General features: G+C 43.6%; 3 protein-coding genes across 6 annotated transcripts in view; all 3 read left to right on the top strand.

Moving 5' to 3' along the window:
* Positions 1-5,804, top strand: part of LOC114909065 (scavenger receptor class B member 1-like) — a 17,945-nt gene extending 12,141 nt beyond the window's left edge. For 2 of the 4 annotated variants that reach the window (XM_029252905.1, XM_029252903.1), the window contains exons 9-11: positions 1,971-2,044; positions 2,235-2,286; positions 3,212-3,912. In XM_029252905.1, coding sequence (XP_029108738.1) covers positions 1,971-2,044; positions 2,235-2,286; positions 3,212-3,544 — 459 coding nt within the window. In that variant the 3' untranslated portion in view covers positions 3,545-3,912. Of the gene's footprint in view, positions 1-1,786; positions 2,045-2,234; positions 2,287-3,211; positions 3,913-4,517; positions 4,591-5,737 lie in introns of those variants that run through there. The other 2 variants (XM_029252904.1, XM_029252906.1) reach the window with 2 other exon arrangements.
* Positions 5,805-18,050: 12,246 nt separating this feature from the next.
* On the top strand, positions 18,051-45,495 carry LOC108930029 (electrogenic sodium bicarbonate cotransporter 4-like). Its single transcript, XM_029252755.1, has 24 exons — positions 18,051-18,240; positions 26,160-26,289; positions 27,410-27,570; positions 27,850-27,999; positions 29,616-29,711; positions 31,185-31,240; positions 34,424-34,581; positions 34,707-34,794; positions 37,634-37,788; positions 38,136-38,264; positions 38,731-38,905; positions 39,070-39,203; positions 39,512-39,783; positions 39,988-40,049; positions 40,301-40,492; positions 40,731-40,844; positions 41,487-41,648; positions 42,048-42,226; positions 42,370-42,442; positions 42,688-42,756; positions 43,579-43,752; positions 44,119-44,289; positions 44,762-44,870; positions 45,400-45,495. The coding sequence occupies exons 1-24, from the start codon at positions 18,072-18,074 to the stop codon at positions 45,420-45,422; spliced, it is 3,201 nt and encodes a 1,066-aa protein (XP_029108588.1). The 5' UTR covers positions 18,051-18,071; the 3' UTR covers positions 45,423-45,495.
* Positions 45,496-48,387: 2,892 nt separating this feature from the next.
* On the top strand, positions 48,388-64,426 carry LOC114910762 (vacuolar protein sorting-associated protein 37B-like). Its single transcript, XM_029253170.1, has 4 exons — positions 48,388-48,560; positions 55,775-55,946; positions 60,343-60,425; positions 61,225-64,426. Exons 1-4 carry the CDS (start codon positions 48,456-48,458, stop codon positions 61,693-61,695), a joined length of 831 nt encoding a protein of 276 aa, XP_029109003.1. The 5' UTR covers positions 48,388-48,455; the 3' UTR covers positions 61,696-64,426.
* Positions 64,427-71,538: the final 7,112 nt, after the last annotated feature.

The following is a 71,538-nucleotide window of genomic DNA, read 5'->3' as shown; positions in this document are numbered from 1 at the left end:
GGTCGTCCAATAGCTTGTGATGCGAGGGGCAGTGTCGACGTGGACAGACGCAGCGAGTGCCGTCTCTTTATTCGTCTCGGCCGGCGTTGACTTTGACACGTCGTCGTGCACTCTCCCCATCGTCTATCTGCCAGCGACAATAAAAGTTGGACCGCTCCCATCATATCTAAATTGGCTAGATAAATATCTTTGTTGCTTTTGCCAGCAGGTTTTGGATCTTGTCACGTGTCCTGTAACCTGTCCCGGTTTCACACCTTGTCCCGCTGCTCCCGCCGTCCTCTCCTGTGACTGCCCCGTGGGACAGCGGCCCGTAGCGTCCGTCTCCGAACTTCGACCTCCCGAGGAGTTTGGCTCCGTCTCGTCCTCGTTTGCGTGGTTGCCAAACCTTGGAGACGTACCAAGTGGTTACTTGTCATATCACGCTCCAAGGACGTTTGATACGCTAATTGGAAATTGCTCTGAGGGTCACTTAGCACAACAGATAATGACAGTATCATGGAATTAATGCCACTTTATAGCTCCAATAAACGGTCCTTTGTGCCCCATAAACAAATCGGCGTGAACAGTGGACCTGTCACACTATTTACTCAGTTATTGGCTTCTCCTGCAGATATCACTTTATTGGTTTGCTTAGCAAAGAAGGGAAAAACTCTGGAGGAGTTCTTACTCAGCAATAATGTTACTGCACTTTTTTTTTGGTCTAGATTAAATGGACACCAGCTTTGAGGTGTCAAATGATACTACATATGTCATATAGGGGTTTGTGTTCAAAGTAACAAAGGTTGTGCTGCAGCACAAGAGCTTCCAAACTATGGGTTCCGTGACATTGCGGGAGAAACTGTATATCGGAAAGAAGCACGTGGTGCATTTCTGCATCAGTCAAGGTGTCGCGGAGACGGGGTTGCATCTGGATGCGATGTAATTCTGAATGGTGACGTTCTTCCATACAATTCCTTTTTTCAGTATCGGTTGTTCAGTGATGTAAAAATGTCTTGTGACTTAGAGGCTTGAAATGGCAATGATCAGGCTTCTCGAGAGGAGTGTGTGTGAATACAGACGCTGTTCTGTCTCCGCTGAAGCTCATTTTAGGCACCGTTTGTTATCGCCGTAACTGATATAATTACAAAAGTCATGTTTGACCAAACCTGTGTGACCTATCGGTATTTTTGCCTTCGTGTTGTTGCTTAAAGGCGTACGAGGCCTGAAACATTCCTTAATTACATACAAATAAAGGCATAAAACATAGGTTATTCAGGGTACTGAACTTTAAAGAAGTTGATGCTTTCCAGTTTTTCTATTCTGGGTGGGGTTAAATAATTGTAAAATAAACCTATTGCTTTGTTGTTTTATATTTTGTTCTAAAGCTTATCGTGTATATTCCGTGCCGTCTCCGGTCAGTCCATTACAGACTGTCCTGTACCTGCATCTGACATGGGCACAGCTGTGCTCCTGAGTGCAACAAATATTTAATGTTTTTTTTTCTTAAGAATTAGTTAATTAAACTAAAGGTCCTTTTTTAGCATAGGAATGACTGAGTGGGGGCTTTGAAGGTCATGTTTTGAAACTCTAACCCTATGGATTAAATAACATTGTGTTTCTAGATTAATCTTTACACAATACACTGTCATTTAGGGTTAAATTTATGGTTTTCCATTTCGAATACACGAAGTTCAGTGTAATCAGTAGTGTAGTAATATTAGAAGTGGAATCCAAAGCATAATGTCACTGTTTTCACCTCTTGGTTTATTTCGTTCCCACTTTTTTTTTTAATTTTGCTGGAATAAAGCATCATCTGGAGAAAGTTTGGATGAAGCGGGCGGCACGGACGGGTGTGGATGCGACACCCCAGTGATGAGGAGGAAATGTGCAAGACTGAATGCTTTAGGATGCACTGTGAGCCTTGCTGAAGCTTGGTGAAACTGATTTACCCCCTCCCCCCCACCTCACCTTTAGCCCTGTATGATTGACAGGAGACCGGGGTGCCGCTCAATGTGTCCGTCAAGCTCCAGCTGAACCTGTACATGAAGAAGGTGCTCGGTATCTCGTAAGCATGGCAGTTTCTTCCCGCTAACTCTTGTCCACCTTTTGTAAGGTTGATAAAGTCGAACTCTTGGTTAAATCTGAGTGTCTTGGTGGCATTTCGATTCGTTTTCTCCACTTCGTATCTGTGCTAAACTTATTCAGGAGGTCAGACGGGAAAAAAAAAAAAAATTGTTTTGTGTTTGTTTTTTCAGTCAAACTGACAGTATTTCTGAGGTGGTGATGCCCATGATCTGGTTTGAAGAGGTAAGGTGGTGTCTACTTAGAACATTAATCGCTCATTTGTAAGTCCTCCCCAGTACAGCAAACCCTCGGTTTCAGGAAATTAATCTGTTCCTGAGAGCAGTGCAGATAGTAAAACTTTACATATAGAAACCATATTTGCCATTGTTTCAAGCGGGTAAAATAATACGTTCCCAGTCCATCCGAAAACCCTAAAACGGCATTTGTGCAGCGGCAGTGCAAGAATGACTGCCGAGGCTCAAAGTACGAGACGGGAGCCCGACGGGGAACAGCTGATGGTACACTAGCGCCGGCTACAGAGCAGTACTGCATTTCCGCTTCACTTGCGTAACAAGTAACTTTCAGATTTTGTTTGGAGACGCTTTGCGTTGATTTCATTATACTGACTTTGTTATGGAAATGAAAAATTATCAAAGGCCCAGAGACCTTATACCGAAGTTTTGATTAAAGGGTTTGTAAATTGAGGGATGCCTGTATGTGCATTGGACCACATAGATGATTCCAGTGAATGTCACCAGTACTGATACTGGAAGTACTGGTGGTGCATCAGCGTTACCATTGAATCGGAATACAGTTCATCCAATTGAAATGAACAAACCCTTCGACCGTAAGTCAGCTGAAATCGTTCACAGTGCACCACGTGTTTCAGAATGGAATCGTCCAGTCTCGGTGCGAGGAGACCACTGTAAACGCTGGTTTTTATTTCGGCCCACCTATCGGTAACTGTTTAAATGACAATTAGAAAAGTAACGTGCCTCAGCCAAGGCTTTGTTAGTAAATCGGACTCCGGTTGCTACGTAATCGGTAATATAGGCTAGACCGTGGTCCTCCTCCCTTGTTTTAGAACTTCGGTCAATTTCTGTGGGAACTGAAACGACCGAACGATTTTGAATGCTGACACTTTTACGCCGTTTCTCATAATTCACAGAAAGGGTATATCGATGGCCCAGTGCGCACCACCTTCTACGTTAACCTGGTGCTGCTTCCCACTATCATGGAAGTGATGCAGTACGTCTTCATCGCACTGGGCCTTTTCCTGGTCCTCTCTGCCTTGTTCTTGAAACTCCGGGACAAGGTAGGTATTGGACCCTGGCATGCCCCCCCCCCCGAACCCAGAGTCCATCCTTTAGTGAGTGCATGGCTTTGCGTTAACACAAGGTCAACTTTGTGTTTTCCCCATCCCAGTTTCCTGCGTTGTCCTCCAATCTTTTTGTTTGGTCTGTTGTACCCCCCCCCCCCCCAGCACATCATGTCCTTTTGACTGCTAAAGTCCCTGTTTCTGTTGTTCTGGCAGGACAGAGCTACATATTTTCAAAAGTCCCTTTAACACAAAATTGTGGCTGTTGAAGGGTCAAAGTACAGTTTGTTCTCTCACACACACACAACTCGCACAGAGTCCTTTACAGTCCACCTTGACCCTACAAACACTCATATTCTGCAGAATACAGTGTGTTGTCACTGATGCAGATTGGGGGGGGACTCCAAGTCTCGCCTAAAGCCATGACCCTTCTCCAGACACTCTTCTCACTCTTACTGTTAGTTATTTGAATGCAAAAAGTGCAGAAAACAGGTGGAATTGTGTTTTTCCCTCAATGTGTTGACTAACACACACACACACACACACACACACACACACCTGTTTTGAACAGCAGAGCTTCTTTTTTTTTTTTTTTTTTTTTTTTTTTTTTTCCCCCCTCCTCCCTTGGAGGCCGAGGAGCATTAAACTGTCAACAGAGCTGAAGGGCAAAGGGTTTCGTTTTGTTCTCAAACACCGAATGAACGATTGCTGTGTGTTTGGAACCTGCCGTGTGAATCCACCGTGAACGAAACTGTAAAACTGTTTCCAGATCACTGTGTGTTATGTTTTGTCTCTGTAAGGCAGCTGTTGTGAATTTTTTTTTTTTTTGGGACATTTACTGATACATGCATGTAAAATCCAACAATCCAAAAAAAAAAAAAAAAATTGGAAATTAGTTTTGCGGGACACTTCTAATCGTCAGAGATCAAACTTAATCGGAACTGTTGCCTGAAATGAGTCGCTGCTGAACATCTCCAAATTAACTGCATGCGCTGCTCGGTCTAATCGGTTATGGAAGCTGCAAATTTTAGCGCTGCATGAATAACGAAATGACGAGGCGCTGAAGGCCGATCCCCTAAACCGTGCGAGAAAGCCGTCGTGAAGGCTGACTGCGTCCTCACCTGAGCGCATTAAATGAGCCTCGATTGTCTTTTAGGACACGGTAAAAGGCACAGTAAGCGACACGAGCGTTAATGAGACGCACAACGAAAAGTTTATCGTGGCCGCAGGTGGGTAGAAACGAGGTTTGGACACCTTGCCTTCCTTCAGTGCTCTTTCTCAGGAGCTGTGTGCATGTGTGTGTGTGTGCTTCTTGTGCCCCTCACTTTTTTTTTGTATGTATTTTGGCTGTGAAACATTTAAAAAAAAAAAAAAAAAAAAAAATTACAGAAATGAATAAACAAAACTTTGCAGTGTTAACCCTCCAGTGTATGGAAGGCAATTAAACTGCTAGGGAGTCTAACTGAAATAGTTGTTTTTGCCCGCTTACCATAGTAAATAAGTCATGGGCCTTACACTGCCCTGGGAACATACCTCATTTCCACACCAGTCCGCCGCCACTCCTAGTGCGGCTATCGGTGACGGTGAACGTGTGTGTCTGCGTGTGTCGCGTCCATCCTTTCGTGGCAGTTACTCTGAGAAACAGAATGATGAGGGGAGACGTGTGTGTGTGTGTGTGTTGTCACACCGACAGGTGTCGGTCAGCGCACGCTAACTGCACAGTCAAACTGCAGCGAAGCATCTCAGTCCCGTGTGGTACAAAGTGTTTGTTTGTTTTTGTTTGTTTGTTTGTTTGTTTGTTTGTTTTTTCTCCATGCAGAAAAGGCTGTTCAGCTCCTCTTTCTTCGAGTCACACACTTGTTGACAGATCCATACGCGTCTATATGTGTACATCTATATAACGAAACGTGTCTTACAGGCTCGTGTGTGTATTTTAAAAAAAAAAAAAAAAAGAGAAAACTGAGGTGCTTCTTCCAAGGATCCTGCTGGATGCAGTAAACGAAGCGTTGAATTCTGCACGTAGCCTGCGAGCCGTGGGCGTTGACGGCCGGCGGTCCTGCTCTCTGTTGCACTTTGACTGTGGGTTCGGGTTTGAGGCAGCTGATAGGGTTTAGGGTTAAAGCTGCCGCCTTTAGACCCAAAGGTCATGGGTTCAAATCCCACCTCCAGCTGTAGTACCCTCGAGCAAGGTACTTGCCCTAAATTACTCGGGTAAAATTACCCAGCTGTTTAAATAGGTGGAGAATTAAGTAATGTAACGCCAAGCGGCTTTGCGGACAAGTGTTGGCTGAATGAACAAACTAAGAGATGTAAGTGAGTTGATGTCCCTGGCACGTTCATGTTCTAACGCTGCCTTCTCTCTACCCGTCGGTGCAGAAGCACGTCTCTGAGGATGCTGCTCGGCGCCCCCCGAGCGCAGACTCGGACCCCTCGCTTTCCGAAAGAGCCCCCTTGCTGCGGGACGCCGTAGACCGAGACTGTCCCGTTCCCCATGTGCTCCAACCCTGATCCCCTCGCATTACTGGCCGTGCGTCCACCGTGCGTCCAGCTGTTTTTCTGTGGCCCGCTGGACTCCGAGCGCCGGAGATCTCCGGCGGCTGTCCGTATCGTGCGGAGACGCCGTTCCCGAGTGGACTTGGACCTGGACCGGTCCAAAAATCCTCTCCCTTTGCACGTCGGATCACGTCCCAATGAAAGAAGAGCTGAGCTGCACTTTGTCCACTTTGCGGACCTGATAAACAGCCGAAGGGCAATTCTGCTGAGTAGGAGGGACTTTGCCGCAGGCGCCCGAGGACCGTAGTGGAGCCGGTATCAGCAGTTCAGCAGTGCTCCCTGCCACCGAAACACTTTTATCGGGTGAGACGTCGAGGTAAACTTCACTTTTGTGGCCTCTTTGCTGGAAGATATAACCCATTTCAAGAAAGGTGTGTGTGTGTGTGTGTGTGTGTGTGTGTGTGTGTGTGTGTGTGTGTGTGTGGGGGGGGGGTGTTTTTTTTTTTTTTTGCCTCAATCTTTTGTTCAGGTTTAGCTTCAGGCTGATGAACAACTGTAAACACCTTAAAGAATCTTCATTTTAATTAGCTTTATTATGTGCTACATAATTATACACTCATATGAAATAAGCTGCTATATTTAGCTGCTTATTTTCCTAACATATATGTATATGCACTAAAATCATAAAGAGAGAATGTAAGAAATCAGGAAATGTGTTCCGCCAAGGTTTGCACTGAAGGCCAGAACTGTGAAGGAAGTAGTGTCATCGTTACAGGAACGTCAGGAAGCGCCAAAGGTTTCCTCTGTATGGTCTGTAATCTCCATAACGCACAGCTGGATGGAAGGCAGTGACCCCTGACCCCCCCCCCCCCATCCAGTGTTTTGCAGGATGTGACCATCTGAGCCGCTTTGCCCTTAGTCCCTGTCGTCCTTCCGCTATTGTCGGCATTATAATAGCAGTGTTATTAATTCAAACGTGTGTGTGTGTGAGAACTGTACCTTGCTATTCTGATCCCTTTTCACACTTTCTATATCCAGAAATGGTTTCCCTTTCCACAGTAACCCTTCCTTACTCTTTCAATAAAATTGTTTACATGCATTGATTTAGTACCTGCTTTTCCCCTAAGCAGTGTACAGTTCAGGGTGCAAAAATGTGCTTTTCCAAAGTTTACCATGTTCTTGTTCCAGCAAGAGAGCCCCCCCCCTCCCCCCCCGACAAACACTAATGGGGGCTCTGCAAACACTGTTCTGTGCCAATCCTCTGCAGTGATATTTAACAGTTGAAGTGTCAGTCGTTTAACCCGTCAAATGCTCATTTTGCTTTTGCTGTATTAATAAATCAGCACTTTGTGTACAGTCTTCTTCCAACAATTTGTCTCATTGTGCCTGACAAATTTCCTGAAATGTTGCAGCTGGGGTAATAAGAGTGAGGTGGCACTTTTAAAAAGCTGTGTTAGATGTGTCCCATACACAGGGAGAAGGATGCAATCCAAGGAGCTATTTCTTGAGGAAGGACAAGGCAGTCGCTGGGGGAAGGAGGTGCCCTCATCCGCAGCCTAAGGTTGAAGTGGGACCGCTGATGAACACCACCGCTGGCAAAAAAAAAAAAAAAAGAGGAATTGATGAACAACATTCATGTGTAGCAGGGGTGGGAGGGGGGGGTGGTAATCTCTGGCCTGGACAGGTAGGGAGAAGATGTGCACAATTAAAGAGGGCTGTAGCAGTATTTCCAGTTGGATTGCAAGCTGCTCTTTGCCTTAGGCAATACTGCCCCTATGGGCCAGAATACAGAACTGATTTCTAAATTAAATCAAATCAAATCAAATCAAGCTTTATTGTCCCATCACCGTCAACATAACAGCTAGAGAAGAGTGAAAATCTTTAGTGCAGCTCCAGAAAATGCAGTGTTGAGAGTATAACATAAGTTACGCTCTACAACATAAGTGTACACTTTATGCAATCCCTATATATAGTAATACAATACATGGGGGGTTGCTCAGTATACACACACGCACACACAATATTGCACAGTATACACAATATGCACAATATACGCAGTATACATAGTATACATATGACACATGGGGGGGGTAACGCAATGTACACAGACAAAACACAGTATATATGCAACTTGTATTCACAAAATATACAACAAATAAACATAAAGCATCTATAATGTATGTATAGAGAATATGTACATGTAGTCAAGTTAAACAGCAAATTTTGTTTTTGGTCTCAGTCCTGGGTGTTTAACAATCTAATGGCCTGAAGAAAAAAGACTCCCTCAGCCGACTTAGGGGGGACCGGATGCTCCGGTACCGTCTACCTGAGGGGAGTAGGTAGAAGTAGTAGGTTGGGGTCGTTAATGATCTTATGTGCTTTCCTCACACACCGCCTGTTGTAAATATCCTGGAGGGAGGGAAGCTCAACCCCCACAATGTATCTGGCTGTCGACACCACCATTACCACTATATTAAAGGGGAGATAAAATAATTTTAACCCAAATATCTCCACAAGCACCTGCCCAACACAGCCTGAAGAAGCTGTGAACAAAATATTAGGATCCATCCATTCTGTTTTCCTGACCGCTGCTCCAACTAGGGTGGCGGAGGCAATAGGGAGAGCAGAGCAGCCCAGACGTCTCTGTCCCTTGCAACTTCCTCCAGCTCAACCCTGGGGTTCCCCAGCCGTTATATCACTATGAGATATAATCCCTCCAGCGGGTCCTGGGTCGACCTCGGGGCCTCATCCCAGTTGGCTGTGCCTGGTATACCTCCAAAAGCTCGCCCAGGGGCCATCCTTACCAGATGCCCAAACCACTAAATATTAGGATAAGATATTAAAAATAATTAAGAAGGAAATGAAACACTAAATGAGGGTTTAAATTTTAATAAACTACTGTACAGTAAGTCCATATGAAAATAGCAAAGAGTACATTTACATTTATTGCTTAAGCAGAAGTTTTGGCTACAGACACATGATTCTTGAGTACAATCAATTTGTCAGATACCATGGTATAAACCAGTGTACATCACACCAGTAGCTACATATAGAGTTTTCCATTACATTTATTCATTTTGCAGATGCTTTTCTCCAAAGCGACGTACATCTCAGCAAAAACACATTATTAAACAGCTGGTAGTGTAGTGATGAGAGCTACTGCCTTTGGATGTAAAGGTCATGGGTTTGAATGTCACCTCCAGCTGTAGTACCCTAGAGCAAGGTACTTACCCTAAATTACTGCAGTAAAATTACCCAGCTGTATAAATGAGTAAATAACTGTAACCTTAACACCGTAAGTTGCTTTGGAGAAAAGCATCAGGCAAATGTAAACAAACTTCCATCCGTCTTCCCGCCAACATTGGACACAAGGCTGAAGGGGTGGGGGTACACCCCGGACAGGACACCAGTCCATCACAAGGTATCAAGCAGGACTTGAACCCCAGACTCACCAAACAGTAAGGGACTGGACAAACCTGCTGCACTACCACACCCACCTAAACAAACTTACTAAAAGTTATTAAACAAATATTTACATGTTTATTGAGCACATAGGAGATCAGGGGATCAGTGAGACTGAAAGAGGTGAGTTTTCAAACCCTGCTTATATGTAGAAGAACATGAACAAAAAACATTACAAAAAGAAAACATTTCTTAAAACTGTAGTAAAACAACAACAAAAACAATTCAAAATTAAGGAGAGGTTACCGCACGTTGGTGAGAAGTGCAACTCATTGGCTCACGACCTCTGTAGGATCGGGGAAAAGTCCATAATAGCGGAACCAGTTGGTCCGAATGCCGAACACGGCGCTACTTTTCTGGGGCCCGTATTCCGAGTCCCTATACCCGGAGTCCATATATCAGGAGTTCCTATACTGGCAGCCTGTATATTGGGAGTCCTTACACCGAGAGTCCGTATACCGGGAGTCCCTATACTGGGAATCCCTACATCTGGAGTCCATATATCGGGAGTCCCTATACTGGCAGTCTGTATGCTGGGAGTCCCTATACCTAGAGTGCATATACTGGGAGTCCCTGTACCGGGAGTCCTAATACCGAGAGTCTGTATGCCAGGAAGGGGGCGCGGTGGTGCAGTGGGTCGGACCGGGTGCCGCTCTCCAGTGGGTCTGGGGTTTGAGTCCCGCTTGGGGTGCCTTGCGACAGACTGGCGTCCCGTCCTGGGTGTGTCCCCTCCCCCTCCGGCCTTACGCCCTGAGTTGCCGGGTTAGGCTCCGGCTCCCCGCGACCCCGTATGGGACAAGCGGTTCGGAAAATGCGTGTGTGTGTATGCCAGGAGTCCATATATCAGGAGTTCTTATACTGGAGTACAGCAGCAGTATTTTTAGAAGAACGTGCGCGTACCCTGGAAAGAGATCCCTCTTCAGGGTGGTGTTGGTCAGCACACCGCACAGGAGCCCGAACTAAAGAGTGCAAAGACACCCCCCCAGGCTCCACGCACCTGTGCTTCTTCAAGCTGCGCCGATGAGGAAAAGCACTAGATGGCAGGAGAGACCAACTGCAAGTCAGAGCAACGTGACGTCACAGCAGGTGAACCCGCAGTTCTACCTCAGTAGCAAACTCCGCGTCAGTCCTGCGAAAGGTCCTGATTGTTTGATAAAGTTTGTGTTTAACAGAATTAATAAAAACACAACATACATTAATATTCCAAATGCCTTTCTCTTCTTTTTGGTCATTGAAAGAGCTGTTCATTGACGTACAGTACAGGTTCTCTGTTTTCACTTAGTTTCTCACTCTCTGGTTGCTTAAATAACACAAATTCTAATCTCACCTCACAGAGAAAAGTGAGAAGTTACCAGTAAAAAGAAATATCACAAAAATACTCCCAGCTGATCCGGCTTCACAAAGTCACCAGGTGACCTGACTGCTGTCTTTGGTCTAAAAGACTGGAGGTTCTAGTCCCAGCTCCACCTGTAGTACCCTTGAACCCCATACCTTATCTCACACACACAGTGGCTGAAACTGATTGTCCCAAGTGGGGTTGTGGTGAACCAGAGCCTAACCTGGGAATACAGGGTGCAAGGCTAGACGGGGAGGGGACACACCTGGGACAGGACTCCAGTCCATTGAGGACTTGAACTCAAACTGGCTGGAGAGGAGGACCTGGACAAACCTACTGCATCCCTCTTACATATGGTAAATTACTCAAGTAAAATTACCCAGCTGCGTGAATGAGTGTATATAATTGTAAGTAGCTTAATGGGTACTTAATGGCAGGGGTGCTAGGTGTGTGTGCTGATGTTCTAATAAAACATTTGTCACGAATGCTGCCTCTGCATCCTTCTTTGCACCATCCGGACCCAAGACCCCGCGCGCCACACTACGTGATTCCCCCACAAGCTGAGGCGACGTTAACATTAGAAAAGCTACATGAAAAAGGACTTCAGAATTGCAATCTAGTTCTAACTTGTTAGTTTCTTTAATTAATTAATTAATTTTAAGTGTTCTTTCTATCTGTTGCTGTTCTGCGGGTTGCCACACAAAACTTCGTGACAACAAAGAAAGTATCTTACGGGGGGGGGGGGGGGAGGGGTCAGTGAGATAGCAGGTACCTGAGAAACGGCGGACTCTAAGACCCAGTGGAAAACACACCAAGGCTGATGTCGCTCCGGAAATGAAGCGCGGGCCACTAGCGACACCTTGAGGACGTGCGAGGAACGACAGGTCAACTCCGTCCACGCAAACTTGAGTCGTGCGTCTGTCGGTTCGTTTTATTCCTGTTTGGGCCATTTGTGTCCGTATAGTCTGTACACACCGATGAGCCTCCCAGTCGACCGATTATTTCATTGTATAATTATTATTGAATTTCGAGAAGACGCCATCATACATATTGAATGTGCGCTTCCAATGAGCTCTGTGTAGTGTTATCAGCCCACACTTATTCACCAGGGAGGGTAGCTTACACTGCTAGATACATTACTTACAACAAGGGGTCACTCATCCATACATCAGTGGAACACACACACTCTCTCTGTCACTCGCACACTATGGGGAACCTGAACAGCATGTCTTTGGAGTGTGGGAGGAAACCAGAGCACCCGGAGGAAACCCACGCAGACACGGGGAGAACATGCAAACTCCACACAGACTGAGTGGGGATCGAACCCACGTCCTCTCGCACCATCCAGGCGCTGTGAGACAGTAGCGCTACTCGCTGTGCCGCTCCCTTTAATTTTACTGCCCCCTTTTTAGTTATGAGAAACTGTGGTTATACTGAAAACAGATGTTCTGTAATGTATTCACTATAATATCTTTATTGTTCTTTCTCTGCACCTTTTACTTATTAGCAAAAGTCAGAAAGGTTGTTAAAAACTGATTTGTAATTTATCCGAATATTCTGATATTGTGTGTTATTTCAAATTTTTCTCAAAGCAATTCTGTGTCACATCTCTTTTTTGCCAGTTAGGGAATGAGAAGCAGGTTAACTGTAATTCACCCTCTCTTTACATTTATCTGACACTTTTCTCCAAAGTGACTTACAATTACATTGTCAGAATCGCTCGACCCACAGAGGGTCGCGGGGAACCGGAGCCTAACCCGGCAACACAGGGCGTAAGGCCGGAGGGGGAGGGGACACACCGAGGACGGGACGCCAGTCCGCCGCAAGGCACCCCAAGCGGGACTCAAACCCAGGACCCGGTCCAACCCACTGCGCTACCACACCCCCCAGCTTACAATTTATACAACTGGGTAATTTTACTGTAGGAATTTAGCGTGAGTTCTTTTCTCAAGAGTACTACAGCTGGGGCTGAGATTCGAACCGATGACCTTTGGTTGAGAAGGCAGACTCTCCAGAAAATATGCTTTCCTTTGCTCAGACTCCCAGTATTGCTATTGAAATTGCTTTGTTTCTACGCCTTTACTACTTCTTGTGAGCATGTTCCAGGTCCAGTGACCCTTATGTTTAGATGCTCTAAACCTGCACGTGGTGTCCTTTAAAACAGCAGAGACTCCGTGACTTTTACACCACATACTGTATGTACATTCTCTCGTTACATCATTCCCTTGTAGTTGCAACGGTTTCCACTGGCTTAGGGGACAGATGGTAGCAAAGTGGTTGGAGTTACTGTCTTTGGGTCCAAAGGGTGCAGGTTTGATTCCCACTTATGGCTGTAGTCCCCTTCAGCAAGGTACTTACCCTTAATTGCTCCACTAAAATTACCCTGCTGTATAAATGGGTAAGTAACTGAAACCTTAACATTGTAAGTTGCTTTGGAAAAATGTGTCTGCTGATTGAATAAATGTAAATGAATTCCTGCAGTGATGATCCAGAACCATCTCTATCTTGTTTCCAGTCCATGTCTCCACTTTGGGTGCAGCTGGTGGTGTAGTGGTTAGAGCTGCTTCTGTCTTCTGGCCTGAAGGGTTCGAATCCCACCTGCTGCTGTAATGCCTTTGAGCAAAGTATCTACCCTGAAATTGCCCAGTTATATTACAAAGGAAGATAACTGCAGATAATTCAACATTGTAAGATAGTTTAGAGAAAATTGTCAGCAGCTGCATAAATCAGTTATCAGGTCATAATAACTGACAATATGTCACTGAACCCTTCTTTATCCCAAACCCTTTCACTTTTTCCAGTACCTAAGAGGGCAAATGAACCTCATATTTCTTGTATTTACAATAATTAGGACATTCAGTCCAAGTGCACTTACACAAAAATAAAAGAGATACAAAGAAAAAAGGTTTTGTGTACCTTTTTGTTTGTTTCTTTTATTTTTTCAGTTATTAAATGCATCGCGGAGCCTGAATGTTAACAACAGGTAAAGGTACGTCGCTGTGCGGCTTCCAGCTCTGCAGGGGGCCATTGCTCTCTGAGATGCCCATGTGTGCAGAACGATGAGTCTGTGTGTTTCACGTTCACGTTCCCGCCCAATCCGCGCCCGGTCCTGCGACCCTCTGTGTTCCATGACTGTGTCCCGGGGCAAATCCCACACCCAGCAGCCAGCACTGAACAAAAAGAGGAGGGGAGTTTGGAGTCGTGGGACGACCCTCTGGCTCCATCCTGGTCCTGGTCCAGTCCACAGCACGCAGCAAGGAGCTTGGATGAACGCTTGTGGAGCTTCTCCTTTGCCACTCGTCTCGATTCCACTCAGACTCTCGGAAAAGGTAGAAAGTCCGTCCGTGCCGCCGTGCGTTTGTGATGTGACTTTTTCGAAATATTGTCCACGTGAGGTATCGGTCAGTCGAGCGGTTTGTGGTAGAATGCTGTCCTACGTTCCTTTGCGAAAATGAAGAACGTTGGGCTTCGACGAAGGATAACTGGACTGCGAACCTTCTGCTATCGGTAGCGGCTGGTCCAGTGCAGGGTCACGGTGGTATGGAGCCTATCACAGGAGCATAGGACGTGAGGCAGGGTATACTCTGTGCGGGACAGCGGTCCATCGCATGGCAGACGTAGAAACATTTTGCTTGTATCTCATACACAAGTGACAGGAGACTAAATTTACGTCGGATCAAGATTGTGTATCTCACCGCAATCTTCCAAATTGTTTTTAATGTGTTTTTCAGTATCTCACCACGGTAAGAAATGCTCCACAAGCAAAGGCCAGTGGAAAGGTAGTAAACCATGTATTTTTGATCGTTTATCATTGCTACTTGTCTGGATGCACATAAGCTTTTGAAACAGAAGAAACTGAGATTTAACCTCAGTTACTGTCGACTTTGTGATACTGAAATTCGACAGTCCGGACAGTACGGCTGACTCATCGGTGCCGGTCACTTTACTGTGATTCAGCGGTGACCGACTTTCTTTTTAATGCTGCTTTTGTCCCTTTGACTTCTCCTCAGGAGACTTTAGAATGAACCATCAAGGAAGCGAATGATCAGTAGTTTGCAAATGCACACATGACCCAATAAGACACATAGAACTGTTGGTGTATGTGGCGTAAGAGTGTGTGTTTGCGGTAATAGAGGCTTTTGCTGTGTGTGTCTGTGCGTGTGTGTGTGTGTGTGTGCGTGCGCACACACGTACATACGTATGGACCACAGCTGCCTCCTCATTATATGCCACACTGAGGTCCCTGAGGGTTTGTAGGCCAATCAATGGCTGTCGGCCCGAATCACCAGTAGGTCCTGTTCAGTACATCCACTGAGTGTGAAGGACGTTCCCCTCGCTGTATCAGTTACACTCATAGGAAAGAACGAGCGCGGGATACATATAACACTGTCCTCGCTACAACTCAGAGTGACCGACACGGTTAAGAGCAGCCTTACCGTGGTGCAGCTCCCTGTTTTCCATATGCTCTCTTTTAGCACCATGGCACTCTCTTCCCCAAAGGGACACACAACTCAGAGTAAAGAAGAATGAATTTCACCAACAGATGGAGAGATATAGATGTACACAGAGAGTTCTCAAAGTCCATTAGTTTTTACCTGCCATTCAGTTTTGGCAGGTGGTAGTGCAATCTAGCGGCTACAGCTCCTGTAGGTGGATCCAAAGGTTGCAGGTTTGAATCCACCCTCAGCTGTAGTACCCTTGAGCAAAGGACTTACCCTGAATCGCTCCAGTAAAAATGACCCAGCTCTGTAAATGAATAAATAATTGTGAGTGGCTTTAGAGAAAAGCATCAGCTGAACGAATGAATGTAAATTACAAATAGTTCTATACACAATTTGTTGGGACTTTTTTTTTTGATTGAGACCATATAGTGCAAGTTTATGAGCAGGAAGGAGATCAGGAGAGCGGTGGGTCCAAATGGGACCCTTCTTAAGTGTTGAGGGACCGAGAGGGAGTTCTTTCCAGCACATTGAAGCCCAAACTGAGAACCTTCATACTTCTGAGTTCAGAGTTCTTCTGACGGTCCTGTAGGCATCAGGGAGCAGATGTGCCGATGGTTCTGTAGGCCGTAACCGGAGTGTTGAACTTGATCCGGGTAGCTATAGGAAACCGATACGGAGACACGAGGAGGGGGGTGGAAGGGAACCCCTCGGCAGGTCAGACAGAACTCCTATTATGCTATTCTGCATTATCTGGAGAGCTCTGATGGCAGAGGCTGGAAGGGCAGACAGGAGGGAGTTGCAGGAGTCCTGCTTCCTAGCCATGGTGTACAGTCCAAGGTTTTATTTGCTGTACTTCTTATCCCTTTAAATTACTCCACTGGTGAATTGAAGACATGTGGAACACATGTACTCCTCTTCGTTTAGTAAATAGAGCACAAAAAGACAACACATTTTGTAAAGATGGTACAACTGTGCTTTAGGTGTGCTTAAAAATCCATGCATTCACCAAAGGGGGTTTTATTGTGGGTAATAGCATTTACATTTACATTTATTCAGCTAGTTTCTTTCCACCATATGAACCAATTCAAAAAGTTGTGCTTTGCTTCCTCGCTGTCAGGACTATGTACGCGCAAAATGTCAAGTTTGAGAGGACAATTTCCCTTTATTTAATTAAAAATTCCTATTGAGCTTCCCTCAGGCTCAAATTACTTTGCCATTGATCTGTGTACAGTAGATTCACGTGCATTTTGATTTCTGCAGTGTGCTCCCTGCACACACATGGCTTCTGTGTAGGGATGACTGGCTGTGCCTGGAACACTATGTTAAATACTTTATTGTCGCTCATACAGATACATTCATAAAAATCTATTATGTATGATACATATATTGTTTCCCCCTTTTTTCAAGCAACTGTTGATCCTACTGCCTCTGATGGGTTTTTTCCCACCTCCTCTTTTGCTCTCAGGATGGACCACGAGGGGCTCGGGAGCCATGGCGTGGCAGGCCGATGGCAATACAAGGAGGATGAAGGTGAGCTGGTAACCCAGTAGACGGGGCCATGCCCGATGGGAATGGTACTGGGCAACGTTTACTGTGCGTGCAGTTCTAGTGCTCTTTGAGTTTTCTTTTGTGTTCTTCGAGTTCTGCTGTAGAGCGACGTGTTGGGTGTTTTTGATGGGGATGCACTGCTCGCTTGTACGGGTTTGTATGAAGGGAGTTCTGGTGCAAGTTACTCATGCTGGTTGTATGTGGAAGTCTGTTGGACTTCCTTCAGTACTTCTGCACTTCTTTAATTGAGTGTTGCTTTGGAGAAAAGTGCAATGTACTGCTATGTCTTTTCCTGAAAGCGCGACACCCACGCCAACTGACGAGATGTTGAACACCCTCTTCCAATAGATAGACAGGAAGAGCCATTTGTGGGATTTTCATATATGAAAGGCCTAACATATATACAGTAAATTAATAAAAAAAAAATGATGCCACGCCCACGTCATCGGCATAATCGGATACACCTGGGGCTCGACAGCTTAAAAGGCAGAAGCGAACGATGAGGGTCGCGGAACCTTGTTCGCCGATCACCCACTCGCTCTGAGTCATCCTACCTGCCGCCTTGTACCCTGCTCCTTGCTCCTCGCTCCTAGCTCCTCTTCCCTTCGCCCGTCTCCTGAGACTGCTCCCGCCCCGAACCCTGATCCGCTCACTCGTGTTCTGACCCACTGCCTCTTCTCCCGACTCCGACACGGATTTCCTGGTTTAGCTCGTTTTCAGTCCGAAGACCCTTGCTTGTATCTGACTTCGATTCCTGTCTAGCGTCTGAATAAGACCCTGTGCACTCTGCACTTGAGTCCGCCCCTTCCTTCCGGGACAAAAACCATGACAAATAGTTTCATAAAATAAACTTACTGCAGTAGTGTGCGTAAGGAAAACAGAAGTTTTATGTGACATTTAAATAAGTGGATGGTAACACAATTTCAGTGCACTATGTCTCGTAGTCAAACAGCTTATTGGCATAATATTCAAGCGTAGTGTCAGTTTATTAGGCCGCACCAAATGTTTTGGGCCCAGACCGGATGAGGAAAACCATATGAACGACATTCGGGACTGATTAACAGTAAGCGTTATTAATTATCTCAGACCGGATATGTGAAAAACTGAATTTCGAGATGTTGAACAGGAAATGAGTGTACGTTTAACTCGGTTTGCAGAGCTCTTCTGCTGGTATCACATGCCGTTCACACATCTTCAGCTACAGCTTTGTGTGCACTCTGCAGACCGTAGGGTTTGCTGTCAGTCAATGAGGCTAAGTGGACCTAACTAGCTCATCTATCCAGGGAAACTCAGAGTAATTAGTCGAAGCTGCGGATGGGTCTACTGATTTGTGTCCCGACAGACTGCACATGAAATCGCTCCGATTCAGATGATGTTTTAGCTGCTCTTCTCCACTGCAGAGCATCAATCTGTCTACATTGGTGTGCCCATGCCACGGGGCTACCGGCGCAAGCGGAGGAGACAGCGTTCCAGGGACCGGGACCGTCATCATCATCGCCACCGGCATGAACACCATGGTCGAGACCAGTCGGAGCAGTGCGAAGACGACCAAACGGTGGATGTGCAAGACCACAGTCTCTCTGACATCAACCACGCTAGTGAGATACTCTGTTCATTGTCTGTTGTCTTTCTAGACATGCAGAGAGACACATACACACACCTATAGACATATACACTCATATATACTTCTCTTGTATAATAGGGGTTCTTTTGCAAGAATTCTGGCTTGCATGTAATTTGTACCATGAAATTAGTTTAACCAGCAGTCAAGCTCACAGTTACAAGAAACACCGTATGAGAACAGACAGTTTTGAGTGTGAGTGTGTGAGTGAACGAGTGTATCATATCCTGGATGCATCTTGTCTTGTGCCTGATGTTCTTGGGACAAGCTCTGGACCACCACAACATTGCACAAGTGGTCACAAATCATCATTGGATTGATGGATTCCCCATTTATTGAGGGATGGACTGGTTCATGAGGATCGATCTCTCCTAACTTTGTCAACCGAAAGACATGGGTGGGGCTTCTGTGCCAAATATGAGATTTTACTGCTGGGCAATTGAGAGCCTCTAATTTAACGGGAACATGTTTTTGGACTGTGGAAAGAAGTCAGAGGTGGTGGACAAATTCCAATAAACTAGGAAACAAGTGCAAATGGGGAGAACGTACAAAGTCCCTACACACTGAACCTGTGCTTGAACTCACAGCCTTGGACCTGTGAGAAGTCATGTCCCCCTCAAACAACAGAATAAAAAGAGAAAAAAGTAATATAAATGACGATGAAAGTGGGCAAAGGGACAGTAAAAAGGAGTATGCAAATATGAAATGTGTATGAGCAATTTTGAAAATGTGGCTCTTAAGCCTGGATTTAAAGGAGTCCAGGTGATATGGTCTTGTTTTTTCATTAGATTATCTCTGCGATTAAAAGAAAAAGCATGAATTTTGCATACTTGGTGATAAAAATTGGTGAAATAGATCCAAGGTGGAAAAATAGTTTGTGGATCTAGAATTCTTAAATAGTTTTTCCATTTAAATGAATGATAATAAAAAGTTCTTTTTGTGAGATCTCACTTTACAGAGAGATCTTCAGGAATAAATTATACTCGTTATGCAAGGAAAGTCTGACCAAGGTTGTTTGTCTCATGCATCACCCGTTTTGTCGTGGCACGGCCCTGTGAAATATTGAGCAATTTGTGATTAATACTTCACAACAAACTAAATTCCCAGCATGGGGGGAATTGCACTCCTCAAGAGCAAGTCCTTCTGAAGTCTGTAAGCCGATTAGGCCTCAGGAACTTGAAAACTGGGTCAAACCACCTCGCATCCAGCACCCTGAACCTCGCTGCCTCTGGCATCTAAACAACTTCTGCATCCTATGAGCCATGCACATTTTAAAGGGACTTGAAGGTCTGAACGCTTTTTTAAAGCCTCTCTACGAGTAGCATGGAAAGCCTTAAAGGAAACGTGCATGCATTTCGAAATCTCTCATCATCAGAGTGCTTTAGAATTACCATGAGTTACCTAAACACTGCAGTGATAGTGGTACTAACTGTAACTCCTCAGTATACATTTTTACTCAAAGCAGGCTCCAAGGAGAACAGGGCAGGTAGCACTCATGATGAACATCACACCTCTACTTTGTATGAACGGAAGCTCAGTACAAACACTGTCCATCATTGTCCTCTGATGTTTGTGGGAGGAGAGAGGAGTGAAGGATGAAGAGTGGTGTGAGAAAGGGAAGGATGCCAAAGTTGTCCTGGAGGCGGAGACTCAGGCTTTGTCCAACTCCTCAGCCTCTAGCAGTTGGAGCTTTTCATTCCAGCCCAGCGTTTCAGCACAGCTCGCAACTATGCAAGAACAGCTTTGAGCCGCTTAGGTGCTGCACAGCACCTAAGAAAGCAGCGCGGTATAACCGGTGTATGACATTGGCCTCGTACCTGGAGGAGTGGGAGGAAGCACCGCATTTGAGGGGCTAAAGGGGTAAAGACAGTGACAGTAGAGGACCTTGGAGGTGATCTAAGTAGGTGTTTTGCGGAAACTCTGAAGAAGCGTCAACGAGTAAACAAAGTTCAAAGGAAGAGGGCTGGAAGACACTGATGCCGAAAGAGAGACGCGTATGGGAAGAAGGAGAAAGCGAGGAGACTGAAGAGAGGAGAGGAGTGCAAACAGGCCGCATCACCGACACCTTTGCTGCTGCGCCGGTCCCACGTCTGTCTGTCTCAGGCACGGTGCCCAAAGGAGTCTGAAAACGACGCGCTTTCCCTCCCTTTGCCACTCCAGCCTCACGCCCCCAATGACAAGCTCTACGCACGCCCTTCCATGCAGCTTGCTGGTAAAGGGTTCGAGCAGTACCACAGGTGTGACTATCTGTCTGTCTCTCTCACTCTAAGTCCGCCTCCCAGGAATTCTTTCCGTGTTTCTTGTCGCTGTGTATTTCTTTTCATTTTCATTGTGGGATACAAACCATTGAGATTATGCAGCAACATTTGTATTTATTTATTCCTTATATATTATTGGAATATGCTATTGAATTTTAGAAATGTAGTTTTATGTGTGTGTGTGCGTATACAGTACGCTGTAAAAAATTCTTTGTCGGCCACATTTCAGGGTCAGTCGGATCCGGAATAAAGCCGCGGCACTTTGCTGTCTCAACATTTACACTGCCACTGCTTTCTCAAGTATCCCCACATTCCAACCCTCTCACTTGCATCAGTTCTTCAGGCTCCGGGTCAAAGCCGTTTGTCTTCCGTCACCACGCCATCCGGAACCTTCCCTCCCCGTTACTTTCTCTCTAGTGTTAATACCATCCTGGCTGAAACAACACACATTGTGGCTGAATGATAATTATTTTAATCAGCCACATGAATTAGACATGAAAATAGGGGTCCTGGGAACCTCTGGCATTGTGGTTGTCCTTTTCAAAAGTTGCAGTACACTTATTGGAGGCAAACTTGTTTCATGAGGAATTTCGTCTTCAGGTTTCAGGAATTTCCAAAGTTCTCTTCCCAGCCTTTGTGAAGGAATTTAGAGAGATGCTCTATACTTGCTCTGCTTTGATTCTTTGCTCCAGTTTGTCCCATTCAAGTACTGCCCCGGTAGCCCAGGTGCGCTCAGATTTTTGCTCAAAATATTGTGCAAATAATATAAATGTGAATATATTTCTTTACTGTGATCCTTTTATTGGCAAAGTTATAATAACTGCACTCCTCCGTGAACCGCCACCTTATCGTGGTGGAGGGGTTTGAGTGCCTGAATGAGTCCAGGAGCTATGTTGTCTGGGGCTACATGCCCCTGGTAGGGTCTCCCATGGCAGACAGGTCCTGGATGACAGACGAGACAAAGCGCGGTTCAAAAACCCCTTATGACAAAAAAATCAAGGCGTCCGTTTACCCCGCCCGGTATGGGGTCACCGGGGCCCCACCCTGGAGCCAGGCCTGGGGGGGGGGCTCGCATGCGAGCGCCTGGTGGCCAGGTCTATGCCCACGGGGCCTGGCCGGGCTCAGCCCGAAGCCACAACGTGGAGCCGCTCTTCGGTGGGCTCACCACCTGCCGGAGAAACCATAAGGGGCCGGTGCGTTGTGATTTGGGCGGTGGTCGGGGCCGAGTGCCCGGCCGACCCGAACCTCGGGCGCCAACTCTGGTTTTTGGGACTTGGAATGTCACCTCACTGGCGGGGAAGGAGCCTGAGCTGGTGCGGGAAGTTGAGAGATACCGTCTAGATATAGTCGGGCTCACTTCCACTCACAGCTTGGGTTCTGGAACCACTCTACTCGATCGAGGGTGGACTCTCCACTATTCTGGCGTTGCCCAAGGTGAGAGGCGGCGGGCTGGTGTGGGCTTATTAATAGCCCCCCAGTTCAGCCGCCATGTGTTGGAGTCTACCCCGGTGAATGAGAGGGTCATCTCCCTACGCCTTCGGGTCAGGGAACGGTCTCTCACTGTCGTTTGTGCTTATGCGCCTAGCGGCAGTGTAGAGTACCCGGCCTTTTTAGAGTCCCTGGGGGGCGTGCTGGAAAGCGCTCCCACTGGGGACTCTGTCGTTCTACTGGGGGACTTTAACGCCCACGTGGGCAGCGACAGTGATACCTGGAGGGGCGTGATTGGGAGGAACGGCCTCCCTGATCTGAACCCGAGCGGTGAGTTGTTATTGGATTTCTGTGCTAGTCGCGGTTTATCCATAACGAACACCATGTTCATGCATAAGGGTGTCCACCAGTGCACTTGGCACCAGGACACCCTAGGTCGGAGGTCGATGATCGACTTTGTAGTCGTTTCTTCTGACCTTCGGCCATATGTCTTGGACACTCGGGTGAAGAGAGGGGCTGAGCTGTCAACTGATCACCACCTGGTGGTGAGTTGGATTCGATGGCCGGGGAAAAAGCTGGACAGACCTGGCAGGCCCAAACGCATAGTGAGGGTCTGTTGGGAACGTTTGGCGGAGGCCCCTGTCAGAGAGGTCTTCAACTCCCACCTCCGACAGAGCTTCAACCAGGTCCCGAGGGAGGTGGGGGACATTGAGTCTGAATGGACTATGTTCCGCTCCTCCATTGTCGGTGCGGCTGTTCGGAGCTGCGGCCATAAGGTCTCCGGTGCCTGTCGCGGCGGCAATCCCCGAACACGGTGGTGGACACCGGAAGTAAGGGATGCCGTCAAGCTGAAGAAGGAGTTCTATCGGGCCTGGCTGGCTCATGGGACTCCTGAAGCAGCTGACGGGTACCGACGGGCCAAACGGAGCGCGGCTCTGGCAGTCGCCGCGGCAAAAACTCGGGCTTGGGAGGAGTTCGGTGAGGCCATGGAGGAAGACTTTCGGTCGGCCTCAAAGAGATTCTGGCAAACCGTCCGGCGACTCAGAGGGGGGAAGCGGTGTTCCACGAACACTGTTTACAGTGGAAGTGGTGCGCTGCTGACCTCAGCTGAGGATGTTCTCGGGCGGTGGAAGGAGTACTTTGAGGATCTCCTCAATCCCTCCGACACGCCTTCCGTAGAGGAAGCTGAGGCTGGGGACTCGGAGGGGGACTCGTCCATTACCCTGGCTGAAGTTGCTGAGGTAGTCAAAAAACTCCTCGGTGGCAAGGCTCCGGGGGTGGATGAGATCCGCCCCGAGTTTCTCAAGTCTCTGGATGTTGTGGGGCTGTCTTGGCTGACACGCCTCTGCAGCATCGCGTGGAGTTCGGGAACGGTGCCTCTGGACTGGCAGACCGGGGTGGTGGTCCCTCTTTTTAAGAAGGGGGACCGGAGATTGTGTTCCAACTACAGGGGGATCACACTCCTTAGCCTCCCTGGGAAAGTCTATGCCAGGGTACTGGAAAGGAGAATCCGACCGATAGTCGAACCTCGGATTCAGGAGGAGCAATGCGGTTTTCGCCCTGGCCGTGGAACACTGGACCAGCTCTATACCCTCACTAGGGTGTTGGAGGGTTCGTGGGAGTTTGCCCAACCAGTCCATATGTGTTTTGTGGACCTGGAGAAGGCATTCGACCGTGTCCCTCGTGGCATCCTGTGGGGGGTGCTTCGGGATTATGGGGTTCGGGGCTCGTTGCTACGGGCTGTTCGTTCCCTGTATGACCGGAGCAGGAGCTTGGTTCGCATTGCCGGCAGTAAGTCAGACCTGTTCCCGGTGCATGTTGGACTCCGCCAGGGCTGCCCTTTGTCACCGATTCTGTTCATTATTTTTATGGACAGAATTTCTAGGCGCAGTCAGGGAACGGAGGGTGTCTGTTTTGGTGGCCGCGAGATCTCGTCTCTGCTTTTTGCGGACGATGTGGTCCTGTTGGCTTCATCAAGTCAAGACTTGCAGCGTGCACTGGGGAGGTTTGCAGCCGAGTGCGAAGCGGCGGGGATGAGAATCAGCACCTCCAAATCCGAGGCCATGGTTCTCAGTCGGAAAAAGGTGGATTGCTCCCTCCGGGTTAGGGGGGAGTTGCTCCCTCAAGTGGAGGAGTTTAAGTATCTTGGGGTCTTGTTCACGAGTGAGGGAAAAATGGAGCGGCAGGTCGACAGACGGATCGGTGCGGCGTCTGCAGTAATGCGGTCATTGTACCGGTCTGTTGTGGTGAAGAGGGAGCTGAGTCGTAAGGCGAAGCTCTCAATTTACCGGTCGATCTACGTTCCTACCCTCACCTATGGTCATGAACTCTGGATCATGACCGAAAGAATGAGATCGCGGATACAAGCGGCAGAAATGAGTTTCCTCCGCAGAGTGGCTGGGCGCACCCTTAGGGATAGGGTGAGGAGCTCAGTCACCCGGGAGGAGCTCGGAGTAGAGCCGCTGCTCCTCCGCATCGAGAGGAGCCAGTTGAGGTGGCTCGGGCATCTGTTCCGGATGCCTCCTGGACGCCTCCCTGGGGAGGTGCTCCGGGCTTGTCCCACTGGGAGGAGGCCTCGGGGCAGACCCAGGACACGTTGGAGAGACTATGTCTCCCGGCTGGCCTGGGAACGCCTTGGGGTTCCCCCAGAGGAACTGGAGGAGGTGTGCGGGGAGAGGGAGGTCTGGAGTACTCTGCTCGGACTGCTGCCCCCGCGACCCGGCCCCGGATAAGCGGAGGAAGATGGATGGATGGATGGATGGATAATAACTGCAGAAATTCGTTGAAAAGTTCTTTTAAAAATAAGATTGTAACATGAAACCATAATGAGAGTAATGATTAGTTTGAAGGCACATCACACAGGAGAGTCCTGCCGTTGACTGACTGTCTGCCTGAAAATGTCTCTTTGGATTAACCTCCCAACTGCAAGCTGAGGGGGTGTGAACTGGAGGCGCCGATGATTTGGAGGGGACACCTCTTTACGTGAATTTATCACAGGATGAACCAATCATGGGCTGCATTAGCTCATGAGAGGATTGCGTGTGATGTGGATGGTTGTGTTTTAAGTTGCATCACCGCCATCACATTAGTCACAACCTGTGGTTATAAATTTAGCAGTAATTTCTTATTATGAACATCACTGTATATACAAAGAAATAGCTTCATTGGCAACTTAAGATGTACCGCTTTTGCCAAGATACACCTAAATAAATCCCAAAGCAATTATTTTTCTTCCAGGCTAAAATAGTAGTATGCACCCATCTAGATATTACAGCGTTTCACTTGAATTTAAAGTAGTTACCCTTGTCTGTGAAGGGTACCCTTTAGCACTCCTGATTCCATCATAAAGGCTGAGAGAACGTGGGGCGGCAGGGAATTTGTGCAGAGCTGAATATCCAACAAAAATGAGCATCCATGCAGGAGCAGGACTTGAAAAGAAGGTCACCAAGATGTCTTTGTGAAATTTAACTGTTAAGGTTCTTTATGGCAAAGGTTGGGGCAACAGACCAAGAATGGCAAGACTTGCTCTCAGTGCTGGGTGCTATTTGGCATGAACTCAGCACTGTCCATCGTCCCAAGGACACTGTCCCTGCCATGAATGTTGGGATCAGAGCACTGTGCTCAGAGGATCCCTCTCTTAAAAAGGAGGCAAAGTGGATGGAGACATAGACAAATCTTGCCCCAGTAATCAGCAAGAGATTTAGGACTGCGGTGAAGATATGTGTTCCATGAGGAAAACTACCAAAAGACTATAGAATACATCAATACTACTAATAATTTACAAATATTATTTATGACATACATTCATGCTCACTGCAATTACATATGTATTACACATATATCAGTGCCCAGATGTTTGAATCTGGCTGATACTTTCCCAGACTGGCTCAGAGGTACATTTGTAAAAAAAGGTTCTTCTAACAAGTATTACATTTAGTACTATTTGTGTATTTATCAGTCTTTGTCTTTATTAATATAATTAGCAAAATATTTGGAGTTAACATTTATTTTGTGGTCATCAGTGGTAAGAGTTTGTGAATAAATCAGACTAATTCCCTGTTAGAAAATAAAATGTGAAAAAAAGCTGAAAGGGGTGAAAACTTTTTGTAGCCACTGCGGCGCCGGGTTCGGCCGTGCGCAGGAGTGTGTAAGGGGTTGGCACTGTGTTGCTGGTGGCCACCTGACCACAGGCCCCTGCTTTGTGTTGTAGTCTCCCCAGCAGCAGAGCGGCTGCGCTACATCCTCGGCGATGAGGATGATGCGCCCACCCCCACCCTGTTCACAGAGATGGACACTCTGCAGCATGAGGGCGGTGAGCTGGAGTGGAGGGAATCCGCCAGGTGAAGCCTCCCAAAATACACACATGCCACTCTACTGAGTATTTCTGTTCTGCACACATGCTAAAAGTCCACATGCTTGGTCTAAAACTAGTAAACTTGGGTGTCTCTACATGTTTCTGCATTTACAGTTATACTCTATGTAAAACTCCGTTTATATTATTATTGTCCATGTTTCACTGCAATTTAGTAGAATTTAACAGAGGCCTTTGCACAAGGCACATCCATGGTATTATTGTTTTCATTAATTTCAGTTCAGTTGAGAAAACCAGTAGTGACTGTATGTTAAACTGTGCATTAAAATGTCATGCACAATTTTGTTTCCCCCAGTGGACAAGCAGTCACCAAAACTGGATGACTGAAGAATGGAAAAACATTACTGCTCTGTAATTTCCTAGTTTCTGCTATGACATGCCGATGGCAAAGCGAGAAATTGACATTGAAAGGATAAATCCGCAGATCCTTCCTGCCTGGTGTCAACAGTACAAACTGGTGGTGGTGGTGTAATGCTGTGGGGGTTTTAATTCCACACATTAGATTTTTTTAGCACCAACTAAGTATCTTTTAAACGGCACAATGTACCAAAACATTGCTTTTGACCACATTTCATTTGTTCATGACCAGTCTAGCTTTTTTAAAGTTGATTCCATTATGTGGTATCACAGAATAGATCCACAAACAACGACAGTGCTTTTGCCACCTCTCAAGCTAATAGACTATTCTTGGGTTGGAGTGAAAAGCAATTTTAGCTAAATGAATGTGCCAACCAAAAATCTGTTGAAACCAAGTGAAGCTGTTGAACCAGTATGGACCAAGAACCTTGTGGAACTTGTTCGGCACCTTGTTTCTGAATCCATGTTATTGTAGAGGTGAAAGAGGGTTCCAATTCCAGTGCTTGCAAGATGTACCTAATGAAGTGGCCAATGAGGGTACAGATTGAGGTACTCTTGCTAACACCTCCACTTTGTCCATTAGAATTTACATAGAGATCACCGGGAATACTGACTGTACACTGAATGTGTCTAAAATCAGTGTCTACTCTCAACAAGAGCAACTCTGTGCATCGCCTTCTCCCTCCCTTTACCTGTACCCCTCCTTATGGCATTTTTGTCCTTCTGAACAGGTGGGTTAAGTTTGAGGAGAAGGTGGAGGAGGGTGGAGAGAGGTGGAGCAAGCCACACGTTTCTACCCTGTCACTGCACAGCCTGTTTGAGCTCCGCACCTGCCTGCAGACCGGCTCCATCCTGCTGGACCTGGAAGGCTACTCCCTTCCACAGATTGTGGGTAAGTGTGCCCCATTTACCATCATCATCATCATCATCCTTCAGCTGATCAACAGTTGGTGTGGTGTGAAGCAACTTAAAACTACAGTGACTCGTAAAATGCGAGAAGCCAGGTGATGCTCTCAAGATCATGTGGTGAACTCTAGAAGTATGAATTTACTCCATGCCGTTTCCTACATGAAGAGTTTTAAATGAAGTGCAGGAAATATTGTCCCATATCCACAAGGATTCTTTGTGAGCGAGCCTCCTCAGGGACCCTCTGTTGTTCCCCAACCCCTAGATGAAGTCGTGGAGCGACAGGTGGAGGATGGGCTGCTCGCACCGGAGCTGAGGGAGAAGGTCGTCTTTGTTCTCCTGAGAAAGCACCGGCATCAGACCAAGAAGCCCATACATCGTTCTTTGGCAGACATTGGGAAATCCAGTTCCACCAGTGAGTGTCTGTCAGTCTGTGTGTCCACATGTCCCTCGTTTGTCTGTGTCCACTTACCTCCTGAAGCTCTTTCTCTGCCTTCATCGCTGTGCTCTGTATGTGTCCCGCTCACTGGGGATGGTAATGAGTGCAGTCCATTCCATGGTGCATCTAATGGGAAAGGAAAGTGCTGGGTGCATTACTAAAAACGATATTATTTTCTAAAATTTTCAACAACAATATGGTGGACACAATTCATTTGTGACCATTTAGTAAGTGTACGGTACAAGGTGGCTAAGGAAGAGTGGAGTGTGTGCAGAGAGACAGCCATACCATGTTACAGAGTAATTAATCACATTAAACTGTCTTATGTTGTGTTATGAGAAATAACTTTAATTATTGAAGAAACTGTCCATTTTTTGGGTTTTGGTGATATTTTAGCATGAAAGGGTACCAGTTATGGAGCTCAGGAACAAAAAAAAATTTCACACTAATGGTAATTGTGTCTTGAACTTATGAGAATACACCTTACCCTAATGGATTACCTGGCTAAGGTGGCGAAAGACTGTACTATACTGGTGCATGAAATTATCATTGCTAAACGATGTGCATTAACCAACTCAAGGAAACAGTACAAAAACACATAAAAAGGAGGCAGCCCAGTGGTTCGAGCTGCTTGTTTGCTGTCAATTTCAGTTTTCCTGCTCCTGCTGTAGTTCCCTTGAGGAAGCTACCCACTTCGAATTGCTTCCCTAAGGATACAATAATGGGGAAATCACTGTATTTCGCTTAGTGTACAAACCTTTTAAGACGCTTTGGTCTCAAGATGGTTGATACCTAAATGAATAAATAATGATTATAACAAACAAAACAGGTAAATCAGTTGTATTTTGTATGGCAGCAGCATGTAGGATAGTTCATTGCCTTGTGAACTGAGAAGCCCTGGTTCGAATCCCCTCCTCTAACCTCAGCCAGGCTGACCTGTGCACGAACAATAGCCTGCTGTGTTAATATATGTTAATACAAATATGTCTCCTAAAATAAAGGTTAAAGTTAGTAGTCTAAACACAAAATCTTTGGAGAGCTGGTAGTGTAGTAGTTAGTGCTGCTGTTTTTGGAACCACACGTTCGAATCCCACCTCCACCTGTAGCACCTTTGAGCAAGGTACTTACCCTAAATTGTTCCACTAAAATTACACAGCTGTATGAAGGGGTAAATAATTGTAAGTTACTTTAGAGGAAGGTGTCAGCTAAAAGAATAAATGTTAAATTATTTCCAGTTAACCAAATAAAGTTATATACAGTTTATCATGCATACCGATTAGTTAACATGTTACTTCGTAGAGTATTTCACCCAGCACTGCTTGCAAGTATGAATGATTGTCCCCTATTTTAATAAAATGAAATACATTTTTTAATCAAAAAGAAATTTTGATTTGTAAAAAATTTAATAAAAAGCAATAGAAAGTGACTCCACCATTTTCATATTTTATCTGTTGTCCTATCATGTCTATCTGTTGTCTTTCCTTGCTTTCTCTGCAACTGGTATCTTCATCCTGGGCTTTCTCCCCGTTTCTCTCTTTCTCTGTGTACCTCCCTCCCTCCAAATGTTACGCCCCCACCCCGCCACATATCAGACCGCAGTCCGAATCGAAACCCCAAACCAGGTGCCGGTTTCCACCGTTCCACAGAGGACCTGCGCGTGAAACAGGCCGGCAGCTATGGCCGTCTGCGTGAGTCCAGCCCCACGCGCCTCCTTGGGGACACAGAGCTGCCGAGCGGGACATGGGTCATTGCCGGAGAAAATTTAATCATCCACCGTCTGTGATGAAAGATCTGGACGTATGGTGCAAAATTTAACATTAGCGATGCTAATAATTCTACAAAGTGTTATTTTACTGCACCGTGGAACAAGTAAATCACTGCTGCAAATTATTAGCAGTGTGTGGTTACTATTTATTTCATATTGACTTGCACTGATGGAAAAGAAAGCAACTCCGTAGTTGTGCACACAACCTGCTTAAGGACATCGGCTCACAAAGTCCTAACAGTGCATAAATTGAACCTCATTATTTGAAGCTCAGTGAAAAGCGCAGACTGTGATTTAACAGAACCCCTTCAGCGCCAGGAAGAGTCATCAGAGTAAGAGCCCAGTCTGATAGCAACACCTGGAGACAACATCTGTACGTACCACAGTTTTGCGGACCTCTAAGTCAAAGTTCAAGCCTTAACCCTATCGAGATGGTTTGGCGGACCCTAGTTGAATGGTGCATGAACAAGTTTGCATTTATTCATTTATTCAGCTCGCACTTTTCTCCAAAGTGACTTACGATGCTCAGCTACTCACAGATATTGACCCATTTATAGAGCCGGGTAATTTTACCGGAGCAGTTTAGGGCAAGTACCCTGCTCATGGGTATGACAGCCAGGGGTGCGATTTGAGCCTGCGACCCACAGGTCCAAAGGCAGCCGCCAGCTGTCTCAAGCACCGTCGCTCTTCTGCGCACGGCGTGAACAGATATTTTAAAGCTCGAAATGAAAATGTCAGGCTTTGTGCTTCTGTGTCCACATGGTCGCACTTCCTCTCAATCAGCTCATCATGTACTCGGGTTAAGCAGTAAAGGGACACATGTTTCCCACATCAACTTTATTTTTGGATTAATAAATGATAACAAATGAATATCTGTTACATGAGGTCATATTTATGTGTTTTTAGGACTCTTCGAGAACTAGAGAACGGCTGGCCACGTCCTAATATGCAACAGGATGGAGCCGAAAGAGGCTCTGCTTTCTTTTTTCCCGTCACTGTTTGAGTGGATCAACAAGTTATATTTGTTCATGTACCCATTTGATAGGATTTCTCACATTGTTCTCACTAAAAGGATTACTAGCGACTGTGCCATATTCGTTCGTGACTTAGGCCGTCTGCAAGCGTCCGGTTTACTCCCGTTCTCCCCCTTAATTCGTTTGTTCTCAAATCAGCTTTGAGAGGAATTAGTCGTAACTGTCTTTGTTTTGATCGCTCGTTGTGGAGTCAAGCTTGGCTCGGCCGAGAACGGCATCGGGGAGACGCCGTTATCGGGCGACAGACCGACGAGCGCGATGCCTGGACTCTGAAAAGAGCGATTAGAGGTGCACGCAAAATGTGCACGAGGGATGAAGAAAAGCAAAGACACGTCGTGAGCGGTTGTGTTCTTGTGTTCCAGATCATTCTCAGAGCCGGAGTATGAACGATATCTCGGACGCACCGAGCACGGACCAGGTGATGCACAACGTTTCTTTTGTTTCTTCGGTCTCCTCTTGCCTGTGTTTGTGTGCGGAAGGGAAACGTTTTCTCTGAGTTGCTCAAACCCTTCAGCCAACATCAGCGAGCTGAGTTTGGTGATGTGGAAACGTTGGCGACACTGAGGTTCATTCCAGTGCTGTCAAGTGCGTGGTGTTGCAGCTCTGTCCTTCGCACCTCTGTTAGTGTGTGTGTGTGTGTGTGTGTGTGTGTGTGTGTGTGTGTGTCTGTTCTCCAGAGGAGTCTGACGGAAGGAATGCAGCATGTTTTCTAGTGGGCCAGGAAACAGCGTCAGCATAATCCCTTCAGAAGTCAGTGGGCCACTGAAAAAAGCAGAAAATCCATTAAGTCCGTTTTTTATTGTTTTTTTAATCATTCTTCCTTGACGATATAATGTAGAAAATCAGTCGGTCAGCTTTTGTTCGCTGTTCAACATGGGGGGGCTCAGAGTTTGGGCACTTGAGACAAAAGCTCTGCTGTTTCTGATCTTCAAAGCCACAAACACCGCCCCCCCCCACCTCCACCCTTGTGTCCTAGATGTGTGTGAGTCCAGTTTAATAAGTTAGCCCCTGACCCCTATGGTGACTGACACCCTTTCATCTTCCTACTTTTGCCCTTGACTGACAGCACCAGGACCTCGCTTCTCTGGAAAGGTCAAATAATGCAACATAAAGATGGGGATGGGGGGTGGGGGGTGGGGGGTGGCTGAAGTAAATGATGGTTAAGAGACATTAGAAACCATTTCCCAGTGACTTCCCATTGATTTTCCTTGTCTTCTAAATTTCCAGCGGGATTATTAAGCCCCCCCTCCAGAATTAAACCATGGACTCCCAGCAAGGTGGCAGAAAACCACACCTTGTCCCTTCAGCACCACAGTATTTCTCTCTTACAGTCCGCTGGACCGTCCGCTGGCGATCCGTACGCACCGTCGACACTCAGACTGCCGCGTCTCACAGCTCAGCGTGAGCGACACAAAAGATCGAGGTCAGCAAAACAAAACAATGCTTATTTCTTCACATCCGAGGCGACGTTAAGTTGACTCTGGAAGTAGAATTAAAAGATTATGGGTCAATACGCATTTAAGCACAGACCATGTGCTGTTCACGTGTTTTATACTAACACATAAACTATGAAGTAGTGACTGAGATTTCTTGTTATAACAGCAAGTCTTACAGAGGCACCGTGACCAGGTACAGATGCAGTCCTACACTTCGTTGATGCACCACAACAGTAAGAGGGACAGGACATTTTTGAGAAACTCCACTGGAGTTACAGTGCTGCTCGAAAGTACCCTGTAGGGATGGATGGTCATAATCCTTAGAAAATATTACGGTAAACGTATAAAACCTAAATATTAAGTCTGTAAATAAATGTATAAAATGAATAACTGGTGATTTACACCCCTGATTTTACTTCCCTACCTGATGTAACTGATACGACTTGGGCATCGCTTATTTTTTACACCTTTACACTACTTGTGTGTTTCTACTATACACACGATGTCCTCTAAATAACATATGGAATTTGTCATTACACACCTGTTATCTCACACGAGAAACACTGATTCTCATTAAACAGCCATTTCGTGGTAAAACTAAGGTACACGGGGGTTCGCATACTTTCAAGCGGCCGTGCACATTAAGGTTTTTTCAGTGATCAGGTGAGAAGTCTGCGTGTTTTTTCCTTAAAGGGTTTCACACCTGTAGGTTGCATGAACTTGCAAATAAGTACGTTGTACAACGTGACTCTTCATTTAAATACCTTGTAGGAAAAGGGTACATTTTAATCCCTTGCTCACTTGTGTATTAGGAAGAATTATGCTGGTAAATGTTATGGTATGTTACATGTGATGTCCGTGCTACATTCTGTGTGCTGTCAGTACCGTATCGAACTTCCTTTTCAGTTAACGTAGCCGGTCGCCCTCGTGCCTTCGTCATCACGCGCAGCGGGTGATGGAGAGATAGAAATGGGTTCGACACCGACACCGTCTACTGTGACGTGTAACGTGCAGTGTGAACCCTGATGGTGGGGATGAATGTATATTGTGCAATCCCATATGTGACTGGAGACAGCCCCTTTCACTGGGCTAGATGCAGAGCACCAGGTTCTTCCAGCCAAGCAGCATTTATTCACAAACAAAAGCCATAACAAAATTGGGGAAAATCACCCCCTTCCTCACAAGACCCCCCAGACTGGACACAGAAGAACCACCGAAAGCACAGCAGACATTCCCTCCAGTCAGGACCCCTCCCAGGGAGCCCTTCCCCTCCAAGTCAGACTCCTGTCCCCACTTTTCTCAGACCGGCTGCTTAGAAAGTCCTTGTGATGGGCTCTTAAGTGCTGCACCTGGTCCTCATCATTCCGCTGTTCCATGAGGGCAGGGGTGGGCCATCGGCGGTGTCCAAGGGACAGATCCACCTCCTGCCCTGGGCTGCACCGACCACCTGCTCACACAGACTAAGGAGACATGTGCTTTTTATTCTAGTATCACTGCACTGGATTGGTTTTCACTGCTCTAGTCAATGAATCCCTTTTTTCTAAGGGCAACTATGTCCAATTCTAGTGTAATTATGCCATAAATGCTTAGAGGTTCAAATAGATGTAACAGCTGCAAGTACATCCGGAGGAATACGGTCAGTGCTGTTCTTACCATTTTTTATTGCTGATATTTCCTTGTGCGGGGGGCGCGGTGGCGCAGTGGGTTGGACCACGGTCCTGCTCTCTGGTGGGTCTGGGGTTCGAGTCCCGCTTGGGGTACCTTGCGACGGACTGGCGTCCCGTCCCGGGTGTGTCCCCTCCCCCTCCGGCCTTACGCCCTGTGTTGCCGGGTAGGCTCCGGTTCCCCGTGACCCCGTATGGGACAAGCGGTTCTGAAAATGTGTGTGTGTGTGTGTGTGTGTGTATTTCCTTGTGCATAACTCGGAATATTTCTCTCCATACATTTTAAATAATATATACATCTGTAAAATACCGTGTAGACAATAAGTACATATACTAAATATATGCTATAGTTAAACAGATTTTGTTGTATATGTGTTGGAACACTTTATTGTCGCTGATTGGTGTATGTTCTATAACTGCCCATGTGTATCTGTGCTCATATTTCTTGGCGATTAGCTGTCACTGAGAGTGTGGTGTCCTCTCTTTCACACTCCTACCTAGCTGAAGAACAAGTTCATGAAGAAGATCCCCCGTGATGCAGAAGCATCCAATGTACTGGTGGGGGAGGTAGACTTCCTGGAGAAGCCTTTTGTGGCCTTCGTCCGCCTGGCCCAGGCCACCACCCTAGGGGGCTTAACGGAAGTTCCTGTGCCAACCAGGTGATGCATGACTCCTTGAAGCCAAGTTGGAGGGGCACCCGTGGAGGTTTTTCGGAGCTCCCACTGACGCACTTTGTGTCTGTCCCTGAATCACCAGTAACACCGTCTGTCATCCCTTGCTCTAGGTTCTTGTTCGTGCTGCTTGGCCCCCAGGGTAAAAGCAAGTCCTACAATGAGATTGGCCGTGCCATTGCCACCCTCATGGTGGATGATGTAAGTGCATCAAAACTAGCTGAGTATCTGTGAACATGTGTGAAGGCATGCTGATTTATTTGAATATAGTGGGAAAACATTCAAACCATTTGTATTAATAAAAATAGAGTGTGGAAGTGCCCCTTTGTGTACCAGTGCGGAACACTGGCTGACGTAAGGATGCAGCAGATTAGCAAAGGCAGAGGACAAACATGGTCTAAAATCTAAAGGCCTGTTAAAAATATTGAAGCATATTTAAATCCTTAATTATGTCATTGTTGCAGAGGATAAGCTTGAAAAGAAGCTGTAAAAATCTAACAGCCAAAAAAAAGATGGAACCAGGACAATAATCTTGGTAATACATTATCTACTATACTACTCTAGTACATATATCATAGGATATTTCCAGAGACATCGTAACTGTGTTTGTCATGAAAGGCCGTTCCAGACACAATGATATGTTGATTCTGGGAAATGCAACAGGATACAAAGTTTCCTGGAGTTACACTCATTTAAGCACTTAAAAGCTACATTTGAGCCTCTCAGTCCACACTGTCTGATATTTTAAATGAATATTTATAGCTACTCATAGACCTCTCATACATGGAAATGTGACTGAGCTTACCAAATTTGTTCAGCTATTCAAAAACTCTAACAAAAAGGGTCGTCACCCTCTGTTTTCTTCTCGCTAAACCACGACCCAAACTTTTTTTGACAAATCTATGGAACACAGATTGCACTACAAATCATATTGCACTATTCCTTCTTAAATACCTCTATTGCACAATATCATGTACAGTTATTATGTAAGTACTTGTATTGTATAGTTAACTGTTTATAGTATATGTATATTTGCACTAATTTTAGATTACCGACTTAGTAAATTAGTTATGTAGGTATAAAAGCTGTCCTTATGTCTAGTGTTGCATGTTTATATTTATGCTATTTACACAGCACCGTGGTCCTGCGAGACACGACGTTTCGTCCCACTGTATGTCCACACATGTAGTGGAATGACAATAAAGCTTGACTTGACTTGACTTGACAGGTTCATTACTCTTACATACTTGGCAAGGAGACGTATTTTCTTCTTATGCTCTGCACTTGATGTTCTCTTTGAAATCACAGTATACGGATGACGAAAGCATACTTTTTTCATCTTGACATATTAATGTCTTCATGGTAATTCAGGAAAGCGTGGACTCCTTTTCGGATTGTGTAACTCGTAATACGCGATGAGATGTTTGAAATACTGTAATCTTCTGCCCTTGTCTTATGTATGTAGATGCACAGCAATCTCTTGGTTTACAAAATGAATCTGTTCCTGAACACAGTGCGAGTAACAAAATTTTGGATGCTGAAAGCCTATTTCCCATTATTTTAAATGCAGAAAGATAATAAAGTGTTCCCCATCCATCCGAAAAACCCAAACCAATTTCCCCAAATATCACTCAAAGAACCAGTGATTTCAGTATAGTAGAACACATCTAGCCAAGCCTTTACACAGCCGCTACTCCTGTATTGTATGTAAATGTTTGTGTACCTTTTTTAAAAAAGCAAAATTGTAGAAAGGTGATCAGGGTTCGTCTATGCTGAGTTTTGTGCACCTACTCGAACGATGAACATTGGTGCATAAAGTGGAAAGAAACAAACAAGGTTTACTTAAGAATTAGATGTCTGCAATTATGTCTCTCTTTCTCCTAATGTAATGAACACATTGTATTTTCTCTGAGATGTACGTCGCTTTGGAGAAAAGCGTCTGCCAAATGAATAATTGTAAATGTAAATGTAAATTTACATTTATTTGTTTAGCAGTCAATTTTCGACAAGCGACAAACATGTCATAAAACAAAAAAAGTGAATCACATCAACAGATGGGGAGATTTGAATGCCGACACATGAATCACGATTTCATGATGATATGAACAACTCCATGGGTATGTTTCTAAGCACTATGTTTTGGAAACAAATTGTGTTTTCTTTATATCCTGCAAACAGCAGCTAACATTCAACAGTGAAATTTACATTTAAAAAACAAGGCAACAATTTAAAATAAACAAACGAGGCAATGTACTGTAATGAACTGTCCCTGTACTCAACGATGGAAAAGAAGAACAGGTGATTGTGAGTTGTGGTGGGAGGCTTGGCTGTCAAGCAAAATACTAGACAGAAAACCAACGGGAAAACTCCGATGGTACAGTAGCGCCAACTACAGTACATTACAGCACTTGCACTTGAGTTGAAAATTGAGTATCAAAAGCCAAGAGCCATTATACCAAAATTTTTTCGCAGAGTAAGATACAGAGAAAGAGAGTTTGTAAGTCAAGGGATGACTATACAGATACTCCTTGGCTTGTGATGGATTGACTTATGATTTTTCGACTTTGCAATGGCAAGCTGGCGATAGACATTCAGTAAAAATAATTTGAATTTTGAATTTTTTCCTGAGCAAACAATATGTGGTACGATACTTTCTCGTGATGCTGGGCAGCGGCAGCGATCCGCATCTCCCAGTCTGTCACGCAGAGGTGTGTATTAGGTGTATTAAATGTATTTTCAACTTACGATATTTTCGACATACGATGGGTTTCGTGACACGTAACCCCATCGTGTGTCGGGGACCACCTGTTTTTGTGATTTCTTGGTGTTCTCATTCTATCTATGTTGCCATGACCCAACGTACTTGTTAATGAAAAAAAATGCTGTTAGATGAATCGAGTGAAAATTGGTGGAAATCTGTGAATCTGCGCTGCTTGCCTACAACAGTATGAGCATATGTGCGTATTGTTTTCATGGAAGTGCTCCCCAAATTTGCTCTTATTTTTTTCCTTCAACTTTCTCTCTTCCTCCCTTCCTCCAGCTCTTCAGTGACGTGGCTTACAAAGCAAGGGACCGTGAAGACCTGATTGCTGGCATCGATGAGTTCCTGGACGAGGTAATCGTTCTGCCGCCAGGGGAGTGGGACCCCAAAATCCGGATTGAGCCCCCCAAGAAGGTGCCTTCGGCAGACATGAGGTGAGACTAACGCCAGGTTGTTGATTGCATGGGTTAGAAAAAGTAATAATGAAATATTTTGAATAGATTAGAAACTAAATTGCATGACACTACACGTCATCTGAACCGCTTGTCCCATACGGGGTCTGGGGAGCCGGAGCCCAACCTGGGGCATAGGGGGAGGGGACACACCCAGGACAGGACGCCAGTCCATCACAAGGCACTCCAAGTGGGACTCGAACCCCAGACCCACCGGAGAGCAGGATGAGGGCCAACCCACTGCCCCACCGCACCACCCTGCATGACGCTAATAATATCTAAAACTGTAATATTAAAATTTGGTCTGTTTTGGTTCTGTATGCACGCAGGAAGTCAGTCTTCTCCCTCAATGAGCTTGGGCAGATGAACGGGACAGCAGGTGGAGGAGGTGGATCTGCTGAAGACGAGGAGATGCCAGCACCACATGAACTGGGAGAAGAACTAAAATTTACCGGGAGGTTTGTCACAAACAAATCCAAGGGCTGAATGGTGCTCATTTTTTTGAGTATTTGCTGCATATGAATTGTTTTGCTTTGTGCTCAGATTTAACTCGATTAATTGGCTGTTGCATTTACAATCACTGGTGATGTGACCTGGAATCATTGGGTGTTTTGGGTCTCTTTAGACATTTTTGTGCAAAGCAGAACATTAGAGGAAAATATTCAGTGACTATCCTGATATCTCAGACTTGACAGGTATTACTGTTCTTTTGCTCAGTTTTTTGTTGTTAGTGCGATGCAGTCAAAGTCAACTCTTGACGACCACATCAAGAGCGCCTACAGAGTGTTATGTACTCCACCTGTGATGGGTGTATACTCTATATTTACTATACAAAAAGTGCCCTTTTACCAGCTATAAAAACACAGTCCATGTAACACAATGCTGACAACAGACTCGTACTGAGGGTGAGTCTTTGGATGGCAGGTTCTGTGGTGGTCTGTTTTTGGACATCAAGCGGAAGCTTCCTTGGCTGCTCAGTGACTTCTACGATGCCTTCCACATCCAATCCATCTCGGCAGTGCTCTTCATCTACCTAGGTTGCATTACCAATGCCATCACCTTCGGGGGACTTTTGGGAGATGCCACTGATAACTACCAGGCATGTTCACTACCACACCTCAGTGCGGCTCCCCCCTCGTCTCGACCTTGCTGCCTGCCACCTGTCCTGTGTTTGAGGATCTTGAGCATTAGAGAAATTTGATGGTTCTATGTTTTTAATCATTCTTAATGCTAAATGAATAAATGATTCACTCCCTTATTCAGGGAGTGATGGAGAGCTTCCTGGGTACAGCTCTGGCAGGTGTCGTGTTCTGCTGCTTTGGTGGCCAGCCACTCATCATCCTCAGCTCCACGGGACCCATTCTCATTTTCGAGAAGCTACTCTACGAGTTCAGCAAGTGAGTTAATGCCCAGCCAGACAATGGAGTGCTCTAGAGAAAGATAGGGGGTATAGATAAGCACAAAAGGTACTTTACCACGTAGAGGAAAGTCATCTTAATGCATGGACCTCCTGTATCAGTCAATACTCGACCCATCTCGGCTTTGGTGTCACTGGTTATACCATCAGCCGTTTCAAAGATCATCTCTTTTACATTTCTTCTTCTCCAACAAAATTTTTTACATATAGTTTTCTTTTCATTTAGGAAATGATCACATGACCTAATGTTGCATTGCAGTCTTCATCTACATTCGTCTCCCCTTCCAGGAGCAACAGTATTGACTACATGGAGCTGCGACTGTGGATCGGCCTCCACTCCTGCTTTCAGTGCCTGGTGTTGGTTGCTACAGATGCCAGTTACATCATTAAGTACATCACACGCTTCACTGAGGAGGGCTTCTCTAGTCTCATCTCCTTCATCTTCATCTCTGATGCCATCAAGAAGATGGCCGGCTCTTTCAAGTACTACCCAATCAACAGGGGCTACAATCCCGACTACGTCACCATGTACAAGTGTGACTGCCAGGCCCCCACTCAGGGTAAGCATGACACCAGCACAAAAGCAGTGCATGTTCAGGAATAGAGTCTAGAACGTTGCCGTTGACCTTACTGAAGCTGCTTGAGTGCAGTGAAAGTCCTGGTTCTTCTTGTAACACCTCCAGCTTCTACAAATACACTGTAATGTTGAATTTTGTTTTATTTTTCCCCTTCATTTGCTTTATGCTGATACTGTGTCGGAACAGTGTCTCCCGTGTCCAACAACTCTGCCCCAACCGCGGTAGAGAGCCTCAGCGATCTGCCCGTGGTAAGTACTGATGGCAGTAAGGCAATAAACTGACATTTCGACTGATCACAACATGACCTTGTGAATGTCTCACAATTTGGTTATTATTCTGTGATGGCCCACGTTAGTTGTTTTGAAAAACAGCATTTTCTTCTTTTTTTCCCTGTGTCTCATTATTTATATGTGTGTTCTTCATTGTCTTTGTACAATACTGGCTCAGTATCAGCCTTCTCTCTAAGAAACTCCATTCATTGTCCATCTCCGTCCCCCAGCTGAACGGTACAGCTCTGGACTGGAGTCAGCTTAGTAAGAAGGAGTGCCTGAAGTACGGGGGATCCCTGGTGGGCAACTCCTGCAAGTATGTGCCTGACCTGGCCCTCATGTCCTTCATTCTCTTTTTTGGCACCTACTCCATGACCATCACGCTCAAGAAGTTCAAATTCAGCCGCTACTTCCCCACAAAGGTGAGGCTGGCATAGTGTTAAAAAAAATCACAGGCGGGTTCTCTACTTCATATGAGAGACCGAGGTGGGGAAGTTAAAGACAAGCATAACTTAGGTTCCTAAATGATTGACACCGCTGTTTCTGTGGTCCATGAAACAGGAGTATTGCATGGTTGACTAGGCAGATCATGCTGATCCCATCTTCTCTCTCCCTTATCTCCCCGTACCTCCCACCCTCAACATCTGTCTCTTCCCCCAGTGCCGTACCCTCATCAGTGACTTTGCCATCATTATTTCTATCCTGGTTTTTTGCACGCTGGACTACCTGCTGAACCTGGACACTCCCAAACTGCACGTCCCCACAGAGATCAAGGTCCCAGATTCACCATGCCTTATTTTTCACTTGTTCCCCAGTCCCCCCAAAACCCCAGTGAACTTGTGCTATTGGTGTTTACTCTGTATTACAACACAATTAGGGAACTTTGGATATTAAGACGATGATCATACATTGTATTTCTGTAATGTTTCTATGTTGCTGAATAAAAATAATGCCTTTTGTGATTCAAAAAAAAGTCTATAAAATCATGCCAAAAATTGGTCTAAGCACTACCGCTAAATTTGACACATTTTTAATATCCTACGTGCTTTTGCTTTTATTCCTTCTCTCAAAATCATCTATAGTCATCTGATTTTGACTTTACCCTTCCATCTTTCTCTGTGTCGCATCTCTCTGGCCGTCCAGCTTCGAAAACTCATCAGTGATTTCTCCATCTTCATGTCAATCATGACTTTCGTGGGTCTCGATATGTTAATGGGGCTCCAAACCCCCAAGCTCATAGTGCCCACAGAGTTCAAGGTATGGATGTGTTGCATGGTCTCTGCTCCTTTGACTATGCCTGTGCGAGTGCAAATGTCTGCGCATGTTTAGGTCCATGCACAAAACTGTTTCCGCTTGCTTACTAGTGCCTCTAATACCACGCATCTGCTCCCTTTTCTAATGGACTGCTCCCTTTAGCCGACTCGCTCAGGCCGCGGTTGGATCGTCAAACCGTTTGGGAAGAACCCCTGGTGGATGTACTTGGCCAGCTTCGTCCCAGCTCTGCTGGTCACCATCCTCATTTTCATGGACCAGCAGATCAGCGCTGTCATCGTCAACCGCAAGGAGAACAAGCTCAAGGTACGTGAACGGTTGTGGACCCAGTCTGTTTCACTGTTTGCGCTCAAGGATGTGCTGAACTTCATTGCACCGAAAACCAACCGGACCACCGGTCTGAAGAGAATGTAGTGCGTGATATTCATTACCCAACAACTGAAATAGCACTGTGTGGGGAAAAAACATCTGCAGCAAGGGTTTAGTACTCATGTCAAACTACATTTATCTGTTTCCAATAAACTGGCGTGAAGAGTTCTCCCCACTTCTTCATTCTTCCTCTTTCCTACGACCATGAATTGCAGTAACTGCAATGCTGTTAGTGTGTGTTGTAATATCATTTCCCACTTTCCCCAGCATCAAGCACCATGTTCCAGTGTTTTCTGACTCTCCTTTCCCCTCTGTCATTGTCTGTGTCTGGAACAGAAAGGGTGTGGGTACCACCTGGACCTCTTCTGGGTCGGCATCCTGATGGCCACCTGCTCATTCCTGGGTCTACCCTGGTATGTGGCAGCCACTGTCATCTCCATCGCTCACATTGACTCCCTCAAGATGGAGAGTGAGTCCAGTGCACCTGGGGAGCAGCCACAGTTCCTGGGAGTGCGGTGAGAACTGGAAAGTGGTGGGGCAGAAGAGGGAGGTGAAGGTCTGAGAGTGGGATGGAGAGGAATGTGGAATCTATGGACCTCGCTGAGCCTGTGCTTTTTGGTCCTAAGCATCTGTGTGTTTGTGTCTGGGTTCGATGAAGGGAGCAGAGGCTGACAGGAATCCTGGTATTCGTGCTGACGGGGGTCTCCATTTTCCTCGCACCTGTACTACAGGTGAGGAGCCGTAAGAGTGACAGCATTTTATTAGTAATGGTTGTAATGAACGTGATATAAAATCATTCCAATAGAGAACAAGAGGTAATGCATAGAACATTACTATGGGCTGTCATCTATCCATAGCAGTGTCTTGTATTAATATAACACTTAATTACAGTAGTTATTTTATGGTATCGTATTGATAGTTTGATTAGTGTGATTGTGTACAAGGGGTTAATGGCTGATTCTTTTTGTCTCTCTAGTTTATCCCTATGCCTGTGCTCTATGGTGTCTTCCTGTACATGGGTGTGGCCTCTCTTGGCGGTATTCAGGTTTGTGGTTCAATTTGTCTCCCTGTGTGTGAGTGTGCATGACTCTACATCTCTCTGCTGACTATAAATGTTAAGCACCTGAGTAATGAGAAGAATTCCCAGTAATACAATGGAGGTGGACTAAGCTTACATTCCATGTGCTAGAAGCCAGTTTCTGACGCGAGAGGCTACAATGCCACGCGCCACCCACCCTGAAAAGCATTGCACCTGAATTTGCCCCAGGTGGAGGGGGTCTTTTTCACGAGTGAGGGGAGGGTACCGGACTGTAATGGTGAAGGGAGAACTAAGCCATAAAGCAAAGCTCTCTATTTACCGGTCGGTCTACATCCCCACCCTCATCTATGGTCATCAACTCTGAGTAATGACCGAAAGAATAAGTTCGCGGATACAAGCGACTGAAATGAGTTTTCTCCACAGGGTGTTGGGACTCACTCTCCATAACAGGGTGAGGAGTTCGGACATCCGGAAGGAACTCAGAATAGAGCTGCTACTCCTCCACATTGAGAGGAGCCAGTTGAGGTGGTTTGGGTATCTGATACGGATGCCCCCTGGGCGCCTCCCTTTGGAGGTATACCAGGCACGGCCAACTGGGCCGAGGCCCCGAGGTCGGCCCAGGACCCGCTGGAGGGATTATATTTCCCAGGTGGCCTGGGAATGGCTGGGGATCCTCAGGGCTGGGCTGAAGGAAGTTGCTGGGGACAGGGGTGGCTGGGCCTCTCTGCTCTCTCTGTTGCCACCGTGACCCTAGAAGGACAAGTGGCAAGAAAATAGATGGATGGATGGAAGGTGGACTAAGGAAAGTGTGACCCCTTTTTTTGGCAGTTCTGGGATCGGATCAAGCTGTTCCTGATGCCACTCAAACATCAGCCTGACTTCACATACCTGAGGCATGTCCCCCTGAGGAAGGTGCACCTCTTCACCTTGGTGCAGATCATCTGCCTGGCCGTGCTCTGGATCCTCAAGTCCACCGTAGCAGCCATCGTCTTCCCTGTCATGGTGCAGAGTCCCAACACCTAATAGATAAGATGTTACTACTTCAAAATGCTTCTGAGACACTTGAGTCAAACATTTAGTAAGAAATCAATGTAAAGGGGGACTTTAAAAATACAATCCTGGAGAAGTAAGTCCAGGAGGTTTTTCTTTTAGATGGTCTGATTTACTCTGATTGCACCTTATAAATGAAGTTACTCCTTTGGTTGAACCATTTAACCCAATAGATCCTCTTTTGAATTATAATTGCAACAGTTGTACTTCAGTCTGTGGGATTTATTTATTTACCGCACCAGTATCCATATGCATTTGAGGGTATTGTTCTGTCAAATACACGGAGCTCCGGGTGACTGCAGTTTGTTTTTTTCACAGATCCTGGGGTTAATGGTTGTGCGGAAGATGTTGGACTTGGTTTTCTCCCAACATGACCTGGCCTGGCTGGATGACATTCTGCCTGAGAAAGACAAGAAGAAGAAGGAGGATGAGAAGAAGAAGAAAGACAGAAAGAAATCTAAAGGGCAGGACGATGACAGCAATGAGGAGGTACGGAAAATGTCGCTATGCACACTCATACATGTAGAAAGGATTGTTTACAGCTGTTACTATGGACACAGTGCCAACACCACACAATGAAGTAAAGAAACTGCATCCCAGGCACTGTTTCATCTCTAATGGCCCTTTTTTCGGTGAGTAACGATGTGTTTTTCCTTTTGTCCCACAGTACTGCTGAAAAGGCACCTTATTAATCTGTCTGTCATCTGTGTGTCTCATGGCCCTTCCCTCCTCAGCCCTTGTGTTCTCCTTGTGTTGTGGTTGTACAGTCTCCTTGATTGTGGTTTTTACTGCCTGACTGCATAAGTTTTGTTCACGCGCCAACTTGGACAAGTCAAAGCGCCGCGTGCTTAATATTCGATTTTTTGTGTGCATATTTGTGTGGATCAGTGTCACTTCAGTGTAAACATCTCCTGTTGGTCTTTCCTGCATGCTCATTGGTGCCTGCCCTGCCTCTTCCCAGCCCATAGACCCCAACCCTCCCGTGAAGATTCCCATGGAACCCCTTGTTTCTTCTGTTAGCCTTGCCCCTCCCCTTGCCTGCTCTCAGGTCAACGCTTCAGCATCTGAGCGTGAGTACCCCATTCCTTCCTTTGAACCCCACGCACATGACTGAAAGCTTACAACCTTGGTCTGGTGGAGCACACATCCAGGATGAGTGCACTGCATTACATATCCAGTACAACACGCATGACTTCTTCATTCCTTCAGACATCATGTCTGACTGTTCTATGACCCTTTAGTCTGATGTCCGGTTGATACGTTGAACAAAGGCATGGGATGCTGTGGGTGCGAGCCTTTAAACAGTCACTGGGAGAATTTACATTAATTTAGGCTGGAGCTCATTCAGAGTGTTACTGCCATCAATTTACATTGAAAACTCTAAAGCTTTTCTTTCATTTCCTCTATTCTTTTTGCTCTGCTGGTATTCCCATTTTTTCCTTCCTATTTCGCAATACCCACTATACTGTGATTCCCTTGGTCTACATTTGCGTTCTTCATATTGTTTTGTCTCTTTTGTTTGTCCGTTCTACCTCCCTCGTTCACCACACCCCTCCCTCCACGTGTGTTCACCATGCTTGGGTGCATGTGTCTGTACAGGGGAAGGGTCACCCCTACCATAACTGCTCTCCCGACGACTCGGACCTGGACCGCAGGTACTGTGTGCTGAAACTGCACGTGCCCTACAGTGACCTGATGCAGCCCCCAGAAGGCCACGCTAGCTGGGGTGCACGCTGCCAAATGGACGATACCTACTCTAGTTGAGAGTCCGTCTTACACACACACACATAAACACACACTGGCAGACACACTCTATGTATCTTTGGACAGTACCTGTTCTGACAGTCTAACCATACACACCAACTAAGCTACGGGACACACACTCTTTTTGGTCACGTACATTTACATAGTGGACACTTTCCTCCATAAATATAGATTTACACTTTACAGCATGAAGAGCGTTGTCCACTTTTTCCTCATACCTTACAGCCACAGTCCGGTCGCACTCAAAATCCCCTCCTTACACAACTACATTCACTGTCCAGCTCCATAGCCTGTGTGTATGGACTCACACACGCACATATGTACACAACGCAGACCCTAACACAAGTGCTTTGTGAAATGCAGACATGTTTCTCTACCAACACGGATTGTGTTTGTGTTTCCTCCAAGCTTCTCTTTGTATCTTTTCCCTTTATAATCATGTTATATGGAATAATTTGCACGGGTTTGTATTAACCAGGATTTAGTCGTTTTACCACTGATGTTTGGTTTTGAGTACGGTGTAGTATAAACGCAGAAGCCATTTACTGTCGTGTGATGAATACTGTGAAGGGTAATTTCAGTTATAAAATTAAATATTAATTTAATTTATTTAGTTAATGAATTAATGTGTAAATTTTCCTATGGCTTTTGTGCAGCAGGTAGACATAGCTCTCTGTACTCCCTTGTACAGATCACACATGCAATGTAACATCTGCAATAAAAAGTCTTTGTTCTAATAATAAAGTTATTTAAGTCTATGTATATTGTCTGGCTTCATGTTTACAATTCCCTTATCATTTGGAAAACAGCTGTACTATATGCCAATAGTTGTTGTTTTTCCAACCCGTCAAGTGTAGTTTTATCGGGATGTCTGTATTATTAAGCTTTTGTTGATCTTGTAGATAACAAAATAAAAAAAGTGGCCTAAAGGTGACAAATGCTCAATGGGCCCATGTGAAGAATCAGTCAGCAACTGTGATCAAGCAGGGATGTGTGGATATGTAACGTTTTTTCAGTGACTTTAAATGAGTTTTAGTATTACATTTATTAATTTAGATGATGCGCACACACACTGTCCGAAACCGCTTGTCCTGAGTGGGGTCACGGTAAACCAGAGCCTAACCCGGCAACACAGGGTGCAAGGCTAGAGGGACACACCCAGGACAGGACGCCAGTCTGTTGCAAGGCACCACCCGCAGGACTCAAACCTCAGACCCACTAAAGAGCAGGACCCGGCCAAACCTACTATGCCCCCCACTTAGATGGTGCTTTTATCCAAAGCAGCTTACAATTATTTATACAGCTGGGTAATTTTATCAGAGCAATTTAGGACAAGTACTGTGCTTAAGGGTACTACAGCTGGAGGTGGGATTCAAACCTGTGACCTATGGGTTCAGAAGCAGCACTTCTAACTGTTACACTACCAGCTGACCTAGGGTAGTTTGTAATGTAATGTAGTTTATAGTATAATGTAGTTTGGTATTTATAATAATAAATGTGCTGCATTGCATCACATCCACAGTGTACCCTCTCCGTGCATAGATGTATTATATATGTATATTAAATTAAATATTGTGTAACACTTTTCATAATACTGTTATGAAATTTTATTTTTTACTTATTTTTTATTGATCCTGCACACTGATTCTTCTTCTGTTCTCTCCGAGTGCCTTTTATTTGTGTTTCTGGGCACAGAAATGCAGACTGCATCTGCTTCACAACAACAGACAATAATTTTACAAAGAAGAAGAGTGAAGAAATAGAAATGAAAAATGTATAAACAAAAGTGTATGTATCGTTGAAAGTTCAAAAGCTGAACATTTTAACACAAGTCCCCGGTACATCATAAAATGAAAATAAGTCCAGATTAATTTCATATTCCAATATATTTATATACATACCGTCAACATGAATACATTTAATATATTTATCCACTCGCTTTTTACAAAAGTGAACTGAGAAGGAGATGTGTGAAGGTTTCAGCTGAAGTATACAATATTTCATATATGACTTTCTTCTTCCCTTGAAAAGAATATGCTGCAAAGCATATAATATTTGTGTCTTGAATTCTTCCACTTCTCACTGTCTGCATTCTTCTCCTGAGTTTTTTACAGAACATAAGCAAAAAAATCTAGTGTTGAAATCCCTAATCTTTATTTTTTTTGTACACTGGGTAATAAACTCAGTTTATTAATCCAACGTGAGACAGAAAACACCTTTGACATGGTGCCACTACATCGAAGTGCAACACTTTTACTCTTTGACTGACGTCAAACTAAATTAAAATTAAGACTTGTTTAAAATAATACCATGGGTTTCTAAAAATAACTAGTGGCGTCACTAGGTTATGGATTGGAAATATTGTGCGCTTCATCATATGGTACTGTGAGATTTTGATTTCTACACTTAGTATGATTAAACGAAAAGAGAAAATTAATTAAAAGGCCTTTTCTTTTTGTGTGTGTGTTTGCTCAGAAACAATAAAACGCCGTTTTTCTCATGATCATTTATTTTGCTGCTTTCAGTATTAAATCAAAAAACGAATGAGGGCATCGTAATTCGCATTTTGTTTTTCAGTTTCGAATCAAAAAACGAACGGACGCAACGTACACGGAACAAGGGTGCACATCGCAAGAAACGTAAAGGCAGTGAGGTAAAAAGAGTGTAAAGTTCCAAACTGGACGTCCGATGAATCAGCGGACACGCTCCGCTCCGACAAACCGACGCTGTCCCTTTAACGCTCGAATGACGTAATCGGCCGCCCTGCTCGTTCATTGGACACTTGCGGACGGGACCTCGCAGCGCTTCCGCTTTGAACGCGACTTGTTTTTCTTGGTTCGAGCGGCGCAGAAGCTACGCGAACTCGGGGAGGCTGAAGGGCTGAGGCGCAAATGGCAGGACTCGCGGACAAGTTCGCCTCCTTCTCGCTGACACAGCTGAACGGCTTGCTGGAGGACGACGAGCAGCTGCACAAGATTGTCACAGAGCTGGAGGAGGTACGTTCCGAGTCCCTCAGAGAGAGTGCGGTGCCTAATTTGCGATGTCATTTTTTTACACACACACACACACAGCTGAGCATGTCATGATTAGCTCGTTTGCTAAGTGGCCGCGCGGCTTCGGAGGAGGAGGGAGGCCTTTTTTTCTCTTGTCATTTCTCTCGTCATTTCTCTTACAACTTGTAATACAAGTGTTTTTTTGGAGTGAAGCCCTTGATGCGAATGTCATCATGTGTCTGTCCCCTCGCCTCGATCGATGCGCTGGCGTTTCCCTCCGACTTTCTCTACAACAACTTGTCGTGTGTCGCTTTGTTTTCGATGCTTTTTTTCTCCCCCCCTGACCACTAAGAAAAGGCTGATACTGATAGTTTGTCAAAACTGTCCAACTATTCGCTGACCATCGACGAATGTCCAGTTACAGGGATGGTGTTATTGTTCTACACGATTTCGTGTAACTTACTGACTTGTCTTGAGAAGGTTGGTACTGCGCAGGACAGGGATTCGAACCCAGCTCCTTCAGACCAACAGCGATCAATCATGGTCGAGATCCCAAAACTCAGCTCTCTGCCATGATGTTATTATTTTCCATCACCAATTAAATATTATTAGAGGACAGAACACACAGACTTTCGAGAGCAAGATTCATTCATTCATAAGCACTCATCATTGCCTTCTTACAAATTTCATTAATTTAAGTTCTGTCGAGGATAATGGAAGTTATGGTGATTTCTTTCTCATCAAATTTAAATTTTCAATCACAGGAAAAAAATGCTTGTTTTTCAGAGACACAAAAAAAAAATCATAACTTCATAATTTCTTAACCAGTTAAGATGATCTTGGTGTCATTCTGTTCCTTTTCTTCAAGCCCCATCCATTGAAATGATGAAAAGAAGAATTCATTAATTTTTTTTTTTTTCTGTTATTCTGTGACAGGATAGGAATATCATGTGTCAGTGGGAAACTGGGTGAAAAGTTTTTCTTATAAGTTGCTTCCTACTGAGACGTAAGCTGAATAAAAAGAAAGTTTGTGATAACTTTTCAACAGCCCTCTTACATTTCAGTTTAACTCATGAAGTAATTTTGTTACTTTTCCCTGTAAGTGATGAGTTAGAAAAGTAGTAGTGGCAACTGTCCTCGGCACATCTGTAAGAATGTGCTGCCGTTCTAAGTTTTACTCCAGTTTGTGCTCAGTTACACCGGTGACTTCACACAGAACGTGTGAAATGAATGCGAGGCGGTCTGGACCATGTGGAGTTAAACCCTTGAGCTGGGATTGATTCCTGAAGTTGAAAGACTTGAGTAAAGGTCATTCCTGCTGACGGAAGTGCTGCAAGTGTTTGTGTGGAAAATAATTCTTATCACAAAAGGCTGTGGACTTTTTTTCTTCCGCTTTATCTGGTGTGACTGTCCATAAAAAGCGGCCGACAACCTTGAAACATGTAATTTGCAATGACTGAAATGTATCTTTGGGAAAGGAGAAGCCCAGACTTGGTGGCGTTTCACCTCAGCTAATGGAAATTAGGAGTTGGATGATCAAAATAATCTTGAAAAGGTTATATTTGAGCAACATTGACAGCTTTATATTGAAGTCTGTTTTAGACATATCCACAAATCATTTGCGCCTTTTCCCAGTCATTAAGGGTTTTGTTTGCCAAGCATGGCTTGGTCACCAAAACACTACTCAACAACTGTCTTGGCGCTGTTTGTTTGGACAGACCAGAGACTCTCACTGTAAAAAATAAAGCAAAATTAAATGCAGGCTCTTCATTTTCACTGGCAGTCCTCACACATAAAGCATATATTTTCATAAATACGGTTCTGAAAGCCCTGACTGTCAGGACACATGAATTTACCACTATCCTCAACTTCAGAACAAGCCAAGACTGGTGGACAGTACAAAGGAATATTGGGTTCATTGAATTTTAATGGTTTCATTAAATTATCCTGTCTACATAGACTGCTTCTAAAAATATGTTTCAGAATTAGACTTCTTGTATTTCTCAACTTCAGTGGGTAACTGTATTGACCACCCACAGTCAAGTATTCATAGTTAGTATCTTAACACTAATTTAAAATTAGTTCATGGTTTCTAGCAGCCAAGGCCACCTGCACTTAAGACACAAAAGAGGGACTTGGCTAATATTTTGCAAACCCTCTGCTTACACCCCTTGCGGGCCACAAAAGACACTAGCCAGATGAGTCAGCCCTCCTACCAATTTATCTACAGGCATCTGCAAGCTTGAAAACTGTTCAAATAAGGTTTCTCTCTTACTGTTGCTAAGTTGTAGGAGACAAGCCTTTGTCAATTCCTTGCTAAATATAGTATTTGCTAGCTTGGTTCTGTTTTCAGATAAAAGGACCTTGTTTGTTTGTGAGATGTTTTGTTTTAATTTGAATGTTTGGGTACCAATGACTTTTGATACTCCCAATTATGTAAATATGTGCTGGGCTTGATTAGATTGGTTCTGATCACACCACATATTGCTTTAAAGATTAGTTTGTTGTTTCACTTCATTCTCTGCATTAGTTTTCTTTATTTATTTATCTGCAAACAATTAAAAATGCAGTTACAGCTAGAACTCATAAGAGGTTTAATTTGTCATATGAAGTCATCCCATTGTTTCTTGTAGGGGGCGAAATAATCAGTTCTCAGACAAAAAGATGACAAAATTTATCAAGACATCATATTGATGTTCTTGGATGGACACATTTATTAATTTGCCTCATGAGTGTTTATGGTATGAAGAAGTAAAGTTCAAAATATCACTTCCTAAATCTTTCACTCTGTATTTTAATATATGTTAAAGTATATGGACATTTCCATTAGAGGCCCTGTGTAATGTTACTAATGAATGTTTCATGTTAGCCTTAATTTGATCACAAGCTTAAGCCTTTCTTTATGCTATTGTAAGGGTATTTTTACTGTAAAAGCTGTTTATATAATCTTAATTGTTTGTAGCTACATATTTATATCTACATTACATTTATTTAGCAGATGCTTTTCCTCCAACGCGAATTACAATGCATACTATGTAATGTTACCAGCCTGCACACCTTATTCACCAAAGCGACTTACACTGCTAGATACACTACTTACACTGGGTCACTCATCCATACATACATCAGTGGAACACACACTCTCTGTGTTACTCACACATTATGGGGAAACTGAACAGCATGTCTTTGGACTGTGGGAGGAAACCGGAGCACCCGGAGTCAACCCATGCAGACACGGGGAAAACATGTAAACTCCATGCAGGCTGAGCAGGGATCGAACCCACGTTCTCTCTCACTACCCAGGTGCTGTGAGATGGCAGCGCACTACTGCCTGTGCCACCGTGCTGCCCTAAAGTATGTAAACTATACTATCTAAAAGTTAGTGTAGAGGCTAACAGGTGGTTTACTGGTTAGTACTGTTGCCCTGCACTAAAGGGACCCTGGTTCACATTCCTGCGGCTGCTGCACAGCTCTTGAGCAGCGTACAAGTAAAAACTTAGCCAGCAGTGTAAATAATTGTAAGTAGTTTAGCATCTTCTCACTTCAAAGAGGAGTGTCAGTTAATTTCAGGGATAGCACCCTTGAAACTTTCATTTCATTTGTGATTTAGATTGACGGTTCTGATTGGTTAAAGTTCTCAGTGTTATAGAAAGGAAGTAGGAAGTATGTACAGTAGTTGGTGTTATGAAAGAGGTGTGATCATGTTAATAAACTGTGGAGAAATATGTCTCCATCCAGTGGATACAGTGTTGCCCTTAAGCATTTGGACATTCATAATGAAAGGTTAAAGTACAAGCTGTTGTTTTTAATAAATATATCTTTATATTTTCATGAATAGTTGTGGCAGTTTCTCCTACTATTCCATAAGGGACAAGTATATGTGAAAAATATACCGTGACTATAACCAAAGCTAAATTCATGTGCTGGCAATGTGTTCTATCATTGATATAGAGATGTTAAATCTTATTTCTTTTATTTAGACATTTTCCTTATAGTCATGGCACACTATGCAAAATAAAGCAGTCACACAGTCCTGTGAAATTAAATCAGGAAAAAAACATTCCCTTTTCATGTATCGCATGATTTGCTCTTGCTTCTTTTCTTCCACCTTTCTTTCAATAAAATCCCTTATTGTTGATGACGATATACCGGAAACACAGGGTGCTGAGCTATGCAGGGTGCAGTCTGGATGGGATTAGAGTCCATTTCAGGATAGCCGCACACACACAAACTCACAAGTACATTCACACAATACGGGCAATTTTGAAGTCGGTAATCTACCCTGAAACACATGTCTTTGAACCTTGGGAGAAACCTGGGGCACATGGAACAAACCCATTGCGAACCAAGGGAGAACGTGCAAATTCCATACAGATTGGATGAGGCTTGAACCTGCGCTCAACCTCACAATTCAGGTGCTCTGACACACCTGCGCTACCAGAAATGTGTTTGATCTTGCAGGTTTTCACCTTTTTGCCAGACTGACGGTGGGTCTCCCACACAGAAAGTGTGTGTGCTGGAAACTCCGGACTTATTTTGTATCTCTTTTGCAAAGATAAATATTATGCTGAAATAAAGAAAAGCTGTAGGACTTCTGGCCTTGACTGTAAACTTGATGTCAGTATACTTTGCAACAAGCTTATAAAAAGAAAGGAAGTATATTTTTTTGAGATAAATTTTAAGCAAATATCTCAATCATCCAAACCATTAGTTGTTTTTGAATTTGATACCTTTTTCTGTTTACCCCTGCATTGTTTTTTCTCTTGATTAAAATAATTACCTGTCTTTGTGATACAGCATAATGAAAAAAACTTGTCTATCCAGCAAAGTATGCTTTGGGTGCAACAAGAAACAATTACCGCACTATTGAATTTTGTTTGGAATTTCTTGACGCACTGGGAAGTGTCTGAACAATGTGAACAAGTCACCATTCTTTTGTCTGCTGAAGCTTTAGTGTACTAGAATTTGATGTATTTTCACTCTCTCTGAAACTAAATATTTGATATAGATTTACATTGTCATAAGACATCAGGTTCATGAGATTTTACTTTACCTCCACTTTGTATAATAAGACCACCAGGTCTTATTAATCAGCTGAAACACTTATTGTTCATGCCATCTATTATATCAAATTTGAAACAGAATTCTGTCTCTAGGAGGTACTTTGACAGGAGTCATCGATAATGCTCTGGTAAACTAACCTTCCCATTTTTTTTGTCCTGCCGCTTGTTCTGTTGTTATGGAACTGGAGTGATTTTTTTTTTTTTTTTTTTTTTTTTTAAAAAAAAAACTGTACAGCTCAAACTACTCTGCGTTACATGACCCAGCACTGGAACTTTTCAGAGATGTTTTTTTGGCCAATGCACAAACTGTTTAGATTAGAGGGAGGCCCTCTGGTTAGTGATGTTTGTTTTAAGGCTACTTTGAGGTCCTTGCACAGTGAGTTAGTAAACTGATTTGTTATTTCCTGTGGGTGAAACAAGTGATGGATTGGAATGAAGAATCTTTTAAAGGTGATATCCTATTATAGTAAACTGTCAGGTTGTAAAATCAATCTGTCTAAATCTATGGCTATGCAACTGACTTCTTCCTACTTCCACTTGGAGCTTCCCCTTTAAACCGGCAAAGTATGGCTTTAGATACGTAGGATTTTTTTGTAATTTCAGATCTCCTGCATTTTCTAAGCACCAGCTATTCACCACTAATTAGTTGTCTAAATGTGTGTTGGATGCATCATTCTTATCCACAGCTCAAAAAATGGTGTTTCATCCTCCTTAGAGCTCCCTAATACAGGTGGCTTTAAATACCTACAACTATGGCACCTTATTGCTGCCCTTGAAAAGATGAGTAGTCTATGGCCAGAATGACCTAAAGCCAAGAAAAAGCTCATTACACCAACTCATCACCTTTGGAGTATGGTCTCTGCATTATACACTGTTTTATCAAGTGTTGGTACTGGCTCTTATAATACATTGAGGGAGTCATGGGAACAGGACCTTGACTTTTCTTTTAGCAATTATGAATGGTCATCTGTATGTGCCGATCTTCCCTTCTTAGACCTCCCCTTGCATCCAGGGACAAAACTTCTGTCTCATTCACAGAATCTACCTCACGCTATTGCAGCTTCATAGGATGTTCCCATTGGCACTGAGATTTCAACTATGTTTTATATGCAAAGCCTCTTTGTTGACTTCACTGCATTTATTCTGGCAATGTGAAAATATCTAAGTGTACTATATATGGGGTTCATGCAATCATTCAGAAAAGCTTTGACAAAAACTTTGATTTGTGTCCATCTGTTTTGTTAAACAGCAACCCAGATTCTTATTTTGATGATTCTGTGGTACATAAGTCAACTACTCTTTGCATTGTATTCATCTTAATGTTGTGGTCCACCTCAAAAGTTCCCTTTTTTAAATTTCTTCCAATGGAAAAATTTACGTTTGATTTCCATGACAATTCTACTGAATTCTAGAATGTTTAGGCACCCTTACTGAAGTTATTTGAATGGGCTGCATGATCACACCTGTGATTAATTGTAGCCTTTTGAACCTGAGCGCTCCCTCTATGTATGTGGAAATATTTGCAATTTTCTTATATTCTGTCTACCTGTATGTTGTTGTGACCACAGATTCTCGATGGTGTTGTGAAATGAAATTTCACTGGGCCACTGTAGGATATTCTCCTTTTCATTCTTGAGCTATTCCAGTGTTGCTTTAGCTTCATTATTTGCCATTGTTGTCCTGCCTAGCAGACTGAAGCAGGTTCTTTTGTAATATTTCTGTGTTTTGCTCCAGCTGCTTTTCTCTTTTAACAAGAAGCCCACTCTTGGCTGATGGAAAACAGCTCCATCCATGGCATGATACTAACAGCACCATACTTTGTTTGGATGGTGTTTCTTGAGACATGGGCAATGTTTGCATATGGAAGACAGACACAGAAGAAGCAATTCAGTTTTTTAATGTGTCTGGAAATTGGCAGTGAGTATGACACAGCTACAATGCAGAAAAAGACTTTTTGGTTTAAAAAAGGCCAAAATTATCAAAATACTATGACGCAAATCTATCATGTGCTGTATTTGGGTACGCTAGTTGGTGTGGAGTATTAAGATTTTAGAAATGTGTATATTCTTACCTCATTTGTTTGAATTGTGCAGTTATTCTGTATCTTTGCAAGGTGATGTGAAACTGCATTGTATTGTGGGTTTTCTGTTTCAGGTACAGCAGGTACAGCAGTCCAAGGAAATGACACTGGCCAGCAACCGCAGACTGGCGGAGCAGAACCTCCAGCTTCAACCCCAGCTGGACTGTCAGAAGAACGAGCTAACCAAGCGCTATCGGCAACTACAGGAGGTCTTTGAATTGTACCAGCTGCACAAGTCCACTCTGGGTAATGTTGCCAATTCTAAAGTTCTTTACAAACAGCCACTGACTACTTTCTGAGATACACCTGCTCATTAGTGCAAACAGCCTGCTACTCAAAGTAGAGAATTGTGTGGCCTCAAGTCTGCCCCCCAATCTCGCTCTCTCGTATACATGTATAGTTGTCAGTTTGGTTCCTTATAGTTGTTACTTTGTGTTAGAACGGTCACAGCCTATGTGATTTAAATAATATTGAACTTGGCGCGATTGTTGAAGCTAGATGTGACGGTTCCGGTATCTCGGAAACAGCCACGCTTCTGGGATTTTCATTTTAGTTTATACAGAATTGCGCAGTCTCTCCTGTGAGATCAGAACAAGATGATGAGGTTTCAGTGAACATTTAGTCACCAAAACTGGACAACCAAAAGTGGAAAATCATTACCTGCTCTGTACACTTACATTTATTCATTTAGCAGATGTGACATTCTTCTCAGAGGAAAAGTACAGTGAGTTACATACCAGTGCCATTTTCCATTACTCAGAATACAATGAGTGCGTTACACTGTAAAATCTCAATTTCTGTTGCGATGTGCTGATGGCAGGCTTAGAAATTGGTTTAAAAAAAAATAAATAAATAAATAAAAATAATGAAACACTCCTGCCTAGTGACTCATAATGGTGTGGGGATTTTTTTTTTTTTTTTTTTATTTTTTTTATTTTATTATAGCCGCATCAGATGTTTTTTAGTACCAGCTGAGCATTTTTTGAATGCCAGAAAGTACCAAAACATTGCTGCAGACCTGTTCATCCTTTCATGGCCAGTTTTGGCCTTTCTGAAATTGATTCTTCTAGTGGGATTATGTGCCTTGTTACAAAACACACATCATCCCAAATAGGTTCTAGGAACATAACAGGCCTGCACAGTCTCCATCTTGGTATCATTTGGAACACATTGTAAGCAGAATGAAAGTCCTATTCAGAAATCTGCAGAAACTATGCGAAGCTGTCAAGTCAGCATGTACCAAGAACACCTGTGGACTGTACAGTACTTTGATGCGGAATTCATGATGTTCCCAAGTCAATGAAGGTGCTAGCTGGTATTAGGTAGGTGTATTTTACATTTTTTCATTTAGCAGACTCCCCCCCCCCCAAGTGATGTGCATCTCATAGAAAATACAGTTTGTGCATTACCTTAGGAGAAAGACATAGCTGCAGATGTACGACTCTTAAGTACAATTAGTTTCCTTCACTATATGCACCAACATTCATCACACAAGTACTTTTATAATGTAAGTGTATGTATTACGTGCTTGAAAGTAGACATGAATTCGTAATATACTTCATCCTGTAGTTCTTTAATTTAGCAATATGGATAGTCTGGTCAATTCATGTCCTTGTTGAGACCCTGTTGTCATGTTGTACCCTTGAGTGATGTGTTGCTCATAGTATTACCTTATTCCATAAGACACTTTGGGCAAATACATCAGTTAGTTCTGTAATACTTATTTTCTGAATAAACCACAATTATATTTAAAAAAAAAAGAAAAATTGGAGCGCAATCTGCTTTTTGAAATTTTAAAAGAAAAAGTTATAATAGTTTGATTTTAGTAGTAATAGTTGGTCTGCCTGACGCCTTCATACTACTTGTAAGCCTTAGTGGCACATCTATTTATAACATAATGTGAGACACCAACCAGACCGGTTTATCCAGGATTGTATCTGAAGTTACTGGGAAACTCCAGGCTGTCCTCTCAGACCTGTTGTATGACTAAGCAGTTTCTCTGTCTCTTGTCATCACACTGAATCAGAGGCCTTGACTGTGAACCAGTTTTTCTCACAGATCTGACATCACCACTACCCCCTACTAAGTATTGTGGGACTCTTGATGAAGAAGCTGCTCCAGCGGTGCCCTTTCAAGGCCCTGCCAACATTCAGCTCTTATACAGGCTGCAGAGGCTGTCAGGAAGTTTCTTTCAATTGTTCATCATCCACTGAAGGAGACCCCCCACCTGGAAAGTGAACCATCAATGGCCTCTTGTTTCATTGCATGCAGGGCTGTTCTAGCTGTTTTCCTCTAAATGAATGAGTTTGAGAACCAGGTCCTTCCAAAGATGCAACTGCAGTTTCAGTATTTGTTTTTGTTGATTCTCTTTCGGTGAAGTGTCTCATTGGCATCCTTATTTGATTCTGTTGGAATTGAAGTAACAGCTCCGATCCTTTTTGTTCACAGTTCAGGACTTGTAGGGTTTGTGGGTCTTTGTATTTAATGTACATAAGCAATTTTTGTACCTATGCCTTTTTCCCAGTTTTTTTTCCGCCACTCAGAAGGTTACAGGAAACAGCAGTCGGTTATCTGAAGCTCCACTCGCATAGTGACTCCACCCTCGAGCAGAGGCTCCTGTCTCATGACTGACTAACTTGTTTGCTATGACTTTTCCCTGCCTCCATTACTCCTACGTTGCCTGGGCTCATTAGCCTGACAGTATTTCTTTGTATTCCCTGCAGTTTAAGGAAAATCACAACTATATTAGCAGTAGTTTAGTAAGACCGCTATTTACTGGCTTGTTGACTAGCATAAATTGAGCATTAGTGAACTGATGATCTCCCACCCTGACCTATGCATGTACCAGTAATCTGGAAACACTGGTAGTGAGAAGAAATGTCATTTTATTTGTGTTTCTTGACACAAGTGCTCTTAACATTTGGTGTTTCACGTTTAAAGCATCTGAAATAAACCTTGTACCAGTGGCAAAGATTGTAACATAGTTTTATATGTTTAGAAGATGATGTGGAACGCTGAGCTCTACTGTGATGAGTGTTATACAGTGCTGCTTGAAAGTATATGAACCCTATAGGGATGTTCTTTCTTGTATAAAATATTAAAGTTCTAAAATGAATAAATGACTGATTTACACCCCTGATTCTACCTATCTGCTCAGTTTAACTAATGCAACTTGGGCTTCACTTGTTTTTGCACCTGCACTACTTCTGTGTTTCTGTTACACACACAATTTCCTCTAAACCAACATATACAATTGGTCATTACACACCTATTATGTCACAGAAGACAGGCTGATTTTCATTAACCATTTTGTGGTAAAACTAAGGGACACAAGGGTTCACATACTTTAAAGCAGCACTGGATGCAGTTTGGCTGCAACATAACATCCATTTCATTTTAACTGTCCCCTCTTTACGTGGGAAGCCCCCAGAAAGAAAAAAATGTGGAGAGAAAGTATGCTTAAAAAAATAATTTTCACGTGTGAATCAAAGGTGGGTAGAGATCCAAACATGGTACTCAAAAGTACAGTTAATTTTCAAAAAAAAAAAGCTTTTGTAAAAGTGCTCCTTTAAAAATGTGTGTAGGTGAAAGTTAGAGGGGAAAAAAAGTATTAGGTGTAAAAAGAACAAGCATCAAGTTATTTTGATTCAAATTAAGTTTCGTAATGTTCTGAACCACTGCTATGTCAATTCCAAATTCAAGTTAAAAATTTTAGCTCTTATTGTTATCAGCTGAGGGTGTGTATCGGTGCTTAGTTTTTAGGTTTTCAGGTTATCAGTCAGTTACACAAGCTGAAAGGCAGGTGGGTGTCCTGTTTATTTTTTTAGGCCCCCCCCCCCCCCCCTTTGTTTTTTGCTTCTCTATATCTGCCTTTTGAGTTTGATTCCTGGATTGCTCTGTTGCTTTTGTGCTCAATTTACGGATATGATTGGCTAGATTGCAGTGCATCATTCATTCATGGTGTCACACACCTCCTGCTCCTAGACACTGTGGAGTGTATAAGCTCTGCCTCCTGATCGCTGGGAAACATGGAACAAGCTTTTGTGTAATATCCCACAAAACGTGGAACTTTTCAACCTGTCAACACTTTAATTTCTGCCATAAACCTGGACTGATGCAGTTTTACAGTCTGTCACAATAAATTGAAATAGTCACAAAGCCACAAAAATGTATTGCATTTATTGTGTACACACTATTAATGGGCACTCGACCTACTGACTCACCTTTGCAGCTGCATTTGTAATTTGCTAAATCCCCTTTTCTGTGCTGTTATTTTGTCTTTTCCTCATATAGTCTTGAGACTATATATTTTTACTTTGCCTACATGGTAATATATTATTCACAATCTTTTATCTGTTATCTTTAAACTTTTTACACTCCAAGGTATGAAAAGTAAAGTTTATTTGCTGCCAAGTTCATTGAACATAGTTGAGGCTGCACACGAGAAATTTATATGAGAAGGAAAATTGTAACATTCCTAAAAATTACGAATATATATTTAACATATCCCTGTTTTCTGTTGTGTCTTTTTGTTTACATTTGAGCAATATGTGGAGGGTACCATTGAAATGGGGTGACTAGTGTTTCTTTGGGCCTTTTTTCCTTTCCTTTTTAAATCCTGTGACTTTCTCGCCCCGAACAGATCACGAGACCGGTAACCTGTCCCTGGATACCCTGTTAGCGCTTCTTCAAGCAGAAGGTGCAAAGATTGAGGAGGAGACAGAGGTGAGTTCATATGATGCAAACTGTCCCCACCCCAGCTTTGCATGACCATGTCCCGGTTTCAGTGTGTTTAGGGAAAACAAAGAACTGAGGGTGAGAAACTAGGCCAGTGGAGTTGTTCCCCTTCCTGAAATTTTTCCTAAAATTAAAATGAAATTATTACAGGACAATAGATGTGACCAACAATGAGGAAAACAAAATACTAAACTTATATATGAGTAAAGTGAGTAATTTCTGCAAAATTAACCATAACAAACTAGTAGACCAGAGAAACTCACTAATATGTGAATTATGCAGAGCCACAGATGATATGGTAAATAAGGATACTTGTAACCTGCGCAGGTTCAAGCCCCTGGGAACTCTTGTTGTGTCTTATAAGTACTTAATGGACCGGTGTGCGATCCACTCTACAAAGCAAATGGACACCTTTCTTCTTCCGTAGCAAAACTAACTATTGCGTGTACTTTCTACTTCCTATCATACTGACAATCTGAACCGATCACAAAATTGAATATGATAAACCTAACTCATGACAAAAATATCAGATTTAATACAAATAAATATAAACATATATTATACAAGTTATATAAGAATTTTTGTTTCAAATATTAGAAAATATTTTGATTTTGTCACTGTTTGCCTAATGAGGTGATTTGATGGAACAAGTTAACGCTATTAAGTGAGGTATGGGTAAATTCAGCTGCAATATTTAAAAAAAAAAAAAAAAAAAAAAAAAAATGTAAAGCAGCAAATGTCAGCCCTCCAGTATGTCCCCCCACACTTCCATTTATCTCTTCCTCAGATCATGGCAGACTCATTCCTGGAAGGTGGCTTGACACTGGATAGCTTCATTGATGAGTACCAGAACAAGCGCAAGTTGGCCCACCTGCGGCGTGTGAAAATCGATAAGCTGCAAGAGATGGCGTTGAGGGAACAGCGACTTCCTCAGACATTCATCCCCAACGTCCGACCCCAGGAGACCCCATCTATCCCACTTGCTGAATCCAGCGGACCCCCAACACCTCTCCCTAGGAGGGCACCTCCTCCCCCACCACCCCAAGCATCCCCAGCCCTCCAGCCTGTTCCAGGCCCCTACACAGCAGTTTTGCCATACCCTGCTGTGCCCTATCCGCCAGTCCCACCTAGGGTGGGTCGAGCACTCTCAGGCCAAAACCCGGGTTATCCAAACCCTTTTGAGTCCCCGTACCCTCCACCCCTCCCACAGAGGCCATCCCCTCGCATTATCCCACAACCAGGGTTCATCATGCAGTGATTAGTGCTGGGTGTCAGATCAAGTTTTACTCCACTTGTGACTGCGTTGAACGTGCTCTTGTTGGGTGGCCTCTGCCATACCGCATCTCAAGCAATATGTAAACATACAGTGTGTGTTGTCACTTAATCATCTTCACAGATGACAAAATAATTCAGTCTAACTTGCAGTCAGGGATGTAGGTCTTATCCTTCATTTAACCAAGATAAACAGCGCAACGGACCACATGTCGTACATCTTCTGTTTTTATAATTAAAGTTTAGAGCTAGTGCTGAATGTTTGTTGGAAGGGTTTGGTTGCACTATTGGGGGTGCATGTTGAATTTTTGCCTCTTCAGTGTGGAGTGAAATGACAGAAAAGAGCCGTTCTCTGTATGTTATATTCTCTGCAGCCTTCCAACTGTCCCGTGTTGCTTGTGAATAGAAAACAAGCTTTACTACAGCATGAGTCTGGAGAAATGGCCCCAGCGAAAATCAGGACCGTAGGTTTGCAGTAACTAGCTTGACACGTACTGGTACATATGCAAAGAAATGGCTGATAATACTGTGTTGTTTTATACAAGTCTTGTAAATGGAATTTTGTCTCCTTTGTATTGAGAGGATGAAAACATTTTTGATGTCCAGGTTATTTGTGCAAACCTGTAGCCAAAGATGTTTTATATTCAAACTGCTCCTGGAGTACCATATGACAAGTAGTGTTTCACATGTTCTTTCTCTGAGGTATACTGCACAGAGAAGTGACAAAAAAATTGGATTCTGTGACAATTGATATTTTGTGTATGCATTTCTTGGAGGGACCTAGTATGTCTCTTTAAGATGCAGTGGTACATATGGAAGTGTACACTGTACCAGATTTGCAGTGTGGCCTGTTATATTGCAGCTGAGATCTTGTCTGTCTTCCATTCTTTTCTGTTGTCATAAAGATGAGAAGATGCGTATTTACTTTTGAAGCCTAACTGCATCTGATTGACCTACAGGAGCTTATTCATCGTAAGAGTGAGGCAGCTGTGAGTATTGGCACCAATGCTGGCTGTTCTTGTTCCGGCTAGTTGTATGCCATGATGCTGGGAAATTCTTTACAGCCTGATTCAATATATATTTCTCCCCTGTTAGTGCTATTCTATTCCAGTAGTTATTTCTATAACTCTCAGAATTAAGATAGTACATTTAAAGATTGTGTCATGTGTTTTGAAGAGGTAATCTTTTTCACTTTTTACATTTTGAGGGATAATCCAGGGACCTCCTGCTGAATACTTTGCCCACCTAAGCCTCAGAGCATAGTTTGGGAACTTTTCTGTTGGAGGAAGTGTTGCTACACTGCTGTTACAGTGGACAGCCTGTGCCTCCCTTGGGATAATATATGTATTGCACGACTGAAGGGTCCGTTCTGTCACTTTACCTACGTTCTCTTTCCATATACTATGCACTAAATCCTCCGCAATCCTACTTTATATATGCATATATGGAGGTTATTTATCTAATTATTGGCACTTTTCTACCAAAACGGTGGTAAACATTTGTTTACTCAACTTCTTCCTACAACTTTGAAGTTATTGTGCTGCAGGTAACACCACCAGACCTGAAAAGCTGCCAGTCATTGATAACTTGGATCAAAGTGGATATATTAGTGGGGTTCTTACGCCTTGTGAAGTTGTACGACTACAGAACTGCATGGTTTTAGTTCTCGGACCCTCGTTCTTCATGTCCTTATTTCGTGTGTATTTAATTTCAGTATTTTCCCAAGTCCCTTTTTGAATGACAAGTATACCACTGTCCTTTCCACAATATCCTTGCCTTGTTCAGTCTGTGTCAATATAGATATAATTTTAAAGAACCTCTTTCTCCTTTTTAAGCCTTATGCAAAACTCAATGGACTGATAATGTGACTCACCCACACATCTTATATGTTGAGCGTCTTATTTCCCGTATTATTTTTTGATAAGTTGTTTTTGTGAAACTTTTTTTTCACAAGACTGCTCAGTTCAGCTTCTCTTGACTAACCTGTTAATAGAAACCTGTAGTTTCCATATTTTTGGTGAATAGCACAATATGGGTGAGAAGATTCAATAGTTGGGGAAAGTATAGAAAAATTGGTGCTTCCAAAATTAGGAAACAAAGTAGATTCCGTTATAGAGTATTTCAGTAACATTGACATCACTCCTAAAAGCATGTTGTCCCTTTTTCCATTTTGTATATTTTGATGTGACAAATCTTTTGCAAAAACACCATAAACATTAATATTTCTTACAGTCCAGTTCTCACTGTAGAGGCCTACATTGAGATCTTTTTGTAATCTTGTACACTCCTGTAAAATTTGGTGGTCATAGCAATGCTGGTATGACTAATGAGGATTGTAATACTTTATGGTAATGCTGTTACTGGTGACTTTTTGAACTTAATAAAATAGTTTTTATACTTGAATACCATCCTAATTCTTCCTGAATAAAGACATTGATTTGTTAGCTTGTGCATGTTGTCCAGTATAGAACAGTGCAGAGTGTGTTTTGGTAGCTGTCTCCCCCTTCTGGACTCCCTTCTCCATCTGCTGTGAAGGTTTCTCTGAACCAATACTGTACTCTGAAGTGAGATTAACTTCAGTGTCATTTTATTGATGTCATTTTGTACAGAGAACTATAACACATCTGCAACGCATTTAAAAACGTGCTCTATTATTGTTTGAGAAAGAAAGAGAGACTGAAGTGATTTACACACCACAGTACATGTAATATCAGTAAAGGCCCTTAGAAAAATCCTACCGTATTAAATGCAGTTTTCCTTAGCATTTATTTTGTCTTCACTGTTCTGTTTTTACATTGATTTTCTTTAGTTTTTTCCCATGTTTTTAAATGTAACATTTTCTACAGAGAACAGAATGTAAGGAAAAAGATTAAATAATGAAATTTAATAGCTCACTAACCTAGTCCTGCAGCTTAGTCCACACTTCTCTCTGCAAGCTGTATACTGTCTCTGGTGATAGTTATTGTCGGACTCTTCTGTTCTTGGTGTAATAACTGACAGTTTGTTTCAGTGGGAGCCTCGTCTGAAGAGAGACACGTTCCTTCAAACATTTGCTTATGTCAATACCAGTCCTTGTTCACACAACATATGGAAGACTGACACTGAGCACAGCTGCTTCATAGGAAAGGAGCACTAGTGTGTGTGTATTTTATTTCCCCCCCACAACTCCCTGTGTTTATTAATATCCTGCTGTGTACTACAAAGGGTGTTTCTGCTGGTGCAGACCAGGGTAAACACATTTTATTAAAGGCAATACAGCAGTGGAAGGAATGAGACTTGAACCAGCAATCTACAGTACCAACTGTCCTAATGAGAAAGCTCAGAGTAAGACTACAATCCAAATAATGAATATGGAAGAAACCAGTTCAGCTGTTCAAAACGCAAAGAAAGGTTTAAAAAAAAACTGTAGGGCCTCCTGAAAAACTATTGATCACCCCTGCTTTCAGTTTAATACATTTTTGCAGAAACCCAGAATGAAATCACTGCTATACATTAATTCCGCTATGAAATTCTGAATAATTCCCTTTGTGAACAGAAAAATGCAGTAGACTGGGGTATCCTTTGAAGGAAATCATATTTTTGTTAAATTTCTGTTTGTACAGCTGAGTAATTTAGAGTAAGTACTTTGTTCAAGTGTACTATAGCTGGATGGGGGATTCGATACTGTGATCTCTGGGTCTAAATGCAGCTGCTCTAACCACTGCAGTACCAGCTGCCTGTTATGATTTGATGGCAACTTGATGATTAGGTTCACAGACAGGTGACCTTTGCATAGCAGGACAGTTCCCCTTGAAGGAAATCACGGTGATATAATGAAATAATTTCAGTAATTTGCTACACTTACCATGATCTAACAGGCTTGTGGACCAAGTGGGGCAGCAGTGGAGACCCTGAAACCTACTCGTTTATTGCAGCTAACAACAATCAATAAGAATGTTGGAAAATGACTCGATTTGACAATTTTTAGAAAAACTGGAAAATATACTGATCACATAACTGCAAGTACCGTAGTACTTTACTGGACTCTAAGGTCGAGCTCATCACTGCGTGGCTCACAGTGTGTGTTACATGTATTTGCATAGAGAAGCACTTTGCATGGGCAGCACATGCTTCAGTGCTCTGGGACTGTTTATAGTCCTCAGAGTTGGACACTTCATCACTGACAGCTGTCCTTCATGGGAGTAAAACTCAAAACAACGATGATGAGTTCTATCAGTGTCTTCATCTCTGCACTTACACTTCTACTCAGCATCCAAGGTAAGTTTTAAAACAAAATTATTATCCCCTTGCGTGTAAATATGTGTGCATTTAAAAATCCTTCTTATTAAAAGATATTTTTGAAAATTATGCAGTCTAAGATTCATTATTAAACTTTGTTTTTTCTTTCAGAATCCAAAGGACAAATAACTGTGACTCAGAGTCCTGCAGTGAAAGCTGTTCTACCAGGACAGACAGTCAGTATGAGCTGTAAAACCAGTACTGCTGTGTATAACAACAACTATTTACACTGGTACCTACAGAAACCTGGAGAAGCTCCTAAACTCCTCATCAGTTATGCTACAACCCGTGAGTCTGGGATTCCAGATCGATTCAGTGGCAGTGGATCTGGGTCTGACTTCACTCTGACCATCAGTGGAGTCCAGGCTGAAGATGCAGGAGATTATTACTGTCACAGTTGGCACTACCCTAATAATGTCTGGGTGGCCACACAGTGTTAAAGAGCCGTACAAAAACCTCCTCAGTCACACTTTACAGTTACTGCACTGCTGCACCTGGGACCCCCTGCAGCTGCTGAGAAGGAAGGTGGTTTAAGCTTTTCTTGACATTTATACATTTTATGCTAAATATAACTATATAGGGGGTGCGGTGGCGCAGTGGGTTGGACCACAGTCTTGTTGTCCGGTGGGTCTGGGGTTCGAGTTCCGCTTGGGGTGCCTTGCGACGGACTGGCGTCCCGTCCTGGGTGTGTTCTCTCCCTCTTCGGCCTTGCGTCCTGTGTTACCGGGTAGGCTCCGGTTCCCCGTGACCCCGTATGGGACAAGCGGTTCTGAAAATGTGTGTGTGTGTAACTATGTATTAAACTTTTTTTTCCAAAAACTCAAAACTGTACTTTTGTAGTCTCCCTCCATTCTTTCTACTCTGTATTCAGCTATTTGTCTGTGTGCCTTACAATTGCCACATGACAGTGTGTGTATAAAAATTTACATTGACTGTGTTCATATTGACAGAACACATTATGTGAGGAACAGGCAGGAATCAGCTTGAGAGCCTCCTCAATGTCCCACTTTCCCCATGAGAGCTAAAAATAGTACAAAACCCTGAAAACATCACCTATAATAAAACACATTAATTTGAACAGAAATGTCTCTCAAGCACTCAGTCTAGACATTGATTATAAATCTCTCATTGTTTGTAAATCTCTCTGATCGTTCAGTTTCATCAACTTAGTGAAATTTGATCATATTTTTGAAAGAACAAGAAAAATAATAGCTAAGAATTAAACTTATTGTGTACAGAGTCAAGCACTCATTTTACTGGACATTTAAGGATCTGTGTAGAGCGATGACCAATCCGTGATACTGTCCATTTCTCTCACCTGATCTACTTCATAAGCCCGTGACAGCTGATAAATATAAGAATGTGGTACATTTTTCATTTAGTTCTTTTTTTTTTACGCTAACGTGATGTATAGTGTTGAGATACTTACAGTAATTTATCAACTTATACCGCTGGATAAATAGAATTGCATCAAGCGGAAAGTGGGATTCGAACCTGCGTTCTTAGGTTATCGTCAAAGTTCATTGCCAACTGTACCTGGTGTCCCAAAGTCAGATGTTACCCATTACAATACTTTCCCAAAAATCAGAGTCCGTTTTCTAAAGCCATTGTGTGGAGAGTGTTTAGTTTGCAAAGTTTGTGCACATTTCCTAAACAATCACTGCCTTTTATGAGCCACTGCAAGTGTGACTGTTGAGCACAGACTCACATCAGGGCTCTTGATGTTTTCCAATACTTTACAATGTGTTGGGTATTGAATATTGCGAAAACTCAGGGATAAGTGTTAATAGACCACTCTTAATAGTACCATGAGTTACAGTTTGGTTGGCCAGGTAATATGTACAGAAGGTGTAGAAGAGTTGTGGCTGCACGTGATTCAGTAAAGAAAGAGAAAACATAGTCCATCGTGTCTCTTCTTTATTCATGTTCGAGTGTAATTAAAACACCAGTAAAACACGACACAATGTCCTTCCACAGTGGAGGGAAAGCAGAAGGCTGTTGATCAAACAGCTCTTAAGATCATTTTTACATGAGAACAGTTGAGAACAATATGTTGGTAACGAATGTCAGATTGAAGACAGGAATCAGAACTGTACTGGAGTCAGATGTCTTTCCAGGCACAACGAACCCTTGACCCTCCTGAAGTCCACCATCATCTCCTTGGTCTGTCCAGTGTTGAGTTGCAGCTGGTTCAGTTTGCACCACTGACAAAAGTCCGTCACCACGTTCCTGTCCCTGTCGTCCTGCTCATCCCTGATGCACCCAGCAATCTGTGTGCCGTCTGAGAACTCCTGCTAGTAAGCTCTGTTCAGCAGGTAGATGATGGTGTTCTCCACTCCAGTGTGGTCAGGCTATGCATACCAGGCAGGTTCTCCTCATCTTTGGGACCCTTACCAGGCTCAGACCACATGATGGAGCCAGAGGACAACTAACTGGTTCTCGAAGAAGAGAGAAGTAGGGGTTCGAAAGCACTCTGCTACATGCTGCTTGGATGGTTTTCTTCTTTCCCCTTCGATGGTACAAGTGGTCACTGAAGAAGACGACTTGGGAGGTCGACTCATTCGCTCATTCAGCAAATATCCAGACCATATGGACACGTAGAGACAAGATCTCCTCACCTGAGAGCTAAACACAGATAGTGCAACTCTGCAAAAGCGTAGAAAACACTGATAGACTAAAGAATTTTAAGACTCGGAGTACAGACTGTCTGACCTTTTGGTGAAATGGTTGTATGACTGGCTTTGGGTCAGAAGGTTGTGTGTTCAAATCACGTCAGGACCTTGAAAAAGGAAGAATTAAAAGTACTCTCACAGCTTTTTGCAGAAATCATTACTGTTAAGATCCAAAGAGAAAAAGAGGCCGTCGCATTATTTCTATTGCTCAATATTGTAATTTCAGGTGTATGGAATGTGACCTTAGATAGTATTTCCTGTAGACATTCTCGAAACACATATTTTATCATTGTAATTTTCTTGTGCTTTTACAGAGAAACACATCATTTAAATTCCAACTCTGTTTTGGTTCAGTGACAGTCCTGTCCCTCTCCAATTCTCTTGTCCCAAATTTTGGAAAATGACTCCATTTGACAATTTTTAGAAAAACTGGAAAATATACTGATCACATAACTGCAAGTACCGTGGTACTTTACTGGACTCTAATGTAGTGTTCCTCACTGCGTGGCTCACAATGTGTGTCACATGTATTTGCATAGAGAAGCACTTTGCATGGGCAGCACATGCTTCAGTGCTCTGGGACTCTTTATAGTCCTCAGAGTTGGACACTTCATGACTGACAGCTGTCCTTCATGGGAGTAAAACTCAAAACAACAATGATGAGTTCTATCAGTGTCTTCATCTCTGCACTTACGCTTCTGCTCTTCATCCAAGGTGAGTTTTAAAATAAGATTATTCCCATATGTGTGCAATTATGTATGCATGAAAAATTATGAGGTCTTACATTCATTATTAAACTTTTTTCTTTCTTTCAGAATCCAAAGGACAAATAACTGTGACTCAAAGTCCTGCAGTGAAAGCTGTTCTACCAGGACAGACAGTCAGTATGAACTGTAAAACCAGTACTGCTGTGGCTACAGGATGTTACACATCAGGAGCTCCCTGTTTAGCCTGGTACCTACAGAAACCTGGAGAAGCTCCTAAACTCCTCATCTATGATGCTACTAACCGTTGGTCTGGGACTCCAGATCGATTCAGTGGCAGTGGATCTGGGTCTGACTTCACTCTGACCATCAGTGGAGTCCAGGCTGAAGATGCAGGAGATTATTACTGTCAGAGTTACCATGAAATCAGTAGTAGCTATGTGTTCACACAGTGTTATAGAGCCGTACAAAAACCTCCTCAGTCACACTGTACAGTTACTGCCCTGCTGGGCTTGAAGAGGAAGGAAATAATGTCACACGGTCCACAGGCACTGATACAACAGAAGTGCTTTATCTGACTGTTTCTAACAAAACTGATGACATGAAAAATTCATAATTTTCCAGCCATATTTCTTAAGAATATCATTTTACTCCCTTCTAATATGCTTAATCATTGTATAAATACAGAACCCCAAATATACAAGTTCAGTCCAAAGTGACGATTCTCTGAGCCTTTCGTGCTCATTTTATACCCAATATTAATAGTGCCACATTCTGCCACAACTTGAAATCCCCCCTGCTCTCTTCCCTCTCCTCTGCTCTTCTAACCTCCTTCCCATCCACTGCGCAATTCTCCAGTTCATCTACACATGATGCACCAAACTCATCCTTTAAACTCTCCTCTATCACCACATAATGAAATTTATTACATTTAAACATCACCTTCCATGACTATTAGGAATTATATCGACAGTCCTTTAGATTAATTTGACATTTATTGAGATGCTGCTTTTCTCCAGAGCAGCTAATAAGTGTATTTCCTCCTTTTTACCCACACACTCTCTGAAACCACTTGTTCCAAGCAAGGTTGCAGCGACCAGGAGCCAAACCTGGCAACACAGGGTGCAGAGAACACACACAGGACGGGACGCCAGTCTGTCACAAGGCACCCCAAGCGGGACTTGAACCCGCGACCTACCTGACTGCAGCACCCGGTCAAACTTGCTGAGCCCCCCTCTCATTCTTACACCACAACAATTTTCACTTGAACAATTTAGAGTAAGTATTTTGTTCTGAAAGTACTAAAACCATGAGCAGGATTAAAACCTGCATCCTTTGGATCCAAAACCAGTTCTTCTATTCACTTAGCTGGAAGGATCCAGAGCAGTTTTCTTGTAATAAGTGTCATGGTTGATGTACACATCACCTCCAAGTGATCACCTGAGGTCCTGCTCTAGTTCAGATGATAAAATACAACACACCTGTGTTACATCATTGGTCTTTATAGGAGTGAAACAAACACACAAAGGCTGCAGAATCTCACCAAGTTCACAGCTTCTTAGGATGTAAACCAGAACCCAGCTCTTACCACACCCACCGCAACGACCCTGTCCTTGTCTGTGTCCCTATTTGTGTCTTATTCTCCAAAAACCCGTCCTGTCTCTTCCCTTTCCTGGTTGTTCAGTAAACGTGACTGCAGTCCAGTGTGCCTTTGCTCCATCTTACATTTCCAATTCTACTCTTTTGTTTCCAGAACAATCCATGAAAATTCATGACTGTAAGTTTTGTTATTATTCATTTTAATTATTGGAAGGAAATGAAAGAACATATGTAAAATAGATGTATAAAGGAATTAATAAACTAATAAACTTATCATCATTACACTTCATTTCACTAGATTTTTTTGTCCAAGGACATTTGTCCATTTGGATAAGAGACTTTACAATGAGCTGAATATTAAAATTGCTCCTCACCCTAAGACTTATCTAGTATTTATTTGTTCATCTGACACTTTTCTCCAAATAAACTTACAATCATTCACCCATTTATACAGTTAGGTTGTATTACTAGAGCGGTTTAGAGTTAGTTTTTTAAGGGTATAAAAGCTGAAAGGGAGATTCAAACCTGCAAGTCCAAACGCAACACATCTTACCACTACACTAACAGCCACATAGA

This window comes from Scleropages formosus, chromosome 6, assembly GCF_900964775.1.
Source record: "Scleropages formosus chromosome 6, fSclFor1.1, whole genome shotgun sequence".
NCBI classification, from domain to species: domain Eukaryota; kingdom Metazoa; phylum Chordata; class Actinopteri; order Osteoglossiformes; family Osteoglossidae; genus Scleropages; species Scleropages formosus.
The sequence above is the reverse complement of the archived record's forward strand: the minus strand, read 5'-3'. Positions and strand labels throughout refer to the sequence as shown.

Excerpts from the sequence above, each read along its gene's own strand:
- LOC114910762 (XM_029253170.1), top strand. The coding sequence starts at position 48,456 with ATGGCAGGACTCGCGGACAAGTTCGCCTCCTTCTCGCTGACACAGCTG. Across the intron at positions 48,561-55,774 it reads TTGTCACAGAGCTGGAGGAG|GTACAGCAGGTACAGCAGTC; the intron begins GTACGTTCCGAG and ends TTTCTGTTTCAG. Across the intron at positions 55,947-60,342 it reads GCTGCACAAGTCCACTCTGG|ATCACGAGACCGGTAACCTG; the intron begins GTAATGTTGCCA and ends CGCCCCGAACAG.
- LOC108930029 (XM_029252755.1), top strand. The coding sequence starts at position 18,072 with ATGCCACGGGGCTACCGGCGCAAGCGGAGGAGACAGCGTTCCAGGGAC. Across the intron at positions 39,204-39,511 it reads CTACTCTACGAGTTCAGCAA|GAGCAACAGTATTGACTACA; the intron begins GTGAGTTAATGC and ends CTCCCCTTCCAG. Across the intron at positions 42,227-42,369 it reads CCACAGTTCCTGGGAGTGCG|GGAGCAGAGGCTGACAGGAA; the intron begins GTGAGAACTGGA and ends GGTTCGATGAAG.